Genomic DNA, 72,089 nt, shown 5'->3' with positions numbered 1-72,089 from the left:
AGCAATATTCTCAAAGATACGTCCAAGTTTTGTGACATTTTTGGAAAGGTACCGGCATAATTGTTCTCATAGGAAACAAAAGATTTAAATCTCTCACAGTGCGGTGCAGTTATTTTTTTTGTTTTTGTTTTTTTTTTTTGTTGGGTTTTTCTTTTTTTCCACAGCTAAACAAAGTGTGGAGGCGTCATCATTGTTCAAGTATAAGCTGCATGGTCTTCAGTTCCTCAGTTCTTCTCTCAGATCCCTGACATTTTGTCATCCACCCCTGAGTCCTTTCAGCCAGTGTTCCACACGTTATTTGTATTTACCAAGTTTGTTTGCGTGACAAAACCACACAAGGCACATACCTCGGAGGTAATTGGGATTGCCGTCATTTGGCCTCCCTAATGTCTGCCATTCAGCATTAACATATCATTAGCTCTTTCTGGGACCGTTCACTCAGAAAATTAGAGGCCTCTATAGACCCTCCGGCTCCATCAATATGGCAAAACCAGTTGACACCTTCTCTTTGTTGTTCTCACGAGCGAGAAGCAGAATGAAGATAGGCGTGGGAGTAAGAAGGGTGTTTCAGGTGGTTCTTGATTATATTCATTTGTAAAACTTTGTATTTGTGTCTTCAGTTGACGGAATGTAATTCACAAAGAATACAGCCGACATTCCTCTCCCTGACCTTCACCTTGAAGTAGAAAGATGCTGGTGACAGATTGCGGTACATGATAAAATTGCATAAATGGTTCCCGAGGGCTGACATGGATTCTACTAAAATAACATCAGCCTTAAAGTGATTCATTAAATGCTATTGTAAAAGCCCTGTCCTTGTTGAATGGTGGAGATCAACTGCACTGCCATGATACCTAATGACAAAACATCTGGTAGATTGTTCCTACGCTGTGATGGAATTGCTGTAGCTCCAGCATTTAGTCTTAGTAAATACCTTGTTTTGACACCTATAATGGCCTGAAGTGCAACTTGTTTTTGTTGTTGTCTCCCACACTAAACAGGTGGAGGCTAAAAACTGAAGCTGTTGTTCTTCAGGGTAATTAGAGGTTGAGATGAAATCCAAATAGAAATAAAAATGTGCATCGATACACTTAACTGATAGGAGCACGGTGGCTCAGGGAGCTAATGTTAAAATAAAGTGAATCCATGTGTGTCTGGGTGGTTCAGTCAATGCCCATTTCATCTTATTTTCTCATCTCTCCCGTACGTAAAAATACTTTGAGGAAGAGCAGTGTTAGAAGTAGAATAAAATGACTAGTAGAAGGAGTACCAATAGCAAAGAAATACAGAAAATAAAGGGATTTCCCTTTATTGCAAATAATATGAGCATGTGACAAATAAATCCTTGAATTTTGAAATTTAATTAATATTAAGAGACAAAAAGTAACAGTTTCTACCACAAGTCTTTGACACTAATATTGTACAAATTTGAAACTGGTATTAATGGTGAAAACGTCAAGTTTCCACCCTGCCCTCATTATTTCTTCTTCAATCACTAGTCTTCTAAATTTCTGATGAATCGTGGGAGTGGGAAAGTAGCAATGAATAAAGATTAGATATTTGGTGATTAGCATAAAAATGGTCTTTCATTATTATTTTTTTTCTTTCCCAAAGTGGTGAAATAAGATTTAGCCTAAAAAAGTTATGTTGTTTCGTAGCTTTAAAATTTCCTCATTTGTAGATATTTTAAAAAGCGGGTAGAGGTAAACTTATACTTAATTTATGCTTACTACTCAAGTATGACCAGTGGTAACAACAGTATTGTGTAGTAGGAGAGTAGGACTAGTCATGATCAAAGTAGCAGTATGTAGCTGAAATGATTAGCTGATTAAACTGTCAATCAACAGAGTATCAGTTATTTATCAATAAACAGGGTATCCTGCTCTTTTCTGCTTTATATCGCTATTTTATTTTATATCAGCAATAACAAGACATATTTGGGATTAGGAGGGTAATTCTGCGTAAAAAGCACCGTCAACAGCACAAAGCATGCGGAGATCCAAAATATTTAACTAGGTTTGTGTCATTTTTTTGTCATGGACTTCTGAAAAAATTTCATTTTTACATTTCGACAAGTACAACTGTTTTTGTTTTTTGGGGGTTTTTTTTTTTAAGCTCAATTGACAAGTTTAGATTTTTTTCTTATTAAACATCGTTATATGACCCGGCCCTAAAAACATAAACGCCACATTAATCGATGATATTAGTTAGTTGCAAGCCCTGTGCTCCTGTTATTGCATAGTGCTGCTGCTATTATCATAAAGCAGATACCTAACACAATCAGAAGAAAAGTCGGGGCCACTCAGGGCTGCTTATATCAATCGAATTAGGAATATCCTCAAGGTTGCTTCGTAGCTGGAAGCTAAATAAAGCTTTCTGGCCAGGGTACAAGTTTGGGCTCCTGATGGGCATATCTACACATGTGAGACAGTGAGCAAATATTTCCCCGTAGATAGCCATTAGAAAGTCACTGTACAGTGGTACAGGCTGTCTAATCCCCGCTGGTGTTTGTTTCAAATTCTGCAGACAAGAAGTAAGCTGATCCAATTCCCTGCATCCTGCAGGACACAGATCTGCATTTCCTCCGCAATTTGATGGAACAGCAGTTCAAGCTGTCCGCCTCCATTAACAGCCCCTCTGATTTTACACTGTGCTCTGACAACTCTGCGTGTTTGTGTGTGTGTACATGTTTTTGTTATCTCATTGGGACATTTTCCAGAATAAACACCGACTTTGCCAGGGCCGGCGGTCCTCACGAGGACCCTGTTCTACCTGGTTAAAATGTCATTTCTGGAGGATTTGGGTTAGGCCGTCCACCTTGCATCGAGGGAAGTCGATGCAATGCCCTAATACGGACGGTTGCTTGTATGTGAGTCTATGGGTGTATATAATAAATAGGTTTGAGTGCATATGCCTGTGATGTACAGTATGTCTTGGGAAGTGCTTGTTTATACTGCTTCATAGGAAGGAGTTTGAGGTGAAGCCTCATGACCGGTCCGCATTTATTTTTAGAAAATATAGACAGCGTGACACAAAAAACAATAAATGAATAATAATGAATAAAACAATAATACATAAAGCCCCATTTAGAGCTATAGTAACTTCAAAATGTACATTTTGAATATACTACAGAACCTCTCAAATCAGAGGCTGTTTTTGCTTGTCGATTACTGTATTTCTAGGCTTATAGTCACAACCTGGGTCACCCTCAAATACCATGTATTGTTATTTTCAGGTTAGGCTACACGTAAATGCTATCATTTGTCAGTATTTCATATGTAATAGGATAGTTTGTATACTTTTTTTGATGCAATTGGCATGCAGAGGGCTTTAGGGGTTACATGTCATTACCATTCTATTATACCTGCCATTTACTGCCGCCAAATGAATTATATTACACTGTAATTAGTCCATTTTCATGCTTTCAGATTTCAATTGATTGAAACATCAACTGAAATTGATGTTTCAGTTGGAAGCAATCCAAAAATGTTAATTGAAAATGCTTCCACCTCTTTGAGAACCTTTTTTGTCGGAGGTTGTTAATTTTGGAGAGAGTCTGTTATCAAACAAGAACGAACTCGTAGCGAGACAGCAGTGTTTCAACCTGCGATTGCCCGCCGAAGTTAAAGACGAAAGAAGCTTAACTACCCGCCGTACTGTGACAACAGGATACTGGGTGTATTAAAACAAAACACGCTGGTATTTTCATTGTCATGCGCTGTCATCTCCTCACACACGTGTTATTAGCCAATGACAAGGACACTGTAAGGTAAGCCACTCTTGGTGCTTTCTTCTCGGAGGCATTTCCTAGGTCACATTCTTCTAACACCGTATCAGTACAAACGTGGCTGATGGCGTGAATGCTCAGACTTCGGGGTCGGCAAAAATGCCACGCAGGCTTGTCACCGTTATGCAGAACAGTGATCCACACAGCTTGAAGGGCAGGACAAAAGAAAAAAAGAAAAAAAAGAAAGGGGAAAAAAAAGAAAGAAACATGGCATATTTTTGATCCACCTCCATGATGACGTGTACACACAGGATGGTTAACTGCGATAAATTGGCCCGAAATTGGCCAATGAGTTCAGATGCGCTTGTAATGTGACTTAAATTGCATGCCCTTTCAGGCAGGGGAACAAACCTCCTCAATGTCAGCGCTCTCTCCCACATGTTGAGTGCTTAGTTTGCCATGCAGTACAAGATCTCCAGGCCTGTTTAGTATTCACCCACTTGAGTTTCCTAAAGGTTACCAAACCTAATTAGACATTTATGCAGGATCTTCAAAGGTCCCTCCGTTATTAATGATGTGCTACTTCTGAGGACTGCATCGATGGCTTTTTTTTTTTTTTTTCTGACTCGAAGAGCACACTCCTCACAATATGTGCATACACAATGGAGACATGCAGACATGCAAAAATGTGGGATAGAGCCTGGTGGCCGGCTGGATACCAAAAATTGCTTGTATGGAGCACTACACTAAAATGCACACACACACACACTGTATGCATTACTTTCCTGTGCTGTGCTTCAATACAGGGTAAAAAGCGCCAAAGAGAGACTGGCCTGCATGTGCCAGCTGTAACACAAACTGTAACAAAAATAAGGTATGGTAAAGCCCCCTTCAAAATAAAGGCAGTGGAGTCCCTCCATTAGTGGCATCTTCAGCTGTTTACGCAGAAAGAGTAAAACAGCTGATAAACTACAATAATTATGTGAAATATAGGGTTGCAAATGACATTTGTTTTCATTATAATTTTTCCCATTAAACAATTAATCATTTAGTCCATAAAATGTCAGAAAACAACATCATTCTGTTGTGAAAGAAGAAGCTGGTGTACAGAGAGTAAATCATCGGTCTCGATTGATTGATAATTTGATGTTGATCCATTTCATTTCACAACCAAAAAACATACAATTGAAAGTAACATAAAAAGCATTAAGTATTATGACTTTGTCTTTGCACTATTCTCAGAGAGGAGTAAAAGTTAAAGAAAAAAGTCAAGACCAGCTCAGTGTCAGATTTCAAATGCTGCCTTCAGCGCAAAACCAAGACCCTGGTCCATCATTTTCTCATGACCAGAATTTGGAAGTACATCATTAAAATGTGTAAAGACTGAAAAAAAAAAAAAAAAAACCCTCTCCAAAGCCAAGAGACACCTCCAGCATCTTTTCCCCTTTAACATGATTAAATAAATCTGATCGGCAAATTGTTTTGCAATTATGCAGCCATGTTTACATCCAGTCTCAGCCTTGCCTTAGGTAAATGCAGCTGACAAGGCACTCCAAATAAAATTACATTTACATTTATTATTTACATTTGCACTTTAATCAATTATGAATGACAGCTAATTAGTAGTGTGCAGAGGCCATCGCTCTCCGCTGTGTCAGAATCTACTAAATGTACCGTATGTCATAGAGTGTGGACACTGACAAAAAACCTCTCACCCCTTTTACAGATTTGGGTGTCTTTTTGCTGAGGAGACTTCACTAATCATCTGTGAGGGTGCGTGCAGTGTGCGTGCGTGCACGCGCGTCTTGTGGGTGTACGTGAGAACGTGGGGGAGCATGTGTTTGATAATAATAAGGCGAGTGAAAATGAAGAGGAGCTAAACTGTGTAAGTCATTTCTCATTTCCTTGCTCCAGTGCTTGTCAGAAGAACGCTCTGGATTTTGAACGATGGCTCCGACAAGAAAAAGTGAACAAAAATCCCTGTGGCTCTGAGGAAAGAAAGAAAGAAAGAAAGAAAGAAAGAAAGAAAGCCTACAAACATGCTTAGCTAAATGAAAAATACAGACTTTTTAAAAAAATGACCAAACCGCCAAACAAACAAAGCAAAATCCCAATATCAATGTCCTGGTAATACCACTGAACATGCCCTGAAAGTGAAACATAATAGAGAAAAAAATTACCTTTACAGTTGGCACTCGTACAGTTTTGGAAGGACCTTTCAAGGGGCTGATTTAATGTGAGAGCATCAATCCTTTAGCAGCACGGGGCCTTGACAGCAAGTGAAAGTAATCTCTTCTTTATTAATGGGACTTTTCACTTTAGACCCGAGGCCTTTTGTATTCCATAATAGTGGTTTCATGCTACAGACCTAAGGAAAGAACAATATGAAATCAGATCAAGTGGATGTGGTATGAATGATAAGTCGAAGGTATTTCTTTCTAAATTCAGCAGTGCCCTTTGAGAAGAAGAGAAAAAAAAAAAGATGAGATGAGACGTAAGCAGCTAAACTCTGAAAATAGCTTATAGTACACTGTGTATTTTGATTCAGTGAAAAAGTCTCACGGCACGTTTGGAGAGGGAAAAACCTTTACTTGTAATTGGCCACAACAAAGGAAAACAGATTGTTTAGTTATTTTAGTTTTAAAAAAGCACTTCATTTAAGTCATGCTTCGTGTCAATTTGACCACTTCAATAATATTTGCCAAGACTGAGTTCAAAGGCCATGTTCCTAATGAGATAACTACTGTAATGTTCTGAAAAGCTAACAAAAGAGCTAACCTGTGTGCAAAACCCATTTTTTAAACCTCTTTTTATTTATATTTATAAAGCTTTATATAAACTAATGTGTAAACCCACAGTTCAGCATAGATCCAAAATGTGGGGAACTCTTTTTGACCCGTGGCTTGTTACTTCTTTTTCATTTCGGTTGATCTGCTTGAGTCTATAAGACGTAAAGCAACATTTTCAGGGTGTTGGGCAAAGTCCTAATCCTAATAACCCTAACCCTAACCCTAATAAAATTTTTATTGAACTTTTTCTACCTAGGAACAAACGTAAAGAAACTCAGTATCAGTGTCAAAATATTATAATAACAATGGATCAGATTTCTATGTGAAATGTGAAAGGTGTTGCTTGCAATGGCAAACCACAGAAAAGTTTTACTGGACTGAACATTTTAGTGTATTTAAGCTCATTGTTTTGGTTTTCTGGCCCAAAACTTTACTGTTTTTATTTTGTTTTGACGTTACGACCGACTACAAGGTATTTATTCCAGTTTGCCGCTTCGTATTTGTATTGTCACTCTCAACACTCTCACAGCTTTATATTTGGGCTCAACAGGCAGCTGTTTTCAGCTAAAGAGCCTCTAAAGACCCACTGTACACTACCTGACAAAGGGCAGACAGACATAGCTAGCGACTAGCTTGTGAACATAGTGGAGCATTTAGCGGCTAAAGTCAGTGGAAACCAAAATAGAGCTAAAAGGAGAGTAAATATCCTATTTACATTCATCAGGTCGCCAGTTCAAACCGGTGAATACAGCACAGAAAAATAACACAAAATACATAAAATCTTTAGGTTCTTATTTTAGGTTAAAAAAAAGATACAAGGCGTTTAATTAATGAAAACCCAAGTCAGCCATGGTGAGCTCCAACATCTTTGATAATTTCAGGCACCTCATCAACGTCAATACAAACTATGTGGCCCGCACAGCTAGGAGAGCTCATTTCTTTTTATGTGTAATCAGAGTGCAAGGTTAATAGTCAACAAATAAAAGACAAACAGGAAATTACAGAAGCGCGGTAAGTGGCAAGCACACTTTGCCAGTGATAATGATGGCTGTGATGAGGCTTGAAGCTGAGTCTTTAGTCGAAAGATGACCTCGCTGCCGTTCAGAACGCCACTCAGTTGCCTTTTGTGTAGCTCGCTGTTCAGTTTTCATGAGCCCCTGTGAATTTCAGTCTGATTTGTCAAAGGAATTGGCGGGGCACGTTTTTATGCTCATTTTATGTCGGAGTCAAAATGATGATTGGTGATTAGTAGCAGGCTCACTACACATGCCAGTCTGTTCTGCTTTCCTCTAATATCAGGGAGAAGTCGATAATGTCTGCTTCCTAAATTTACATCATCAGTTTTATATTACTGTACCAATACCAATTTTTTATACACCTATGTATATAGACTATATCCTGTATCACATTTGATTTTGATTATACAATACACTGTAGAACATATCAACCGCTAAGTCAGAGGGAAACTTGGCAATTATTTAATATGTCGATTGTTCACTTAGCCCTGTCCCTCTTGGTTAACCGTTTCTCTCATAGCAAGTGTTCAGTTTCAGGTGAGTGGTAGATTTTCCACCTGGAATTCTTTCGTAGTTTTTCAAAGAATGGGTCCTTGATTTCAGACAAAAGTACACAAAAAGCCGGCTTTTCATTTTTATCCGGCAACCATTGATTTTGCCAGCTAAAGTGACAACAGTCCTTTCAGATTTTAATCAACTCTACCTAGCTAGGTAATTGAAACTAGTGAAAATGCTGTCTCAGTTTCTTTAGTTCCTAGGTGACTCGTTTTTAAAAAAAAACAAGAACGCCGAAAAAGTACATATGCATTTGATCACTACATACATGATATTGTGCCAAAAGATTGAGAATAAAGCTGCAGCTCCAACGTTAGCATCCTTACACAGCGGGGAATAGCAAACGGTCAATTTGCAATGTAAAACTGAAAACAGAATTCAGCGTCAGCCAATAAAAGTCTTGAAAAGTGTTATCATGCCATGAGGCAACTGGATTATCAGTTCTCTCATGGCATGATATCAAATGTCAACTTGTTAACGGGTCACATATTACACCCCAAAACAGCCACCAATTAGCCCTCGATGAGCAACAAAACAAGTTTCCAAAGTTTTTGCATTGCAAAATTACTTATTAGTTTCATGTCAAAGTGTGACAATCCCCAAGCGTCATAGCAATGAGGGGAAGCTCATTAATGAACCAGAATAGCGAAAGCTCACATGAAATAACTTGCCGGAAATGTATTCTGTAAATCCTAAAATATTAAAGTTTGCATAATCTTTTAACACATTTGCTGTCAGATTTGACTCCAGCACGCATGCTGCAGTGATAACAGCCTGATTATGTGTAAGGGCTCACGCATGGAAGTATTTCTACCAGTGTCTGTTCGCTTAAATATGGTAGTTGAGTGAGTGTGGTTTAATATTGATTACTGTGATCTTTAGGCTTACCGTCCACATCCTGTTATCATGTCTCTGTCCTGTTCCTGCTCAGTCGCTTGCAAGTTAACATCACTGGGATCACTGGTTAATCGATGAGGAATTTCAATGTATAAGCATTTATTCACAGATCCACTCTCCTACTTAACCAGTCATCTAATCCCAAACATCTTGCTATACTAGCAGAGATCAGATAAGATACAAGGGTCTTAAATGGAGATCTTTGTCTTTGGTTAAAATGACATATTACTTAAAATCCAATTACTTATATATGAAAGTTTTTACTTCTGTTGTACTGCATGTTTTTATGATATCTTCTTAACTACTGTACACAATCTACATATATCTCTGATATTGTCAGTTTGCCTATTACATTGCCCTGAAGTCTCAAACATATTTTTTTTAATCTTATGCATACAAAACCTGTATACGATGTGTTATTATGTTATTATGTGATGCTCATAAGCGGTCAATGGTAAATTATAAGTTTTAAAAAACTTCCGAGCACAAGACAAGAAGATGCGCACAAGATAAAAAATATACTCTTTTGAGACTTCATTAATTGGTAACACTTTTTTCTTCGAGATCAGGAAGGCAATTCAATCACACGAAGCAGCCATCACAGACCCACTAATTAAGACATTCACAAATATTATAAAAGATATAAACATAGAACTTTAAAATCCCTCAGATGGTGTCGCCAACTTCAGGTTATTTTTCCGTTTCCTCCCAGTAATGAGGTTAAGAGTTGGTACGAGAAACCTTTAAGTTAACCTCTCCTGTGATCTGGTGTCATGCAGTGGTGGAAGAAGTACTCAGATCTCTTACTTAAGTAAAAGTAACAATTGCACAAAGGAGAAGTACTCTGTTACAATTGAAAGTCCCGCATTCAAAATCTTACTTAAGTAAATGTAAAGATGTATAGGCATCAAAATAAACTTAAAGTAGCTTTTGAATTTTCCCTGGGATCAACAAAGTCTTATCTCAACACATATTTTTTATGATTAATGTGATTCTGCAAAGTAAATCAATAAAATTATCAAATAAATGGAGTGGAGTAGGAAAAAATATTTGCCTCTGAATCGTAGTGGAACAGAAGTATTAAAGGTGCAGAAAATTGAAATATCCAAGTAAAGTACAAGTACTTCAAAATTGTACATAAGTACAGCACTTGATTAAATGTACTTAGTTACTTTATACCACTGGTTCCACCAAAACTTCCAGGAACTCTTATTTCCTAAGAACTAATCTCCAGGAACTAACCCCGGGGAAAAAGTTCCTGGACTGCATTGTGATTTGCATTTCCACAGCAGGGCCCCAGGAAGATTAAGCTAACCTTTCACGTCATTTGTACAAAAATGGAGAACAAAGCCTGGAATTCATCATTGATCCATCGGGTCGTAAATCCTCTTTGAATTCATCATTGATCCATCGGGTCGTAAATCCTCTTGGGCTGCTCCATGCCGATACGTCTCGGCCACAAACTGCAAGTAAAAAAACGAGTGTTTAAAAATGCCGGCTGTATAACAATGCTCTGGAAAACAACAGGGCACTCAACCAATCAGTGACGTCCAGTATTGAAAGCCCCGCCCCTAAAAGTTCTTGAAACTTTAGGAAGGGGGCAGGGAGTTTTTTGGAGGTAAAACTTTCCCTGGTTCCCGTGGTGGAAAAGTAGCTTCCTCAAAAGGCTGAACTCCTCCAAAGGTTCCTGTTCTCCAGGGAAAGTTCCTGCAGTGGAAACGCACCTGCGGTTCTTCAAATGGTTCCCTTATGACAAATAACCCTTCTTGAGCTTCTTTCCTGTCTATGCACACTATATGGCATGCTATTTTTTGTATCCTTCCGTACCTTAGGTCAAACCTCCATTGGCACTTGTGAGGGGACTGATGCTTTAATTATAATATTGTATAATTATTGTAATAATTTATTGATATGTTACTTTCATTCAACTTTTTTCAACATAACTCAATTTCTGGTCCGGGTTCCCTTCACATGTACATTAGAGTCCCTGTCCTGACTAAAGCTGGTTTCAGTCATATTCAGGATATGACATGGAGCATAAGTAACCTGGTTATTCATATCCCTGCATGGCCCTGACATTATCCAGGTTTCTGATTGCCTGCGCAGGAGTGTCTGTGACTGCTTCACATTCCAGATAGTGTCTGTTCTTTCTTTACTCCTTTGCAGGTATTATCAGAGTCTGACTTTTACTTGTGGATCCAGGATCTATTTTAATTCTAAATTGAATTCGTTTTCCTACAATAGCACTTAAATCACACAATTATCAAACCATAGGCTTGCATTGAAATTAGTGAAGCAATTAGAGATGTTTTATCTCTGCATGAGGAAAGCATGCAGCTTTCCTTTGAGTGATTACTATAATATTTTGAATAGTGTCTTGTAGCATTTGAAAGAATGTCAGTGGCACTGTTGTGGCAGGACGTTCTAGTTACGATTCAGGCAGAATCTCTGAACCTTAGCATCAACAAAATCCTTAAGTTTTCAACCAGAAGCAGCACTTGTGGGTGTGTGGTTCTGCTCACATCATTCACTATTGTTATTATTAATTAAAACTGTGAAATTTAAATTTTTAGCTCTGCTTGCAGTATGGCTCTAGGGTAGGCAGTTTTAGTCTGTGGGTCTATCGGTTGGCCCAACACTTTGGTCCAGAATGAAAAAGCTTACCAATCATTGGCTGAGCTCTGTGCAGACATTCATGGTCCCCAGAAAATGAATCCTTCTGACTATGATAACCTTGACTTTTTCTCTACTGCCACCAGCAGGTTGATATTTTGGCTTTTGCTGAAATACCTTGACACAATTGAATGGATTCCAATTAAATTTTGCTCAGATATTCATTGTTCCCAGATGATGAATCCTAATGAATTTAGTGATCCTCTGACTATTGGGTTTAAGATGTGTCCCAAATCTATACTAGGTATTAATCATCATAGTATACTGTTTTAGCAGTTAGTTTATAAAAAAAATTGACACATTTAACAATTTTATGCTAATAGAAAGTGACACAATACATGCAACGTCAGACTTCCATCACACTGTCACTTACATGATTAAAAACCTGCTTAAAATATAGTAAAAATAAAGTATGTAGCATGGATTTGGGATTTGTTTACCACAATGATGTAATGTACATAGATTGTAAATGTAGCATTCATTAAACTATCCATCAATGAGTTTTGTTGGATAACAGCTGTTAGACACATAAACTAATACACGACTGCGCTGCTCAGAATATCATCCAAATCTTAATCTTCATACTGCATAATTAAAAATTATAAATTGTTTTAGTAAGGTGTTGCTGCCAGAACAGCTTCAATGCACCTTGGCATTGATTCTGCAAGTGTCTGGACCTCTACTGGAGGGATGGTACACCATGCTTCCAAAAGATATTCCCTCATTTGGTGTTTTGATGGCGGTGGTGGAGAGCGCTTTCTAACATATCGTTGCAAAATCTCCCATAGGCGCTCAGTTAAGTTGAGACTCGTGCCCTATAGATGGGGGCGTTGTCATCCTGGAAGAGACGACTCCCATCAGGATAGAAATGTTTCATCATAGGATAAAGGTGATCACTCAGAACAACTTTGTATTGATTTGCAGTGACACTTCCCTCTAAGGGGACAAGTGGATTCAAACTATGCCAGCAAAATCCCCCCCATAGCACAACAGAGCCACCAGATCCCCTCACTTCAGGGGGTCAGGCATTCAGGCCTGCAGCACTCTCTTGATGTTTCCCTGATTTACTGGTCTCTTTCCCATAGATCTAAATGCAGATGTCGCTTCAGTCACTGTTCCTATTGAAACACTAACCAGTTGAGCAGTCTTTGTCACTGAAGCTCCTGCGGTCCGTGCCCCATCAATGAACCCTCTTTCAAAGTCACTTTCTTTCTGTCTTGCCATCTTGATACAGAATCAGAATCAACTGGGCCTGCTTAGCATTTTTATTCATGCCACAGAGCATGACTAGATGTTAATTGCTTAATTGTACCATGCAGTGCTCCTGTGCGGAAGCGTCTGCATTTGTTATCATTCTCCCCTCATTTATTCAGGTTTTTCCTTTAATTTTTCACCCGCCTGTATGCTCCACATTAACAAATTATTACATTACAAGGTAATTTAAAAGACTGATAATACTGATTTGATCTCTCTTCAGCTAGACCTTAAGGTATACATGTTGCGAATGATTTTTTTTTTTTTTTTTAAATGGCTCTCAAAGTCCTTTCAGGCATATTTTGAATAAATCCACTATCTGCAAAATGAGAGCACCTCTCAAAGACCCTCTAGTGAGCATTGTGGTGCTCTGCAATGAGTTTGGCACTGGGCTTGAAAGGAAGACCTGAGTCTATAACCTGTGCAGGAGAGCAGAGGACAGAGACAGTTGACAGAATGAAATCCTTCACATTGCTGTAATGGGTTTAATTACACAAAGAAAAGGGCTGTTAGGTTAAATTACCCGTGATATTCACCATGGGTAATGACAGAAATTCAGAAGGTTAAATGACACCAGGAGCTGAATGACTTTTGACATTAAGGTACTATTGAAAAGGAAATTATAACAGAGCCTTTATCGGCAAATCCAATACCCTGCATGTTGGACTGCAGAGATTGGTTTGAAAGGGCTTTAATACGGCCTTTTTTTGTGAACACCTGTGCCTTTAGAAGCCATTGTGAGACAATGATTTAATCTAAAAAGCACGGGCCGGATAGACTGTTTCCAACAGTGGAAACTGTTCGAGGCTCACTTTGAGTTGCAGTGATGTCAAGAAATTGTCCCGCTGAGTGGCACACCTACTCAAACAAGTAACCACGGAAGGAAGGGAAAAGCTGAATAGATTCAAACAATTAGTTGCTTCCCTCCCTCTGTGTCTTACCGTGACGCATTTCGACTACTTTCCAAATAGGCTTGTGTCTGAAATTCTTAGTTTTTTCGCTCAGTGAGAACTATATTCTCTTGCGTCCAAACACTGACCTTCGCAGACAGCAAACAGCCCAATTAAGTGGATAAGAAGGTGAAGGGGGCTGGACCTGATGGCCACGCAATTACCTCAAGTTACCCCGCGAGCAGCCGCCCACACAACTAACTGCCAGCATGCAGTGATTGCCAATGATACTGTAAATGGCCATGAAGAAGGTAGAGAGGCAGGTACTGTACAGTATATTATGAGCTTTTTTCACAGCACAGCAGCTGTTGTGCTTCTGAAGGCTTTCACTTCTTTATACATTTCAAATCAAGCCTTGGCTAACTTCTTCTCCTCTCTCAACCTTACTTTGCTGGAGTTTTGCTGTTACTCACCCATGTGCTCTCTCTCCTTTTCTTTGTGTAATACACTCCACCGCTGATTGGCTGACATGGGTAATGTGATGGGCCCTCTGGTGACTCAACAGAAAGCAGAGAGTCATATCATACAGCATAATACATGTTAAACACTTGATATTAATGGATTCTCCTCTGTATATGAACTTTCATTTCTGTGAGAATACGGCTAATCAGGAAACAAATTCTCCATTTAGAAAAGTATGCTGCCATACACTATATCAAGGGAAGTGTACATTAATTTATATAATTTTATGATGTAAAATACAAATCCACATACAGTACAAACTGTTGAAAGCCAAAATGCCAAATATGAAACAGCATGATAAGAACTGAATAATACAAATAATATAATATTTAATAAATTCACAGGTCAGTAATAATGTAGGTGTTGTACAGTGAATATAGTATTGTCACACTGTAATAACTGCAGTCATTAAAGCATAAATAACATTGTTCACATGCACTCCTACTCCCCTTGCACTCCCCCTCCCGCTCTTATGTCAATGACAACTATGTCAATGCATTCCGCAAATTATTTTTTTTTGATGGTGCAATATTTTTGGTTTATTCCCTCAATCTGTTTATCACCCTCAGTTAATAATTTTCAAGCATGTGCCAAAATGATTCTAATTGTGACCTCAACACACGTGCGTAGACCCACCTGTTCTCTCTCTAGTGACTAATTCTCAAAGTGGGTGAAACAAGCAAACAGCATAAACATAGAAGCTCACTCATCCGGGAAAGAGAAAGTGAAGTTTTGCATCCAGTAACCTTTCTTGTGGCTGTGATAACATTATGGTCTATTGATGCTGCTATACGTGCATCAGTGACCTAAATGACATAATAGCTTGTTTGTCAGTGACTTAAAAATTGAACCCATGTGACCAATTCAGAAATGAATCATATCATTTCTGCATTGCCACCCTCTCTGAGTAAAGTCTGGTTGGGTTGGGGAAGCTAAAAGTCCTCCAGGTTAAAGCTGCACACAACAATATTATTTAACAGTAACCATGGATTAAAATGACTGTGCCATAAGAGGTTGCTCATAGCCACCAACCAGCTTTGCATTTCCCCTTAGCTTAAAATGTGCTTTAGCCAAACTCATTGCTTTGTTTTTCCAGCTTGCAACCACTGTGCTTAACAACCTACAGAAAAAAAGAAAAAGAAAAAACTCTACTAAACCCACTGTATGCTAACTAACCAATACAAAACAACAAAGCTACTAGCTGGTGAATATAGTGGTGCAGCTACAAGCTAAGTCAAATAAGAGCTAGAAGGAGAGTGAATATTGGACCAAATTCAATCAGTCAGTACGACTTCAAATGAACGCTAATTTTGCTCCTTGTCTGTTGGATGTCTCATTAGACAATCGTTTTGCCGTAGCAACTTCATAAGCAGATGATGTGTCATTGTTTTAGTAGAAAGGATGCAAGCCGCGGTCTCCGGAGTTTAAGTCATATGCTGTGTACACCCAACCTTGCACCTTGACCTATTTGTGAAGAGGTTTCTAGGCAGAATAACTGCATCACGCTACTTTCACCTATGCTATACTTAAAGAGGACAGTAATTTATTTGCACAACCGTAAAAAGGTAACTCGTCAGGAAAACATAAACACTGATCATTTTTAGCATTTGTACAAATGACCAATGGTTCTCTTATGCCGGTGAGGACAACCTTGTGCATGTAAAACGGTATATAATAACATGCTATGTATGGCAGTTGATTGTTGCAGAATGGTGAGCCAAGGAGAAACCTTCGACCTTTGATTTTACGGCATAAAGCCAAAACTCTATTGTAGCTCTGAGTCATGTGATCAATGTTTGAACAGTTATACGCAGAATAATAAAAAATTACAGCAAATAAAATTGGGTCTAGTTATACAAAGCACGCCAACGATAGCTGTTGTTATGTAGGGTTCGATTTTATCTTTAAAGGAATAGTTCGACATTTTGGGAAATACACTTACTCACTTTCTTGCTGTCTGTGTGGTAAAGATACAGCCAGCAGTCGGTTAGCTTAGCTTAGCATTAGGAGTGGACATGGCAAAATAGCTAGCCTGGCCTACCAGCACCTTTTAAGCCAGACCTCTAAAGAAAGAGCTAAGCTATGTTAACTGACCGCTGGCTGTAGCTTTATATTTCCCTTACAGACATAAGGGGGGTCCTTGATCTTGTTGTCTAACTCTCAGCAACAAAGCAAATAAGCATAATTTACAAAATGTCAAACTGTTCCTGCTGTGAGGCAAAGATTAGAAGAACAGCTCCTCAGAAGATTGTGTCCTCCTCTCCTCCCCCATACCAAGGGGTAAGTCTCACTAAGTAGGGTCTGGGATTACAAGGAGGTTGCTCAGGTACAGTCTCAAAAGTAGAAGACTCCAATGAGCTCAGGGACCCTGTGGGAGACCCTGACCCTTCATATGCATAGGTCCTGAGGCAGTCAAACGGGGGAACGTAAGGATCCTTATCAGCCTCTGCCAGCCTGTCCAGAATAAACTGCCTGAAGACCTCGTCCTCCGGCCCGATGAGGTGTGACTCTCGGAGGGACATCCGTATGCTGGCCCTGACATCCTCCCTCCGCAGCCTCCTCTCCCTCTTCCTGTGGGGGTGGTGGCGCAGTGAAACCACAGGCTGGCAGAAGTCCAGGTCTGCTCCATCACCCCTTGGTTCTCCGTAATACAGCACCTTCTGAGACACCGTTTCAGGCAGCTCCAGCTCCTTCACCTCCACCTCCTGCCCTTCCTGCTGTTTCCGCCTGTGTCTCCTCACCATTAGCATTAGAATTGACAGCACTGCAGACACAACACAGTAGGAGATCATTATAGTTTAACACCAGGGCATGAGCTTAGTGAGAAAGAAGCATCTAGGGTGCCTGATGGAGCATGCACGTAGAATGTAAGTGCGCTGAAAATAATAGAAGCCAGATTTGTTTTTCTGTAACTTGTTGTGGATGCAAAAATCAAAATGAGGGAAAATTAGGCTATAAATTATCTTTTTTAATCTCAGCTCACACATAAAGGATTTTTTTTATGTACTCCATGTGGCACAGAATGCTAAAAGAGTGTTTATTGTTTCTGTCATGTTTTCACAGGGTGTTGTTCTCAGAATGTTAGCATAGCAGGTATTGCCATTAATCTTTCATGTGATGGGCACAGGGAGGACACAAAGCAGCCGAGGTCATAATAAAGCTCTTCACTATGCAAACCCATCAATGTCCCAGGATGGCATTGGTACTGATGTATTGCATCCAATACGCTCATTACCTGACATCATTGCTGTGCAAGCTTTCAGCATTTTAAAAGTATGTGTTAAAGGCACACTGGTGAGTTGTAAAAAAGGGATTCAAACCGATTGGCAAATCTGTTAATGAAAAATCCTGCTGTTTAACACGTTTATATACTTGCCAAAATGTTGTGAGGTGGAACTGCTTTAGCTCAACAGATCTGCTGAAAAAGATTGACTTTTTTACAACAAGATATCAGTGACATTGTCATTTAATATGCTGCGGAATTATCAAGATTTTTGATCCATTGGTCACCATATCAGTTAAGTAGTCATAGATGTCTAACATTATTATATCAAAGTTGACATTGTTTTTGTCCTCCGAAAATCGCAGACTCCAGGATTAGCAAAACCCTTTGAGAATCCACAGTGCAAAAACATTCATCTCTCAACTTCACTTCACAGTCAAGACAAACTACATTTGCAACAAGCCTCTCAGAAGGAGTAATCGTGTTTGGCCAGACGTCTGTCTTGACAGTCTTACTCAGGTCTCGAGAAAATTGGCAGAGCAAGAGCTTTGGTCATCCTGTGGAAGCCTGTTGACTGGCTCTATAAAATGCCTTTGATAAATGCCTAGGTCTAGAAACAGCACCACTGGATTTTTCTAAGTGCTATTTGAAGGCAACTGGACTTGCCCGAGGTCCCTGAAGACGTTTCACATCTCATCCAAAAGGCTTCTTCAGTTCTAACTGACTGGTGGGGCACCCAGGCATCAACCTCAAGCAAGAACCTCAAGCAGGTCCAGTTGCCTTCATATAGCACTTACAAATACCATGACCTGGATGACTGAGAATCTTCACTGACATAGCACCTCTGGATGATGTTCTCTAAATACTCTGTTATTCCTCTCTCTGTTGGTTTTACGGTAAGTATATCCACAGCCCATTGTTTGTTGGCCTCTGACACTTGAATTGCTCCCAACCTCAGAGGTCTTCAGGGTCAACAAGATGGAGGTCTGGCTACACAAAATTTCTGAAAGAGAGAGCTTCTGCTACTGAAATTACATTATTACTGATGAATAATAAGTCACCATGTCTGTATTTTAACAAAAAAGCCCCACAACTGAAAAATGTAATAAAATGTTATCAGAAATATACCTGAATACATCAATAAATACTATTGTGTGTAGTCTAACAAGAAATTGGAATCGCTGAATAAACTCATGGAACAGTAGCTAAAGCATTTTAGCCAAAATGAGCTAGTGAAAGATACAAAGAAGAGTGGAAATAATTAAGTTTTGATTGATGGGTTTTAAATGAAAAAAACTAGGCCTTACCAACTGATTGGAGAATACTTTAAGAAAAAGTATGAAGCATATTTCTTTATACACTCCATTTTTAATTATCTAACTGACAAAATTGTTTTTTGATGTATTTTTTTGACTTGTCTGATAACCTGTTACTACTTTTTGTCAGTTTTGGAGCTCGCTGTTTAGAAGTAATCTTCCAGCTTTAGCTGCCTTTTCATTTTCTGATTGTCAGGACGAGATGATTTTGATGTGAGATGGCTAAGACTTCTAAGAGACCAAAAAAAAAAAAAGGTAGTATATTCCTTAATATAAACCATCATCATATCATAGTCTGATATTTTGGACTAAGGTGGATGTAAATACAAGACTTGCCATGTTTGCTTACCTGTGAGTGTGACCAGGCAGACCAGAAGACCTAACAATGTTTGCAGGCTGACCCCCATAGATAGAGCAAGGGCCTCCACCCCTCCTGTGGGACAATGGCCGGCAGGCTGGCAGCTGCACACGCTGATTGTCAAAGTGCTGGTGCTGGAGAGGGCTGGAGAGCCGCTGTCTGTCACCACCACAGGCAGAAGGTACTGGGTTCGATCCTTGCGGGTGAAAGTACTCCTGCGTGCCACGATGCCGGCTGTATTGTCTGAAAGTGATGTCAAGAGGGAGAGGTGCACTTTAAAGTATTCTTAAAAAAACATGAGTAATGCTTGCAGTATGAGTGCTGCTGTTTCGGGGGAATTCAAATATAAGCTGAATAACCAGTGAGGTGACACACATAATGGGATTTAAAATACAATCCAAGCTCTCTGAAAGGCCTAACACCTTGTCCAATCTCATTTTCAGTGCGTACAAAAGTAAATTTGGAAAATCTGCCGTTATGGGTGCGCCTGTAAGACTTCATCCAGGCAATGAACAAAAAGTTTTTGGGAGTCAAACATGCCTTGTGGCATATGGAAATGTGTTTTATTAAAAGTGTGTCTTCTTGATTCATTATTCATTTTCTAGTTGCTGCCTGGACTTCTGCACTCGCCTGGCTAACCACCCATACATTGCACCTGCATACATTTCATTCTAACGTATTCGATACATTCAAACATCCCTCTGCTGCACACTTTAACGACACTGTTTGTTCAATTTTGTAGTGCCCATTTTCACTATAAACGTTGGAAAAGGGTCGACTGCCCACTGACTACAAGGCAAACACTCTTTCAATTTACCTACTTGAGAGGCTGTCAAACAGAGAAACTACAACCCAAGCTGAAGAACTTCATCCCAAGCTGCAGCTCACCATCCTTATTCCAGCCACGAAACGGAAATTTAAGTATGGCTTCATCTAATTTAATGTAGTAATTTTTTCCCCCACAGCTTGAAGAAAATGTCAGTAATTTGCAAAATATTATTATTATTATTATTATTATTATTATTTTTTTTTTGTACAAGAAGTACAACAATACAAATTTAGTTAATTCTTGGAGAGTCAGTAAATCAATGTCTAGAAAAAACAGCAGTCAACTTTTTGGAGTTGTTCCACTGACAGTGAATCTGTGACTGTGACTGACTCTGCTGTTGTATCAATATTGCATACAAATTGGTATGACTGCTGTCTTAGCTTCCTAACAGTTGTCTTATCATCCACTGCCTATGAAGCAGCTCCAATATTTTTTGTCATCATCAGAGAGCTCAACTAGAACATGAGCTCTACAATATCACAGAAATAAGATATGTGACTTCTATGCTGGGGTGCGTTCTCTTTAAAGGAATAGTTTGACATTTTGGGAAATTCAGGCAGCGTATTCACTTTCTTGCCAAGAGTAACATGAGAAGATCGATGCCATTCTCTGATATGGGAGTGGTATTAATATTCTCATCTGGCTCTAAGCAAGGAAGCAAATTAGCAAATATCCCAAACTGTCCAACTATTCCTTTAAGCACAAAAAAGGTTAGGGTATGTAAAACAAGAATACTCCTGCAACATTTCCACAGTGTTACACGCCCAGGAGGGTTGCTTTAAGCAAGTCATATTTAACGTCTAAAGGCCCCAGAATTGTGTACACAGAGCATATTTCTGTATTAATGGGAGAAGGGACATCTTTGTTGTGTAACCACGTCCTTAAACTTGGGCACAAAAGGTTTGATGGACGTACTGATCTAAGTGTGAATGATTTTGCTGCGCTCTGAATTTCTTTTTAATGTATTCACGGTTAAAAATGCTGTTCCACTGCCCAGTCTTGTTGTCCGATTAATTTCCTTACTTCCTCTGGTGGTAGCTTGATATGATTATTTCAGCGTGTTCAGTTTTGTGCTTCTTATCTCCATACTCTCCGGACAGTTTGGTTTAAAATGGGCACGTTTGGTGATGCAGTGTTATTTTATCACTATCACAGTGACCAGCTGTTTCACTGAAAATTACACACACTGGTCTTTCGCTTCTTTCAGACAGAATGGACGAGTATTTCTCAGACTACTCATCCTTAAGTGCACATTTTCACCGTCAACATCTCTTTCCTTTGCATGGCTAGTTTTAAACATGCCGTTTCATTTCTTTTTTACAACTAAACTACCACCGAGAACAGGTTTGCTAAATGCAGCACCTAGCATCTGAAAAATGACAGATAAGATGACTAGATTGCAATGTGTAAGTCACCAGTCCAAGAGTCCGCCTATTGAGTATGTGGGATGTAAAAGAAGCAATTTCAGAACTAACAGTGAACAGTACTAAGCAGCTATGGCCTGATACCCATGCACAACCCTGTATGGGATAAGGAAGAATACTAAATATAAAGCTACAGAGGTATTACGTGTGCCTTATTATCTAAGTGAATATAACCTTGATTATCTCTGATGGTGAAGTTTGGATTGATGTGTTTCTCAGGGACCATAGAGAAATAGAAGTGGTGTCCCTCCAAAGGGTCGTCTGGATCCACAGCACTGAGCAGGTGAATAAGCTGAGAGACACAAAGACACGTTACATAAATTAGAGCAAAACAATCAGTCACATGCGCAAAACAGATTTTCTAAGAAGTCAACATTGTCATATGCAGCCTTTTTTTTCTTTCTCAGAAGTATGACACCCAGAAACCCATTCAAATAATAAGGTAATGGATTTATTATGGTATGGTGCTGTACAATGGTCGAATAGGAACCATTTGAGTACTTTAGTGCGTAAAAAGATGTACAAAATAACAGAAATGTTTCAATGTTATATAACATAATATGAGAACTTTTACTATCCACAGTCATGGAAATTCTCATTGCCACACTGCTATATAGTAAATCACAAACATCAGTGCATCATAATATACATACTTCTCCCGCTTGTGTCCCCTCACAGATATATGGCTGGTAATCTCTTGCAAGCCTTGGCACATTGTCATTTATGTCCAGTACTTTGATGAACACCACCACAGAGGAGGATAAATGGTTCTGCGCTGCGGTAGGGAAGATAGACATTTGCTGGAGTCCACTGGGTGCATGTATCATAAATGCTTTGAAAAAGATCTGTCAAAATAATGCTTAAGACTGATAAATGTTTCTTCTTCTTGAATCATGACTGTTGCAAACACACAAAAGAGGATATTGACGTTTCACTGCTCTCTCCAAAACAAGACGATAGACAGAAGAGTAGAACATAGTAAGTAGATCCTTCAATGAAAATTTAAGGATTTGGATCCTTCTAAACCCAACCTTTTCTTCTTAGACATACCCCCATTGCCCTGTCAGATGAACTCAAGTATCCCTTAATCAGTGTTATTTTGAATTGATTTTAAAATGGATGTTACGTGGCACTTTTAATTAAAAGTGGCCATTGTGGCCTATAGTAATAGTAAACATTTTGCAGTGCCTGAAGTTAGAAGTTTCAACCTTCTATCGTTTACCGTTAGTTAACAACTTCAACTGTTTACCCGTTACATATAGCTAACTATTCCAACTGTCTACCCATTACTTTTAGCTATTTCAACATTTCATTTGTTACTTCTAGCTAACTATTTCAACTCTTCATTCATTTTCCCTTCATCAACAACATTCTTTATGTTGAATTGATTTTAAACTGGATATTATTTTGCACTTTTAATTCCAAGTGGGTATTGTTGGCCTACAGTAATAGTAAACACCTTGGAGCTGTTCATTAGGATACTTTTAGCTAACTACTTCAACAGCTTATTTCCTTTTCAACTATCGTTTTCATTACTTTGGTTCTTCAACCATTTATTAATAAATTTTAGCTAACTAATTCAACAATTTATCCATTACTTTTAGCTAACTATTTCAAATATTTATTTATTGCCTTTAGCTGAATTTTTCAACCATTTATCCAGTACTTGCAGTTATTGGGTTAGTTACCATTATTCATTACTTTTAGCTAACAATTTTAACCATTTGTCTATTACTTTTAGCTAACTATTTCAACAGTTTATTTATTACCAATAGAATCAATTTCAACAATTTTTCAGTTACTTTTAGCCAACCATTAAGACTCTCTGCTTGCTTGCTAACCAGTTTTCATGCACTCACCATCAGACTGTGTAACATTAATGTTCAGGTGTTACAGCTGAGTAAATATATGGACTTTTTTTTTTTTAAATTTAATCATGATTTCATTTTTCATGAGCTACTGTATCCTTTCAGGCACCCCGTGGCAACTATCTACAGAAGAACCCCATGGGGTCACCGCTTTGAGCAACGTTTTTGTCATCAACCTGCTCTGAATATATTCTGGACAGATTTTTCAACTGAGTAAGGATAAATGTGCAATAAGTTGGCAGCAAGATACTGCTGTACAAGTCATGAAATTCTCCTTACTTGTTTCCTTGGCTTCAACAGTCACATTGTGCCAGTTTGTAGTCTCTCGGTCCAAAGCTCGAGCAACAGTTATAGTTCCATTGTTTGGGTCTATTTTGAAAGCTTTTGTGGTATCGCTCCTTTTGTAAATTGAATATCTGGAAGAAAAACCACAGAGATACACATTTAGCAGGCAAGGTTGTTTTCTGGGCAAGCAGAACATTACGATGCCACAGGGAGATTAATTAAGCAAACTGCTCAATTTTTTTTAATCTGTTGATGGATATCCAACAAAGAGAGCACACACACAAGTTCATGTGTGACAACAGCAATAACAATACTGTCAAAACAAAGAATCTCACACAGATAGCATAGACACAGTTTTGTGTATTTTTTCAGTTATTTTAATTGAATATTATTTAAATCTGCCCACAGACTTTTTTCTATTTGTCATAAATGAGGGAATGTCATTTTAAAAGAGTGAAACAGGGAATCTTGTAAACATAGAGAAACTTTTTTTTGTCTTTTTGAAATTGAATAATAGTCTTTCAACACAGTTTTACAGCTGGTGCAGCTGTTGTGACAAAATACACATCCCTGTGAAAAGTGAGGGCCTGTATGTGAAAATAAACTTAAAGCAAGATAAATGTATCATCCACAGACCAACCAAGAAGATTCTCTATGAAAAAAATATTTGCTCGTTATTGCATAGGTCTTTCACACTTCCATACCTTTAACACTTTTTACCTCTGCCAAGGAGGTTGTATTTTTACCTGTCTGTGTGTTTGTTAGTTTGTTTGTTAGTTGACTTGTCAGCGAGAAGCCGATTACCACCAAACTTGGTGGAGGGATGGGGCACGGGCCAGGGAAGAACCCACTAAATTTGGGGGAATTTTGGGGATCATTTAGAATGAATTTCCATTTTTTCCTCTGAAGTCTGGTGTATGTTGTTTTGGAGGTCTGCACTCTACTGAGCGCATTTTCTGCTTGGTTTATTTGTCAGCAGAATTACACAAAAAGTACCGAACCATTGGCACTGAACTTGGTGGAGGGATGGGCATGAGCCAGGGAAGAACTCATTACATTTTGGGGCAGATCCGGATCATTTACTATGGATTAGAATTTTTTTTCTCTGAAGTCTTGTGTATATTGTTTGACATTGTCTTGGTGGAGGTCTGTGCTCTACTGAGTGCCATTCTAGTTAATGTAAGTTATTATAAATACATGGTTTATTTGGGTAACCAGGAATAAAAACACTGTAATAATGAATCAGTGCTGTGAGGCACTTTGCTGATAACACAGAAAATAAGCTAATTTGACTAAAGCAAACTTAATCATATTTACTAGGACTGTGGAAACCCCTAAAATGTCAGCCTGAATTTATTAATCAATGAGACACTGTCACCAAAGGGACAGTAATAGACGCTAGGCTGAGGATGATATGCAGCACCTGCCAGTCTTAAGCTCTGCTGAGATGGACTACAGGCACCAGTAGTGCTGCTGTCTCCTCTGCAACGTGCCCCACTTGCAAATGACTGCAAATCTCAATTCCATATGCCACCTCGTATGGTGCTTTATTACATTCCCACGTCCTATCCACGTCGCTTTGTGATAATACCACAGCAATAGATAGAAAAGCCTGTGAGGTATAAAAAAAATCGTCATGATTTATTCAGCAGGGCTCATTTCCTACTAAAGTAATATGAGATAAATATGACCATGTACAGGGTATCCAGAGATCAAGGGTAAAAATGGATGCACTGAGCCAGTAACACTATTTGAAATGGAATGATTTTTCACCCTGTGGAGGAAGCTGTCTGGGGATGTTCCTCTGCCACTAGCCTGGGTATCTACCTCGTCATTATCTCACTGGTAGTTGGGTGGCAGATGCCATTCTTCTCAGTTTAGATGGTTCACATTACCTGATGGGATTGTTGACTGTGTCAGTGTCTCTGGCGCTAACACTGCCGACCACAGTTCCCACAGCTGCATTTTCAGGAACTTTCCACTCGTAGACTGGTGAAAGGAAGACAGGCGGCTCGTCCACATCTTCCACGACAATCTTGAGTGTTGTCCTGTCCCTGAAGTCCTCCAAAGTCAGAAAATGAGTGTCCACATGATCATTAACTGCCTCTGCAGCCATAACAAAACGTCTCTTTGTTTCGTAGTCCAAAGGCTATGAGGGAAAGAAATACCTTTTACAATTGGTATTAATGCAGTAGCTGTTATAATCAGAAAACACCTTGACTAACTATCATCATTAAGAGAGCTTAGCGTAAAAGCTTTTCAAATATGCTTTGCCAAATTGTGCTTAAGACGGATGATTATTCCGCTGAGAGCTGGACACAACTCACACAGGATGTTAAAATTGTTTAGTCAATGTCAATAAGCTACCAGCCTTGAGCATGCACTTAAATAATGCTGTTTTCCCTTAACAATATGATGCTAGTAATATGAAAACAGCATGCAAACCAGTATTCCAAAAATTATTCAGAGACAGAGTCAATAATGTTTTTTGTTTTTTTTTAAATGTCATTATCGTGGCATCTAAATCGAAATCTCCTGTGGAAAAAAATAAAGTATGAGGCACAACACTAAAACAACTCAAATCTAACATTCAGTTACATTCTGTATTTGAGTATTCTCATCTGAAAGACATAAATATATTTAGGACATTGAAAACAGTTACTGGTTTAAATGTTGTGGCTGAATGGTATATATATATAAATATATATATATATATATATACACATATAAAGAGAGAGCGAGGGCGAGACAGGGGTTACATTATTATTAGCCTACAGTAGCATATGGTAGTTTAATGTGCATATGGGCCGATACTGTGCACCTATATGTGCGTGACCTGGAAAGGAGACTACATTGCTGCTTCTGCCAGTTGTGTGACTTTGAGTGATTATTGGGTCCATGCGCCAGACACTACTACGCATCAGGTTTTTGTTTACTGTTTTTTTTGCCTGTGTATCTGCATGGTTTACCATCGTTGCTTCTGTGGTTGCATCTGCCAGCTGCCCCTGTCTGTGTGGATGATTGCATGGTTCTCGAGCAGTGCCAGTTTATGTTGCCTTACCTGCTATCAGGTGGAATGAGTTTTGTTTTTTTTTAATTTTGTATGCGTTGGTGTCTGTAGTTATAATTAAATCTTAAAACACCAGTGATTTAACTAGAGACCATTAGGTTCAGAAATAAGGTTTTACAACCTAATGGTCTCTGTGCCCATCCACACTATGATTCCTGGCTACAATACTGCTAAAAACATCAGATTAAAAACTTGTATAAATTTAATTTATATATATATATATATATATATATATATATACAAACACATACAAATTAAAGCTGGCATGTTTATGTATTCACCTTAGCTAGCAGAACCACTCCCTCCTGCGTCACTTCGTCTGTTTTGATGATAAAAGTGGCGCTTTCCTCCAGGTCATCATTCAGACTGTAGGTCATTCTGGCATTGATGCCAATGTCTCCATCTTCTGCCATAATCCTGCCCACGGTGGTGCCCACGGCTGCATTTTCAGGTACGGCGAAGGCGTACAGGTCTGAAGAAACAAGGGTGCTTTAAAAATCATTCACATTGACACCATTAGGCTGAGAAGCTGAATGTAGGAGCAGCGAATCAAAAGGAATACAAAATATGGATGATACCAAATTGGTAGTTTTCAAGCGGATAATGATGCCTCACACTTGGAGAAAAACAACAAATAAAAAAGTTTCATTACTAAAACATTGCCTACAGAGCTCGACAGTAAGTTGTTAATAGCCAGTCAAAAGAGTTTGCTAGTGTGTAAAGTGATAAGAACAGAGAACATCGTAGTGAAGGGTCAATTTGTGCGAGTCACAGATAAATTGTGGCAACTCCACATAATCCCAGCCTAACTCTAATAAGAAGATGAGAAAATGTGATTGTGTCTTTGAGCGACTCCAGTTGGATGGCTGCCACAACTCGGAGGAACTCAACAGGCAACCAGCTGCTCTTGAAAAAAAAAAAAAAAAAAACCCAACTGATAATAATTTGCAATTATGTGACAAAACAGAGGGCACAGTTCAAAGTGAAGTGTGGCCATGTAATATTTATAAGGCCTTTTTGACTGAACATAGAATCCACGGGATACAGTAGCACCTGCAATGAATGTGAATGTGACATTAATAGTTAAAAGTATCATCCTCTGTCTCATTTCAACGGAATTGATTTCTTCCCAGGGCATTCATTTAGTGAGGTTTATCGCTGAGAGGGCTCGGTTTGTTTCCAAAGGTCATGACAAATGTCCTTTCATGTGTGAATGATTAAATTCGTCCAGTGGGTGATGCAAGTACACGTGCGCACACAGATGAACAGAACATCCTCATTTCCTTTCCCACCCTCTTTTGCTCCCTCTGTCTCTCTCTCTCTCTCCCTCTCTCCCTCATTCTTTGACTGTCTCCTTTTAATTTTGGCTGCCGGCTGAATAACAAGATGCGTACAGCCGAATTCAGCGCTGGCAGCACAAACCACCCACCCGAACCGGAGAAGTGTGATCAAATAAATACCTCTTAGGTATAATATTAAACATGTCCTTGCAGTCTGAAACGCTTTGTACTCTTTCATTGATTCCCTGGGTGTGTGTGTGGCCGGGTGTTTGCATCATTGTGAGTTGCATAAGTGACTCACGGTGCTGGAAGGTGGGCCCATTGTCGTTGACATCAGTCAGGCTGACAGTGACTGTGGTGGAGGAGGAGAAACCGCCGCTGAGGCCCAGCATATCCTTCACTTGCACCACCACCAGGTACTGCTCCCTGGCCTCGCGGTCCATGTTTGGCCAAGATGTTACAATAATCCCTGCAGGTGGAGGAGACAGACGGAGAGGAGGTAGACAAGAGGAGAGTCGGGTTCATTAAGACGGCATCAAGTGCATCTGTGGGTGGATTTCTATGGGGTTTTTTAACCAAATGCAAGTAAACAAACTTTGCCTCAAGTAGTCTTTGAGAGCGCTCTGCATTACGTGTAATAAAACTAAACCAAAATAAACCCGAAGTCTGCAAATTTAATCAATACAATAAGAAATATCAAGAGGGCTTTCAGATGACTTAATGCTTCCTGTGTCTGGCCAAAATGGAGGCTGTGGGCAACAGTAAACAGAGGAGCAGTTTGAATCAAGAGAATTAGATCAACCGGGCAAATTTATGTTATTTTTGCTTTGAAAGTCAGAATTTCAGCCACTGATTCATCTACAGTAGTCTTGTGTTTCGAGGAAATTAGATTTTCAGCAGCCTTTTGCCAACCACAATTTCTAGACAGCTAACTATCACTGTGGTATTGTGAATGCATCTGACTTGTGCCTAACATACAGAATCTTGTAGAGCAGTATAAGCCACCTGGCCAGGTAACAATCCTAACAACCATCTGTTTTTATAAGGACCAAAAACCAGCAATTTCTTTGTCTGTCTTTCAGTACTTTCATATCTGTCAATCCCAAGCCCATCCAGTCCTACTAAAAATGTCAAACCTGACAGTTTCATTTTTCAAAATGTCTAAATAATTTCCTAAAACAGCTGGGCACTGCGGTTTACATCAAACCTTACTCAAACAGGAGTAAATAGCGCATTTATTGGGTAATATTTTCAGTTCTACACATTTGGTTTAATGAGTATTTCACATCATCAGAACTATGAAAGTGGAATTGATTCCAAACAAACTACAGTACCCATATCACTGCGGTGGAACGATGTAGCTCATTGATGTGTTTTTAATAGTTTCACGTAAAATCCCTCAAAATACCTTGAATTACTCCTTAATTTACCCCATACCAGACTCCTTTCTTCTTAATCTTAGATTAAGATGTTCAGTATGGTAGCCAGAAAACCCTTAATTTATCCATTAACTATCACTTTGAAATACCATTAAAATACATTAATTTCATTATTATTAATGGGAAAGTTAATGGCATTTTTAAGGTAAGAAAAAAAAGGAATTCAGTTTCACAGTGTTTATCAGGCTCTGACAACACAAAGAGTATTTGTTAGTAGGATCAATTTATCGCTGATTCTGGTTATTTCATGGGATTTGTTGACAATAACACAAATATAGAATATCTCCACTTATCCTCACAGGTTAACTGAAGCAATGAGCAAAACATGTACCTTTATGGAGTCAACTGCTGCCCACTTCTCAATGAAAACTAACAGCTGCCCCCCTAAAAAGTCCCTCTTACATATCGCATTAATTTGCATTTAAATATTTTTTCAACGTCAATAATGCCCTCACCCAACTCTTCACAGTTCAGGTCAACAATGTGTGTGGGAAGCGCTGTAACTGACCTCTGAATAACACAAAAAAAAAAAAAAACAGTGTAAATATACAGACTTTTGCATCAGCTGAACCAATTTTCTGGCAGGGTGTAAACCTAAACTAAAATGATTTCCTATAGCCTAAAAAAGCTAAATTTTTTCAATAGTTGGTTGCAGAGATAAAGTTGTATTTATACAATTCAGTGAGAGGCAGTCCCAGACATGTCAAAAGTGACTATAACCAGAGGGACGAAGCCAAAAGACAACATAGTTTCCTGTCTCAACAACCTGATTCAGAAACGTTTTTGCCCTTCTGTCTTTTTAAGCCCAGTTATTGTAAATTTAAGCATTACTTCTGCACAGTCAAATCTCTTGTGCGCCTCCCTAATAGTCCAAACTGTTGTTTCTGAAAGATCTGTCCCGCCGGCACTGATTGTAACCAAAGGTGAGTTCAAACTAAAAGCCTATGTGGCTGTCAGGGCTACCTGTCTTTGGCTCCACAGAGAAGTAGGGCTCCCCCTGCAGGATGGAGTAGATGAGCTTTGCATTGTTTCCAAACATGGGATCATCAGCATCTGTGGCTGTCACCTGGGCCACTGTTGTCCCTGTGGGCGGGGGATCACAGAGTCGGAGTTAGCTCAGGCAACAGTTCCAGTCGACAGGGAAATGAGGTGATTATGCCACAGTCCCACAGGGTCTGTCTGTCTGGCTCGGGGGGGTGGGGGGATGGGGAGGAGGTAAGGTTGAGGCACGGTTAGAGGAGGGGTGTAGACAAATGGGCGGGGGTCGGGGAGGTGGCAGTGGGGAGCAGCGTTGGCCTTTCACAACGCAGTAGGCCGCTCAGGTGCGTGTGACAAGCTCTGCAGCCCTATAGCAACATCTCTCTCACACCTTCGCGCTCTAATTCAGTGTTCACTCTCTATCTTTCACACTTACTACCCTTTTCTCCACTGACCATATCTTTCTCCTAATCTTGCTCTCTACAGTATCTTTCTCTCCTTTAGTCCTCTTGTCTATCTCGTTCTTCTTTCCCAGGGAGAGCTCTGCCTTTCACACAGGCAGGGATTTACTGCATTATTTCTTATTCTCATTCGCCTGGTGTCCACCCTTCCCCTCTCACTTTCTCTTGCTGAGTCTAATGCATTATGATTTATTACAAGTAAGATATTATGCCTCAAAAGCAGATTACATATAAATTGAAATGGTAATGTTTGTGGAATGAAAAGGGCAGTGGTTTTAATAATATTATTTAAGAAATTTAGCCATAAAGGCATCCAAGCAACGACACAGAATCCAATACTTTTAACTTCCTGAATGGGGACAGATGACAGGCATTCTTATAACCTTTTGTTTACTGTCTTCAGTCAAGATTTAAGTTAAGAAAATTCATTTGAAAAGTACAAAACCAATAAAGCGAATAAAAAGTTTTTATCTGTAGAAAAAGAAAAAGTTTAAATATTTATAAATAAAAACACTCACTTGTTTCTATGAATAATATTTTAAATACTTCTCTGGAGGACATTCCAATAGGGAAAATAATAGCCACACATTTGATTCTTAAATAATGCCATTGCTTAGCCAATCCCAGATCGTACCACGCCATTCAGGACACATGGCAAAAGGTTATTTCAAAGTTACTTCAATTCAGCCTGTGGGGAACACTAATATCTGTACAAAATTTCACGGCATCTTACAACTGTCAAGATACTTCAGTCTGACCTAAAGTTGTTGACCAAATGCCCGATATTGCCATCCACTCCTAGCATGACTAAAAAAATCCAGAGCAACATCTCTTAACAAAATCAGTGGAAATACTTCTGGTCGTACTCTCTGCAATCTCACAGATCTTACTGCAAACTGGTTAAATAAGGACCATTTATACAATGTAGTTCCGGTGAAAGCTGTGAGGTCTGTGGATTATTCTGAGTAACAGGAATGTAGATTTCGGAAGGACAAATGTCATTTGTTATTGCTGTGTACCACAAATTAAATTGCATTCACCTCTATTGTATGGGGGTGGAGAAAGAAATGTCATTGGCAGACATCTCAAAACCTGAGCAGATAATTTGTTGTTGTTATTGTTTTCTTGGAATCAGGGCGACCTGAAGCTTTAAATTTGATTCTGTGTGCCTGTATCTTCAAATCCTAGTGTTAAAAGGAAAAGTTTCCCCTCATCTTTCTTAAACATACCGACTGGACACATCTCGGGGATGCTGGACACATACGGTTCGTTCTGGAACTGGGGGACATTGTCATTGATGTCCTGCACCTTGATGATAAACTCTGACTGGGGTTCCTCTGGTTCATTGGACCTCCTGTTGAGAGCCTGGGCTTGAAGGACATAAAAGGCCTTTTCCTCACGATCGAGCTTCTTCAGCGTCCGGATCTCACCAGAATACTCATCTATCTCAAATACGTCTCCGGCTCCTTCCCCTGATAGTATATACTTGATAGAAAACTCGCCTCGGTCAGAATCAGATTTGAGCTGCAAAAAGAGAAGGGGGAGTATATGAAAGCTTTATTTTTAAACATGTTTTTCTAAGGTACCCAGAAAACATACTTTTTCAAAGTGAAGTACCATATCAAGGACATGGAGGACATTCAATCTGAAGCAGTACCTGGCCAATAACGCGAGGAGTGGAATCTTCCTCGGGGACAAACAGCTGTTTCCAGATCCAGCCTCTCTTCAGGCGACGGTGCAGATGAGTGGACCCCTGGGCCAATTGTTGGGCTTCCAGACCATGAGTTCCCCTAATATCGCTCAGCACTCCGCCAGGAATCATAGAAAAGACTGTCGCCACAGCCAAAACACTCGGCGTGCTCATTTTTACTGTCCATCCGTGCATTTCCTCTGCACTTCCCATGGTTAGTGGACAATAGATGGATGTGTCACTGATCTAGTGCTACCAATTTTTCATTCAACAGCACAGTAATTCATGATCCTGGCAGCGCTGTATCCCATCTTGTTACGATGTGGTTTGTATGCATGCACATATCTCTGAAATAAAAGTTAACAATTTAATTAATGGCTGCAATGAGAAATTTCCAGCAGTGCACAGAGATTGGAAAATGAGGAAATTGAAATCTGTAGCAGTGTTGTAAAATCCAAATATCAAGTGTTTAATTACACAAAGCTATAAATAGATGTGTGAAGTACTCAAGTTTTTGCTTTTAATTACAAAGCTACATTTAAAGGCCGGGGTCTATGTATTTTAGAGTGGTTCAACTTGTAGGAAAAACTAGGCATTATGATTTGATTAGCACAATATATCTGTATTGAAGTTAGCTCTAACACTTACCACTACATGCTGCAACTGAATGTGTGAAAACCAGTTAGCAAGTCAACAGAGAGGTCTATACAGTTAATGTTAGCTAAAAGTCTCTGCAACGTGCTCCAATAAACTGTTCAAATAGTAAACTAAAACAGTTGAAATAGCTAAATGTATCTAATAAACAGTTGAAATAGTTAGCCGAAAGTAACGTATAAATAGTTTAAATACTTAATGGTTCAAACAGTTAGGTAGAGTTGAAATAGTTAGCTAAAAGTAAAGGATCAGTGGTTGAAAAGATAGCTACAGGTGTAATGGTTTAAAGGGTTAGCTAAATTAATAGGCCTAAACGGATGAAATAACTAGCTAAAAATAACGGACAAACAGTTGAAATGGTTGGTTAAAAGTGGATAGAGGTAGTATACAAATGTGAACTGACCAAATCACCTAAACATTGCCAGTTCAATTGTATAAAAACATTAACATAAGCTAACACTTTCCACTTTTATATAATCAAAAGTGTTTAACAACTGTTTTATATGACCTGTATGATGACATGATCCTTTTTTGTCTGTCTTAATAGTTATGTCAAACCCACTGGACAACAATAAATCAGATGTATAACAAATATGAGCAAGAAAGCCGAACAAGTTTCCATTTCACACAAAAAAAAAGACAAACCCTTTGTCCAAGATCTCCCCTTTTTGTTTTGCGTGTCCTGCACAGGCGGCTGACAAAATCAGCCCTCTGTTTTGGATTCTGACAAGGCCCTGTATTGTGTTTTCACGAAGGGGAGCAGGGCCTGAACACCATTCCTTAAGCATGACACTGCACTCCGCAGTTGGCTAATGAAGACTTCTAATTACATCAGGGTCCCCCCAGACACACATGCCGCTGACAAACTGTGAATCGAATCGGTGCACCAATTATAATGTGCATCATAATCTGGGTCAAGAATGTAAGGCCAATGAAAGTCAAACAAGACGGCAAATCAGGTAGGAGCAAACAAATGCAATACCTTTCACTGACAATCCCACTAAAAGTGGCAGCCTTGAACTTAAAAAAAATAAATTACATCAATTTCCATTATATAGATGGATTAAATTTGACGTTTCTTCCATTTTTTTTTTTTCAATTAGCAACAATAACCACCCACTGTCAATTTCGTGCAAACATATCACTGTCAAAGCGACAGCTTGTCATCTTATGTTACCAATGGTTGTGTCCAGGCGTGTTTGACAAGGTAACATCTTCTTTTTACTTGGTAAATTAACAATTTCTCCTTTGATATGAGGATATGTTTAAAGTACTTTTTCTCTGCAGATTAAGTGTGTTTCCAACCTGTGGGGAATGTTGTTTCACTCTGCTATCATTTTATACTTTTGCCTTATAAAGTCCTTTACTTTGAAAAGCGACACAAATGATTTGTTTGGACATGAACCAAACTTTATGCTGCTCCCCAGGCAAGCAGCAAACCATACATCAGTACTCAGTGGGATCAGTTGTTATTAAGAGCTAGAAGTCGGCCATAATTCTAAACCATTTATATATACAGTTCCACAATGTGTACGCTTCCATGCAAAGGGCTGCACAGGAACGCAAGTGCATGCATTTTTAGCATGGGTGGTTCCAGAGGAAATTTAAAATATGAAATATGCTGCAGAAAGTTGGTTCAACAGTGAGAGTAGTTGCAGTACTAATGCTTTAACTGCTCATAATGTTGATGTTTAATCTTGTAAAAGTAAATTAGCTGTCAAGGCCCATTTGTAATGATCTGGTAAAATCGATTACTGATGCGGGCTTCATTTCTGAAATTCAATTTCGATACAGAACGTGAATGAGAGTATGTGTTTGTGCTCATGTATGTCTTTACGGGCTGTATTCATATCTCCGAGCATTGTGGAGTGACATTCCAATTAGTGGCCAGTGAATCGTGAGCTGTTACGGTCTTTCATAGGGCTGCCAGGCACGCGCCCAAACTGAACGCCTTGAGCCAAATCTAGACAACAGCCCTCAATGATGTTACTCTGAGCAACTGCTCAGCTGCCAACACGCCAACGAGTCTGCTTAAAAAATCTTTCTGGGGACGTCAGGCTTTACTGATGTGGCTGGAATAACGCAACAGGTCAGTAGATGTTACGTGCCAACTTAACAAGATGGGTCTTCCTAGAAATAAGTGAGGAAATTTCTTGGAAAATAATGGGAAAGCCAAAAAAACTCCTAACTCCAGGTCGGTAAATAGCAAAGGTGTTAGGGATCAAGTAAAACACATGTCTATGTGTGACAGCTATCTTGATGGAGCTTCATAATAATGGTGACCCTGCAAAAGTATAATTTTAAAAGTATGGAATATAGTGATAGATCCACATTTTATAAGACTTTTGCTGTATAATACAAACCCAGCACATAACACTTACAGGTGTATAGGTTCTGAGAAAAAGAAAGAAAAACTAAGAGATTAAAAAAAAAAAGAAAGAAAAAACTCTTGAACTCTTTGGTCAATTTTCTCCTTTCAAAAGAGAGACTCATTTCTACATGACATGCAGTACATGCAGGGCGCCCTGTGGTTGACAGCCATTCATTACCTCTAATAGGCCTCCCTCCCATTTCCAGCAGACTTCCTGTAGCCTGTATGTACAGTACGCTAGTTTTGGCACATGACAGAATGACAATGAGCTGCAGTCTCACAATGTTAGGCACTAGATGCGCTGAGACCATCACATTATTTTCCTATATGGTGATGTGTTCTAGCTAATAAAATGTTGCTCTGTTGTAGTAATGGTTTCGGGATGCTATTAAAATGTGTCTAATGTGCCAATGCAAATGTTGAAACGCAGTAATAAAGAAATATCAGCTTCCGCTTGACATTGTGGATGGCACGTCAATATTGATGTGCCCTGCTGACGCGAACTGCTACGTAATGCTGACTTTATATGAGCATTAATTATGTTGTTTTTCATGCATTAATCTTCTGACTTGGTCTCATGTATGATAATTGAAAAAAAATGTGAAAAAATTATGAAAATGTGCAAAGCTGAATGTGACAGTGGATCTAAATATAGACTCAGACCTCTTATTTAACTACAGCTATTTGCAATCTTGGAAGAAAAAAAAACAAAAACAATCTGTTAAGCTTCACTTCTTTAAGATCACCCTTCCAAGACAAAATGTCCTTAATTGGTCATTTGGGAACCTACCGTGGGACTTGCTGTTTACTGTTCAGCTCCGTAAAACAATAACACTGACATGTGGTTTGTGTTTCCCAATTCAGAACTTCAAATGAGTCCAGGGACTGAGCTAGAGCAACAGGGGAATGTCAAGTCATCATGTACTTGTTAGTAAGTAATTTGTTCGCTTTTGGGAAGCGCTGGGAATATACTGTAATGCCATGTTTTGTTAGCATTTTCCATACATTTTATTTTCTTACCAATGGTCTCTCCACATATACTGAGTTCTTCCCCACCTAAAGAGAGGTCATGGAAACTGTAAAAAAAAAAAAAAAAAAAAAATCTACTCTGTTACCCCACATTTCAAAAATTCTCTGAATGTAATTTTTTCATTTAATTTCCAAAGGTGGAAACGCAGTGAAAGCGCACATTTTGTTGCTACATAGAATAGGCCAGTAAACAGGTCAGCTACTCAATAAGAGAAGAAAAAAGTTTTTGTATTTTGGTTAATCGACTGTCAGATAATCAATAGAAAGGCCACGATGAGTCAAAAAGTTTTTCACAGCTTCATATTTTTGTTTCGCTTAATTAAAACCACTTGAAAGTATTTCTTTAGCAATTTTAAAACCGTAAACTGATGGTTAGTTCAGAAGGCACAACACTTCTAAAATGGCAGCAGCCATTTTAGAAGATGCAGGAAATTTACTGACTTCTTGCTGTGACAAATACAAAGAATCCCTGGACTCCTTTAGAATTGATTCTATTCAGTTATTCTGAATTCCAGCCTTTCTGATGCTGCTTTTATGTTGAAAACTCTTGTTTTCCTGTTTGTATACCTCTATACATCCTATCCTAAGTAACATATAAAATTACATCTAATTATCCCCCGATAAAAGATGATCTCTTATAGGATGTATAGCGTGCACCACCACACCCACCTGTTTGTGTGATTCTGCCGTCCCCCAAGCCACTTGTCACCAGCCGCCATCAAGAGATATCATCGTGGGGTGTAAGGAAACAGAATCTGCTTAACTAAATACCCTGGTACTGGAAAGCAATTCAGTCACCACAATAGCAGAAGCGAATGCGCGTGGTTCTCACAATGCGTAATCCCCTCCACTGACGACCTCCCCTTCTCTTCTTCTTCTCTCCTTTTCTGTCCTCAAACTTCCCGGGGAAGAACAAACACAGGCTCTATTGTCTGGGACTCGCTTGTGAAGACTGCAGAACACTCAGGGCCTTCATCGCCATGCAAATGGTCACAGCGCAGACTTACAAATGGATTTCTATCTGTTCGCTCTTTGTTTTTGTTTTTTTTCTCCCCATTTTTTGTGAACAATCCAGCGCTTATAAGAGTTGAGCCGGAGCATGGTGGGGATGGTAATTCATCCACTGTAAGGCCGCTATTTCTGCTGCTGATACGACAGCAACAGTCTGTTTTTTGACATTCAAGCCAAGGGAGCATGATGTCCCTGCATGACTCATCTCGATATGGTCACATTTATAAATCGACCTGTCTTGACACCGAGTTTCAAAATAAGTCGAGATATTTTTTTTCGTACACATTTCTCCCAGTTGTTTCTAGGTACTGGTGATCAGGTTTGTAGTTGCGAAAGAAAGGGGGGGGCAACGCTATCGTGGGCCTGCGAGGACCATAAAGTTGGACATGTTAAACTATATGGTCTTTATATTAGATCAGTGTTTTTGGAATTTAAGAAAACTGACTGTTGTGGGGTTAATTTGTTTAAACTTAAAGTCAAATCACATGACCTAGAGATGAAAAGCTACCATTTTGTGTTACTCAACTGATCATAACTAAAGCTATCGGTCAGTTTTACTGCTATCTTTGAATTACTGACTTGAACTTGGCAGCATAAGAAAACAATCATTTAAATATAGTCGTTGAGTAGTGTTCATTCCTGTATTAAAATATCGCTAACACATTTTATAACAGGTTCAAATCTTGCGTTTGAATTTAGATTATGCCTTAAAAATTATAAGCATAGCAGGTTTTTTTTTTTTCCAGAATTTGAACACCTTGCTTCATCACCTGACTCCTGGGTTAGTACTGATTAGTACAGATTCTCTGTATTTACTTTGTCCGCTATTACATCAGGCCTCCACTCTCTAAAAAAATATATTAAAAAAAAAAAAAATTTGAATATTGTTATTTGTAGCAATAATTAATTATCTAAATGTTTTGGGACTGCATACATTACCTTTAGTTACATTTATTCTAATTTAAACTACACAAAAAGCAGCAAAAAGGCAGATAAACTGGGTGGTTAACTGATACTAATGTAAAAGCGACTTGTGACTGTGGACAGAATTATTAGATTTTCTCTGGAAAGAAGAAAATAACTTCTGTTGCAATAAACACTATAAAATGGGACCAGTAGATAGTGTAATAAAGTGACTGTAAATATAATTTACTAACTCAGAAAAAGGAATTTATTGTTAAGTTACTATATACCAGGATAGCTAGCTATGCGCGCTTGACTCTATACTTCCTGGTCTTTTATAGGAAAAACTTTTATTCAGATGCAGCAGGTTTCACATGATGTTAAATGTCCATTTTTTTTGTTGACAGGGGGACACAATGTTTCAGTGAAGCACAGAAGGAACCACACCAGAATTTATAACATAACTTTGTGAGAGAGATTCTAGTTTTAGCACACAAGTGTAAAGACTGCTTAAAGGCTCACCGGGGGCTGTGTAAATGCTATTTTGGGTAGGTAAATGTGCATTTATCCTCCACTACAGCCCTGTTGGTAATTATTGTGGTCAATCCAATTAACATGAGCTAAGCCTTTGTCATTCTTGAGTCATTTTTGATTTAATGACCAAATAACCTTTTGGATAAAATACCCGAAAAGGATTCATTACGTGCTTCTCGTAAACACGCTTACCTCCCAGGGCTAATTACAAACCTAAACAATGCTAATAGATTCAATCATTAGAAAGCTCTAAGAGTTAGCATTGTTGGGTGTCGATGTCTCCGTAGTGGCGGCACCAGCCTTCGCTCGGAGCTTTGTGACAGGGTGGAATTAGTTATTTCGAAAGTTGAGATTAGTTCTCCCTGTGAACTCCACGGCTCCCATTCTGATTCCATATCAAATGGAGAAATGTCAGGACCTGCACTGTGACATTTAAAAGCCCCACTGTAGACCTTGTCTAATTGAGCCTCCCTCATTATAATGATAGGGAGTGCAGACCGACCAGTGCAAAAGAATATCAGAGATGAAAGCTGTAGTTTAGTGCCGGCAAAAATTATTTACATTCCTGCTCTCTTCATCTTTGCAAACGAAGCAGTGGATCTGACTATCTTTCAGTCTCCGGTGACATTTCAGGCCTGTCAAATAATGGGCAGAGAGTAATGGTCAGCATATTTACAACAAGATAAAGGTGAGTCTGGTCAACCTGTAATGGTGATATACTGCTTGCTTATATCCTGTATTACTCACTATCAGTGAAGACATCATTCTCTTAAGAGGAGGGACAAAGAGAACGTAATGTGGCTCTGACATTAAACTGATGATTTGTTTTTCACAATCTCCCCTCTATTCTGCACCTCCGGGGGAATGCTTTTGGATATCTCAATGAAAAACAAGTTATTTTGTAATCAAACACTATGCCAATGTCAACACAAAGTTCGCAAGCTCTGGCTCACAAGAGATGAAGTACTGCTGTTCAGGCTTCGTCATGTTAGAGGCAGACGTGCCCTTCACGGCTTATGTTCATATTGTTGCGATGTCTCACTGTAATTGGAAGAAGAATAAAGCGTCCTCGGCATTCTGCTCAGCCCACTGTGGTGAATTTGATGAGGATGTCACATTAAAAATGCATGTTCCTCATACGTTCTTTGGCCTGTGTCTTTAGCCATGGGAAACGGCGGACACTTATGTCAAATAAGGACGGAGCGGACGCCGCCTGAGGTGGATCTCTCGGTTTGACAGGAAGCATCAGCGTCTTTTCCCGGTGTCTGCCTCCTCCACACGAGACCGTGCATTTCTCAAACTCCTAAGCTGATGGAGGGGAAAAGAAATTGGGTCACAATAGAAAAGTTGAACAGGCTTATAAACATTATTCAGAGAAAAAAAAAAAATCGAAGCAACGACAAAAAACTTCACCTGATAAATGATGATTGTGCATAGGGACTTTCTCAGGAAATGCTCCTCACATCACTGTTAATCTACATTTTTGTAGTAATTTGTTTTGTCTGTAGTCATCTTTGAAGCAACAGCTCCGGCAGCTGACTGGTGGCCGGCAGCCAACTGTCGACCAGCTGCTGGCCAATTACTTGTGAGACTTCTCAGGGTCTTCCCATACCCTCCGTGAATCTGCCACAAATGAGCACTGGCTCTGCACTCCTGGGCAGCAAGGGAAATCTCCTGGAACAAGACAGCAACATTTTGTTTACATGAACATTTAAAGTGGTTCTGTTCATAAAATATATCGCTCGAAGTGGGAAGTAACATACGTGCATTTGATCGGCTAGTGCATTTTGAGCCACATATATTTAACGTGGTTGTTTTGTGCAACTTCATAACCATAGTATATTTGTGTAAGAGTTGTTTACTTGTTACTTTACAGATTTATTTAGAAAAGTTATACAGGTGAGCTCAAGTGTAATGCATTGCTAAAGATTAAGCTTAAAAGGTATGAAGCTCTACCGCAAAAGATGAACGACGGCGTTAGAAAATATCCAGTTCTTCGATAAATAGTCTGAGGCACAAGACCGTGTACATAGGAACATGAGGTAAGGAGTTAACTGCGACCACCACGGAGCTTTTCAGTGAGAAAAAAAACAGTTGCATTGTTTAAAATGCAACTGTGCAACTCTGCTAATGCGGGGGGAGGAAGATTACAGTGTTGAGAGAACTGAATGAACTTCACCACATAGGTGAGTTAGTTTTTCAGGTTCTGGGTCCATCAAAAAAGGATTCCACAACAACAACATCGCTGCGATGCGATTTTGTCGTAGTGGCCACACATGGTATTTTACCTACCGTGGCCATCACGTGACGTACATCGGCCCAAAAACGCGGAAACGTGAGGGAAGCCCGTGGAGGCTTTTATGGCAAATGCACCCGGTGAGCAACTTTCATGGGACTGAGAGGGGGCACCATATTTTTAAATGAAGTATGATCCGCCATTGTCCAACTGACAGACAATGGATTGTGTAATTTTCCGGGAGAGACTCCTGTATTTCTATGTTGACTTATATTGAGGTATATCATTTAAAGAATATTTTAAATTCTTCAATAAATAGATTTTATTTGGATTTGAATTCCATGCTACCATGCAGTTACCACTGCACCTTAAACCACAATCATGCATTAAAGTCAACACTTTAGATAGATTCTGATTTAAACACATCTGACCTTTTTATGCTTGGTAATCACAATTTATGTGCCATAATACACTCCAAAGTATCCTGATGTAAAAATAATAATAGTGAAGACTGAAAGAAAGAAGGCCATAAAGCAAAAACTACTTGAACTGTTGAGGGTGTTTTTCAAAATTGAGTTGGGATTTTAAAGTATCTTCTGTAATCTACATACTTACAAATATAATGCACCTTTCTTGAGATTTGTCCACATGGTGTTAAGTAATTGAGTTGACTAAAAGTAAAGCTACCTGCGCTAGCCACTGTGGTAAGAAAGTCATATCTCTGTTTTTATATTTAATGTCAGCAAAGTTTCATCTTCTGAGAGTGAGAACCGACGGCATTTCTCAAAGGAGTCAGTGAAGAAACGAGCAGACTCCTGTCTGTTCGCGGGGGAAATAGTTTTGAGTTGAACATGTGGTATCCATCATACTGATGAAATGCATAATTAATTCTCATCATTCCTATAATACTTCTCCAGACTTGATCGCAAAGATGAAAATTAGAAGCCGGGCCCATGTCAGGCCGGCTGATATCTATTGTAGTTTTCTCACTCAGTGGCAAAGAAATGCAGATGATACATCGGCAAGGTTACAAAGTGTTTACACAAATAAGTTGAAAACAATCGATCCAGTGCACCACACTGTCATACCCTTAGGGATGTGGTTCCCGTGGAAGAATGCACAATCCCTGGGTTCATTTGAGACGCAGATTGTGTCTGATTGATCAATGAGAACCACTGCTGAGCCATCAATCTAACAGGAGTAGAATAGGAAAAAGGGAACATTAACATGTATAAGCTGCCGTGTCCCAACAATGTCCTCTACCTTGAGTTGGTGGGAAAGGAGCCACCTCTGGGGGCACAAACAAAAGTGGTTAGTGTAAGACCTGCGACAGGAACACGTTATATAAGGAGAACAGGGACGATGTCAACATCGAAACTGTTTTGTTATGTCATCTCTGTCACTGCAGAGGCTCCCTATCTCCGTATATCAACAAAAAATATATCCATCACGAAGCTGCTGCCACTTGCTGCACTTTTTTTTTTTTTCAAACACAGGTTAGTGTTAATAATCTCCGATTTCCGTTCAACTTGAATATCACCTTCAAATGCCCTCACAGTAATCATCACCATAAGTCACTAATGAAGGCATAAAATTGCTGGCACCTTTTTCGGCCACCTCGGTGCTGCAGTATTTAAGACAAACAGGGGATTAATGAGTGATTTGTGCTGGTATTGCTGGTAGACAGCTGTTCCACACTGCAGCAGTCACTGGGCGGTGCAGTTAAGGAGTGTTCGTCAAGGTCTTTCTGTAAGGGTGCTTCTGAGATCCATTACCAGGGAAATGGCTAACACGCCGTGCTAGAAGGCTGGTACATTTTTGCAAACTGCTCAGTGTCTCAGTAGTACCAACACAATACACATCCACATGGACCAACGTCCCCTATTGTTGAACTGAAATGTAAAATCTGTAATTCTGTCACTGAATTGTGTGAGAAAACGTAATCTGTAATGACACTGCAGCTATCGAGTCCATTTTTCAGCCATTTTTGCAAACGCATTTAAATATATATTTCTGGACATATATCTGAGGTCTCTGAGCCCCAGGTCTCTGGGTGGGTGTTTCTCGTGTCAAAAGGTTGACATTTTTGAGAGCCGACATTGCCAGGAGACACATTCTCAACTTCTATGTTGTGCTAATGACTGGAGCAGGTCATAGCCCTGCGAAGCCAATGTTGATACAAGATGTTTTTCTCCATTTTACAGCAAGCACGCAAAGCATTAGTTATGTACCATTAGTGATTTATAGGTTCCCTAAGGAGTGTGTGACCTCTAGTAGTGCTATGGTTTTGTTTATCTCGGGCATGCTCCAACCCTGTCTCTTAGAAATTACGCTCATAAACTACTACACTGGTTTCCCAGTTATGTTGTGGGAAAGTTGTTTTTTTGTTTTGAATGAATGAAGCGCTACGTGTTTTTCTTTTTTTTTTTTACAGCAGCAGAGGTTGTTGGGATGGATGGTGGGCATTACGAAGTGCACAACAGTCACACCGGAAACCGCGTCCAGAGTCCCGCGTGCGGTTCAGGTCGGGGATCAGTCAGGGTTCTGGTTAAACTGTAAATAAAAATGTTGTGTCTGAAGTCACTGTGAACGTTTAGTGTATGAAGCCAGACCACGAAACCTTCCCTAACCTTAACCAAACGCTGTGAGAGTCTATACATAACCAGTAAAAAGTTTAAGAGTGCTGTAGTCTCTGCAAGTGGATATTGTACTGCGATATCGCATATTATGGTGGAAAAATGAACATCAACATGAAAATTTTACTCATACCTTCAGTATGGACAAATTAACAACTTAATGTATCCCCATAATGTTAGTAGATTTTTTTTAAAAGAATTTCTATCACAAATTGGTTGTATATAAATGTAATTTCTAAGGGACAGTTATATGGCAGTATATGGTAAAAAAAAAAAAAAAAAAAAGTACATAAGTCAAGACAAGGATATGTATACTGATTTCCTGGCAAAATTTTTTTTAGTTTAATTTCAGTTCTACTTCAAGAAAATGTTTTTATTTATAAGCGAGGAACATTAATAAGCCAGAGTCAGAAAACCAGGTAGGACCAGAGGGAATGATGGATGCAAACTAGAAAACCACTCATTACGGCAACAAGCAGCTCATCTAAGGATATTGGCACTTAAATTGCTTGGCAAAGGGCATCTTGACACACGTTGACAAGTGGCGAGAACAGCATGTCTTTTAACTTCCGCAGACCCGATTTTCGCACGTAATCACGGAGCAGGTGACATTCCAGTTGATCCTGCAACTCTCCCGCCATTTTACACAGCCCGAAAAGACAGCATTTCATTTGCACACTGTGCATTAAATAACAACATAACTGCAAAACCATGTAAGCAGTTTCATACGTAGAGATGTTGTCACGCAGAGGGGGTTCTCTCTCTGGCTGGTCTATGACAAATAATAGATGAGTTTATAAATGACTACAGATTCTGACAATATTTCTTGCAAGCGGCAAAGTATCTGCGGGGTGAACAAATGTCAGCTCTGGGGATATACAGTATAAGCTTAAATATTGACATTCAGATTGCAGCAGAATCAGTCTTCATAGTGACCAGTCACAGTAATACTCAGGTTGTAGAGTAATTCATTCAGTCCTGCAGTCATGCACTGGCGCGGCAGCTAATCTCGGCCCCCAAGGCACTTCAGCAGTAATGCACCTGTTAAAAAAATCCCCAACCATGTCATTCTGAATTGTAAAAAGATAAGCTAATATTTTATAATAGTTTGGGGGATTTATTGGACACTTGTGTGTTTCTCTCTGGCTGGAAGGCTGCACTGTCTCTCACTCGGTTCCAGCCCAGTTTTTTAGGAAAATGGTTACGCCGGCAAAGCTGTTGTTAAAATGATTTAACTCAAGAATTTGGCAAAGTTATGTGAAATTTTCCACGTTTTAATTCACAAATGACTAATCACAGAGTTCTGAGAACACACACACACAGCGGTGCGGGAAAGTCTTTCAAAAGCCATTTTGTGGCCTAGTGTCGCAGGGCTGCATTTCGCTCTCTTAATTAGATTTTTGAATCTTTATTAGGCATACGCCTAATTTTGGTGTGCGTCCTTTCAGTTCAAACAGCAGCATTGTTCGAGAAGACAATTCTTCCTGATTTTGCAGCTATAAACGAGCACTTGGTTTTAGTGGCCACGCTTTAGTTGCCATGCACTGACATTACGGGTAAAACCATCTGACAAATGTCAGCACTAAATATTTGCATATACTTCTAATGTGAACCGCATTGAAGTAGATCAAAAATGATAATACAAGCATCAATCCAAGCAGCATTATATCTTCCACATTAAATGTATTTTGTTTTATATGGAAGTCAAAGAAGATGTAGCAGTGACATTACTTAAGCTGCAAATTTGCACCTGCAAATGTTGTCCTGACTGAAACACTTGTATCTGTTTCTCTGTTTGAAACCCCACTAATCAATTTCCATCACAAACCTGCTTTCCTTCAGGCATCTGTTGCCTTTTCATTTTTAGAGTTGTTATGCTTTGTAGGTGCTGAAATAAATCATTTCAAAGTAAACTGATTCAAATTCAATCATGGGCAGAATGTCAGATTTTATGATACAACGCATCTCTGTTGAGAGAAACAGAAAATTAATCGAATCACTGTTTAAATCTACACCTCTAATACCTACAAATCAGTTGTTCGTTTTGAGAAATGTGGTCGATTTTTCACTTGATAAACACTGAACAGTATTTATTTTTCGAGTTATCACATCAATAGACAAAAAAGTGAAAACCAAAGTCAACATTCAAGTTGCTGAAAATGTACTGAATTTGCTATGGTAATGTCACAAAGAATACTGTCCACTTAAACGAGGAAAAGATTAAGCAAAATCTGAAATTAACAAAAAAAAGTGCTACTTTTAAAACTAATCACTGTATGTGTTTAATTTCTCTTCCATCGAAATCTATCTTTAAATAGAAAACCATACTGAACAACAAGAAATAAAGAGTAGAAGTAATGTATCTTGATATTACAAACCATTGTACAATGGGTGGTGGACTGACTTTGAATCTTTTTCAAAATTTATATTGTTCTCAGAAGATAACTCACTGCCCTTGGAATAACGTCACTGAAGTACACACTAACTCCACATTTTGCCATTACAAGGGAACAGATGTGTTTTGTTTTGTTTTTTTCTTTAACCTCACAAGTGGACATGCCTGTAAACCCGTTAAAACTACAACCAGCTCACTGTTGGAGGCCAAGTACCTTACAAGGGGACACCCTGACACAAGGTAAGAAGTGTGTGTGTGTGTGTGTGTGTGTGTGGGTGGGGGGAGCAGGTATTTCTGCCTCTGGATCTGTTATTGCAGGCCACCTACTGCCCTACCCATGATCCTGCTCAACACCCACAGCTATTATTATTATTATTATTATTATTATTATTACTATATTTCTCTATATGTAACATGCATTGTGCTTTGTTCTCTCTCCTCCAGCCCCCCCCCCTTCTCAACTCAACCAGCCAAGACAAATAGCCGCCCACCCAGAGCCCGGTTCTCCCTGAGCTCTCTTCCCATTACGAGGGAGTTTTAATGGGAAGAGAGCTTGGTCATGGGGGAATGTTGGGTCTCTGTAAATAATATTGTAAAGCGTACGGTGTAGAACTGCTCTATATGAAAAGTGCCCTGAGATAACCTCTGTTAAGATTTGGCGCTGTAAAAATAAAAATGGTACGACTTCATTTTTTTTTCACCTCACAAATCAGCTAGAACTGTAGATAAACATGAAATGGAGTCCAGGTGACTACACAGCGAAATGGCCACAGCAGGAGCACCATGAGGTAGAGTCACGAGGTATTGTTTTGGAAAGTGAAGCCATGTAAAATCCCACAAAAGACATATCCTACCAAATAAATTGACAACATCAGTATGCTTATCACAGTTCTGGCCACTATGAAACCTGATAAAACAGGAGGTATTACTGACTTTTTTCATTAGTCACTGATTGGAAGTAAGTACGTTACTTTTCATCAAGCGCAGCCACCAGGTCAAATTTTCCACTTATTCTTTGAACATTTAAGTACAGGCATGTTAAGATATTTCTAAAAAATAAAAACAAAAGCAACATATTTCCGCCATAGAACAACAAAATAAAAGGTAAAAGACATAAACGGATATAGTGCCTCAAGACGTGAGATGGGGGACCGTGGTGGCTTAGCGTTTGCCTCACAGCAAGATCCTCAGTTCACACCAGAGTTGTTTGTGTGTTATCACTTTGATTCCCTGGCAACTTGTACATGGTGTCCCCAGCCTCTTGCACGATGCATGCCGGGATAGATACCAGCCCCCTGCCACCCTGAACAGGTAAGGCCATACTCATTTATTGATCGTTATTTAATACACTTTTCACACACAATAGTCTTGTCTTAAATACAGTACAATAATTAGATTAGATTAAATAACTTCCCCCACGTGTATAGCCTATATTAAGAGAGATTACTGCATCATACATCATACTGACACATTATTTTTTTCATCCCATCCAACGCTGCATCTCCGTTAAGCGTGCTCTACAACTTTGTTCGGGGTGAATTTTGCCATGGCCACGACAATGCTGCCAGGCCTAACACTGAATGTCAGTCTGGGACAATTGATACGATAAACCCAATTGAAACTTTCAATCTCCCTCCTGCTGATAAGAGCAGAGAGAGTCTGCGAGGGGGAAGAAGGAGGGGGACTTTCTTTTCTCGACAGCCTGGTGTCAGTAACAGGAGAATCTCCACTAGAGTGGTGAGGCAAACAAAATTTGGGAGCCCGTCTCCTGCAGTTCAGCTCAATGCATTTTCCACAGCAATACGGTTTCAGTTTTTCGAGGAAGATGAAGAGAGGAGACCCTTGTGATTTATTGTGTTTTTTTGTACAGATGGCCTGATCTTATGTTTGCAGTTCAGAGGGTACCACCACAATACAGTAAGCAGCTTCTCAGGATGAAGGAACTCTCCACTCATCAGTGTCATAGGTATTGATATCTCAGTGTTGGAAAAAGTATTCAAATCTTTTACTTAATGGGGCACTCCACCCAAGATACATACCAAAACATCTAATTTACACAACATGGGGAGTACAACTCAGCCTGTGAAAACAGTTGTATTATATCTTACGTGCCTTTGGAGGATCTTTGTCAACCATACTGAGGACAAAAAGTCAGGATATCTTGTCCTAAGTCTCACTGATTTTAATCAGTTTCTTTTTTTTAATCTGTCTTTTGTAGGTAACCAGACTTTATGAAAGTGCAATACTAAACTTCTTTATTATTTTATGTAAAAGTAGTCATACCACAATATAAAAATACACTGCTTTTAAGTGTAAAAAAACCCCAAAAACTCAAACATCATCATAACATGGTGTCCTCCGTATTCATAAAACTCACCAAAGCTCTCTTCTAAAGTAGATTTTTTTCAACTTGTCCTAATGTTAATACAGACGTGTCTCAGCTAACCGCAACCCCTCAACTTGCTCATGGACTCGTTTCTTCTGTCAAGCTATGAAGTTAGGCCAGCAAACATCTGGGGCATATGGGAAATGGTGTTCGTTAAAAGCCGCTAAAAACATAAATATTGAATGACCAACGAGATTAGATAGTTGTTCAAAAAAAACACTGTACGCACCTAAACGCATGAAGTGAGCCACACAAAAGATTGTTGAGAAAGGCTCTGTTCCCAGGCTGGATTTTTAATTATTAGCGTTGCTACAAATGTAAAGGGATTTTGAATGAGGTTTTCCTACTTGTGGAACTGAACCCGGCAGTTCTGGTTTCACTTCAGCTATTATAAAAACCTCAACTCTCAGGGTTTCGGGCTTTCACCTAGATTTAGGGACCTGGCTGCAGGGATTGGCCCCCTTCAGCTACAAAAGCTGTAGTGAGGTAAGACACTAATGTAAGGCAATCAGGCCTCAGATGGGGTTGAGGTCAGTCAACTTCTTCCACAACCACCTGGGAAAACCATTTGTGTTTTACCGTTACCACAAAATTGGGAGCACTCTTGTCTAAAATATCATTGTATGGTGATGCACTAAAGTTCCCTTAATTGGTACTAAGGGGCCCAGGCTAAACCTTGAAGAAAAGCACCAGAGCAAAACTACACAAAAGTATTTGGGGTATATGAAAAGCATAGAACTGAAAATTGAAAGTATCTCAAAACTGAACTTAAGTAAATGTACCTAGTTATTTTCATAACTGTGAAATCCTGATTTTAACCAGGAGAGCTACACACTTGCTGTACATTGTTATTTCTGGCTGATATGGGAGTCTCAGGAAACACATGATGAGTCAGTTGTCTGACAACGCAACGCATGAAAAGATCCTGGTGATTGGGAGTACATAACCACCCCGCCTCTGTCACTGTGTCCATCAGCGTATCGATCCGAAGACCTTATCAAGCAGTGTATCTGAAGGTAACTGGGTGGTGGGGATTGACTTTGCAAATCTCTACCCATTCTAACTTTCCTTTTGATCTGAGCATGGCCTCCTTGGTCTGTGTTTCATAATCAGATGAGCTGAACTTGTCTACACCTTGTCTCTCTGTACAAGACTGTTAAGACTGAAGCAGAGCCACTCTCTTCGGGGTTGCCAAGTGCCACCTCAAATTTATTTTACCTTATTCTGTCAGTCTGTGATGTGTCTGGTTGAAGGAAGAGTACATCTTTAGTAAAGTTTCAAACCATTTAAAAAATTAAAGTCGGGCTCATCAGCATATTCATATGTCACACAGCTTGTTGGCTTTTACATTCGTGTAATGTTTTATTGATTCACCTTGTGTAACTATTGCATCATAGATTACAAAGAATAAAAGTGCAGGGACATCAGTATCATCAGAATAAATTGAATAATTGCAATAGTTGCACTGTCTCTTGTTATTTCATGAAGACAAGAGACAGAAGCATACATCATGTCCCACATCCTCATAGCAGTCCAAAGATGACAGAGAGATAAAACAAATACAGGCAGTTCCCATTGAATATAGGGCTACATCATTCAAGTGGAAGACTCATCTGATGCAATAAGCAATGTTGATGGACCGACTGCTTTCCAGTAATGTGCACCACCAAAGAGATATAAAATATCAGCCGCAAAGCATTTAGGTGTGCAACAACAACTTTAAGTAACATACTGTAACTGTATTTTAAAGTTGACTTTAACGTCGATCTGTTCTGCTCTTTATTTTGTTCGTGGAAAATAAAACTCCAGCAGCTCCAGCCAAACTTGCATTACATAGCATTATTTTTGCACACCTCATCAGTTATTTTCTCATCCTCCAATCCTTTTCTCTTGAAAGTATACGGTTTCAAAATACTAACAAAACCATGAATCAAACCAGTACATCCAAGTGTCCTTGTATTACACCGAAGAGTGAATTAGCCCTGTAAAATGTTATTCATTCTAATTTATCCCTTTGTAGAACTAACTAGCTTTACACTGTAGTGCTGTTTCTCTGAGGATGCTGACTTTTTGCCTGAGATGCATCGTGTGCATATTTAAGACAATTTTACAGGAATACTGATTTAAAACAAATCAGCCGGAAAACTTAAAGAAAATCAGCCTGAGCCAGCTTTCAATTAATAACATAACCCTCAGCATTAGCTTGCGTTCGCTAGTTGTAGCTGATAAAATGTGAAATGAGAAGCCTGCTCTGGTTTCTTATGTCTGAAATCATAAAGGCATTGTTTGAAAAATAGCTGCAAATTTTTGAGTGGTAAATCTGCAAACCGTTATCATTGCAAGCTGCCAGAGTAGAAAGCCCTGAAGGCATGGCAACAGTAGGTAGGGGTCAGGGCCTAGCAAGTGTTCAACTGTCAAAATTGTTGGTAAATTTCATTAAGACTGAAATGGCGCTAACACAGTGGAAATTTGTCTTTGCCTGCAGTTCTCTACAGTGGTATCATACTAACCGTTTCCAAGCCATCCACGCAAACCATGTCAGCATTGCACAGCAATCGGTCGAACCTGAATTTGGATAAGAACATGTTTACATACACAGAGCTCTCCTTGCTAACGCTCAAGGTATTAACCATCACAGAGCACCCCCTTAGACTGAGCCATACCGCTGCTTTTAATTGTTCCAGCGTTAGCACTTAGACAAACAGAGAGTGGCAATAAGAGTGAGGTTTTTTTTGTTTTCTAAAACTAAAGGATAGTGATGGCTGGTCTTAAGAGTCCTGTCATGCTCTGCTTCTCTGTATTAAGCTGCAGGAAAACTGGAAGTACTTCTGTGTTCGGCCCAAGCACTCCGTACTGTTTGATGGTCTATGCTGGAGTTCTCTTTCCCAGAGAAGCTTGTTTTAAGCTGTGTATTGCTACAGTATGCATATTGCATTAGAGGGGTATTAAGAGCTTTGTAACCAGGAGAAAACGCGGATTTAGATTAGATGTTCTCTTACTACCTGCAATTTATTTGTCAGTTTGAGAATGAACAAATATTCAATTTGCACAGGATCAGATATGAGAACTAGTGAAATGGATATAATGAATTTTAATATATGGTGATATTAAAATCCAAATACGTCGCTGCTATCATTGTGCCTGTGATGCTACATTTGACGTCTGACCAAATATCAGTCACTGCATTTTTTTGATTTGTCCAAATAATGAGGAGAGAGGAGAGGAAATACCAGCATAATGTTTTAGTCCGTGCATTTATGCACAGAATGATACATACAGAGTCACGCAGGCTTGCTTACTTGACAATGTGCGTTGATTTATCCGAGGCCAAAGTCTGGTATAACATTGTAAGATATGATAAAATAGTTTAATGCACGTAATGATGTCAAGGTCCTGGCTTTCTTCTTTGATTGCATTCCTCTTCCTTTTATAACGCTGATCTCAACTGGAAGCAGATGTATTAAAATCTGTTTATGGATATTTTCTTACTTTTAGGTATCATTTGAACTTTTATTCAATCGGTTTATTATGAGAATTGTATTACAGTATCTTACGAACGTCTTACTCCGCAAATGTTGTGCTGGCTTGTATTGTTTATGTGAAGATTGTCTTATGTGCGCAAACATTTTAAGCGCATGAAAAACATTTAAGGCTTATACAGTAGCTTCTGAAAAACATATCAAAATCATAGATCAGCACTGTGAACGCTCTGGGGAAGAGTAGCCTGCATTAATCAACAAGAGCGAGTCAAGGTCAAGGTCAGTGATCTCGCAGCCGCGTAGCCGAGCTGGGAAGGTTTCATTACAAATGTATCAAACCTGTCCAGTGTACACGGAATGGAGTTCAGGGAGTGAGTTTTACGTGGGTCATTTTCCATGATATGACATGTGAAGCTGGAGTCCAGCTTCGGCCAATCCAAATCGGTTCTCAAGAACACGTCTCGTCCAGTCAAGGCCTGGTACAAAGGGCATTGCTACGACAACTTCACTAGTGAGACCAAAGCACATTTGTTCTGTGCCAAAAACCAAATAGGCAATAATTTTTCTCAATCATCTCCCAAATTTGAACATTTGAGTGAATCTCTAACCAATTGCAGATTTAAGAAAATGTAAACAAGAAATTACTTTGTTTTTTTTTTTTTGTTTGGCCAATTAGGAGCAACAGAAACAAGTTGTGAACACGACATTGACATATCATTGCGTTTACAATACAAGAGGTCATAACGCACGTTCTGAGCAGGGCCCTTTTTCGGGGCAGCCTAGACAATTCAGTGACTCACTGTCGGCAAGTGACGGGACGGGGAGAGCTGGTTAGCATGCTAGCTTCAGTAGAAGAAAAGAAGTAATGGAAACCGAAGCAAGCCCTGATGTAAAGTGGGCGTTGCTTTCTATATGCTGGAGAAGCTCTTGGAGAGTAAAGGAAGAAGTTTGATGCTAACGTTAGCTATGTAACAATAGCAAAACTCACAAATACCTCCTTTTATCTCAATGGTTACCATGTTAACACGCTGAAGTCTGTACATATAAACCGGGTACATATTGACATACGGTGACATTTGGCCTCTGTAGCTTCAGCATACATTTCTGCTGAGTAGCTCTCTATCTCCTTCACTTTAGCCTCTGCTCTTTTCAGTCAGTTCTTGAAAGCTCTTTTTTCCCCCCCCTCTTAATCTATCCTGCCTCCATATCTCTCTCTCCATTTCTCTAAATACGGCTGCTTTATGACGGGGTCAGCATCCCTCCAGGCACAGCTCTGTCTCTGCCTCTCTGCTGCTGTGATTGGAGCCATTGAAAAGAGTATTAACTGAAATTACAGTCTGTCTCTTGAATCAAATAAATTTTGAAACCATCTTCATAATTAAATAATAAAAACTATGATTATGTTTGAGCACAAGGCTACTCTGAATTAGTGCCAACGCTGTTACAGAGGACCAATGACAACTGTTGATGATTAGCATGAAAATTATAGTGTAGCTGGAACTGTGGTTGAAGCACATGATGAAACCTTTTATATGTAAAATCATCTAACCTTTTAATTACATTTTAATACAGTGTTATACCATTTGTTTTATTTCAATATCTGATGCACATGGACAAGGTAAACCTGTCAACCATGACATGCTGACAGGTCTATCTTTCTTACTTAATAAGTAAGAAAAGTGCATACTGCATTTCACTAACGTTCTCTGTATTCGTGTTACGTTGCTTCTTCAAAATCATGAAATTCTAATTAAGAGTCAGCTTTTTTTGTATTTCTTTTGTCATGGGGACACAATTTAAAGCTTATTATTTCCCCAATGTATGTTCATTCATGTCATTTTGTCCTTTTTGTTTTAGTATTTACTTTCTTTGATAGAAACTCTAAGGCAAAACATAGTCATTAAGCTCAAGAACTTGGCATTTTGCTGGACTTTTTACATTTGGTGAAAGATCAAAACTATTGTATCCGCAAATCCACTCACCGCAGTACTTCAAAACATCCAGCTAATCAATGCACAGGAACAGACTGATCAAAGAACAGAGGTATTAGGCTCAGCACATACACAGGTTTATACAACAGAAATCCCTTGATTTGTTTGTAGTGCTGCAGAGAAAATAAACCAAGGAAAACGTACTTATTATCATGTTTTTTGGAGGGTAAAAGAAGACCTTCTAAAAGAAGTTCTTTTTGATATCCAATTGTAGGCTACCCAAGACGATGAGAAGTAAGAGAGACATATCCAAGATGTCAAAAGACCAGACATGACACTTTCAGCCCTGTTTTGAGAATCTCCTCCATGAGCTAATCTTTGGATTGCCGAGCAGTGCTGAGAATGCAAAATAATTCAAAATATCCCACAGTCTTCATGCTTAGCATTAGCATCCAGCATGATGCCACCATATTGCCCCAACTGTGTCAGTGTGTTTGTAGATTATTGGACATTTGCATAAAAATAAGTATGAATGCAAATGCAAAGCCTGCTATTTTCTCCTCACATAAGGGATCATCCCGGAGCCATGACAAATCCTGAGCTTTGTTCATTGACCCTGTGGGGTCAATTAGGTTAGCTGTGAGAAGACGCGGAAAGTGCCTCAGGTTCCCAAGACCGTAGTGTTGGCACGTTGATCGATGACAGGGATGCTTATCGGCCACAGTGTGTTACAGACACCTAATTGCAATTGATCCCCCTTGCTGTACCATTAATTGTATATTCTCTCTCAGTTACAAACTCCACAGTACACATGTTCTACTTTAAGACTAAAACTTCATTCATTAGTGGGCTCTACATCGGTTTTCAATATGAGCCTGCCGTTGCAGATAGTACCCGAGCTAAGAGACACACTGTCTTGCTCAGAGTGTTGAGCTTCGCTCTGCTGTATGTGGTGCCTGGATGGTTTAAAGGGCAAGGTTGATAGCTTACAGCTGAGTGCTCTTATCAAGATGTCAACTCACTGCCGATAAGCAACCCAAATCAAATTTAATAATATAATTGCCGTTTTCAGTCACTTTAGCTCTAGGGAACCATTTGGTCCACCACTTGGTCCAGACTGGAATATCTCAACAATTAATTGATTAATTGCCATAAAATTTTGTAGACATTCATGGTCCCCAGATGATGTATCTTAATGACTTTGGTGATCCCCTGTCTTTTCATTTAATGCCATCATAAGGTCATCATGGGACCCAACGGTCCTGAAGGGACACGAGATAATATTTTGAGCACACAGGTTATCATCTTGTGAAACAAAATCAAGCTCTATCAAATGGTTTTGTTGCAGGACATGTTACAGCTTTATCATTCTTGTTGGTGGCCTCACATAAATCCTGGCAGAGCTTCAACCTCTAAAAATGAATCATTTTTATAAGCTGATAATATGTTTTCTATGTAAAATCAAAGTAAGCAGTAACTATAGTTACACACAGATAAATATAGTGGAGTAAAATGTCCAATCTACGATAAATTGGAAATACTAAAGTAAAGTACCTAAAAAATTGTACTTAAATACCGTACTTGAGTAAATGTACTTAGTTACTTTATACCACTGGCTAAACTAAGATGGTGAACACGGTAAACATTATATCTGCTAAAGCATGCTGACATTCGAATTTAGCTCAAAGTACCAAAGTGACTAAGTACAGCCTAACAGAGTCTTGTTTGCTTGTCAGTCAAGAAGAAAACTATTCTTAGCCATTAGGTATTTGAAGATTATATTTGTCCTAATCTCTGAAAAGGTACAATGGGTACAGTGAGAAGAATGGCACGCAATTTGAATAAATGATTAATCATATGACTTTTCTTGCTTTCAAAGACAAATTATATGCTACATTATGCAAGCACTTTTCAAGAAACCGTCTTTTCTCATTCCCCTGCTTCCTGCGCTGCATTCTAAACACCTCCAATGAAACACATCCCCAAAGCTTTGCTGGAATAAACATAATGCTAGACAAGGTGACAGGCAGTGTGCAACTATAAGGCTAACAGCTAAGAAGCAGCTCCATCCTCCTGGCAACAGCGTATACATAACTAAACAGCAAATTCTCAGCAGCCAAGAGAGGGTTGCCCAAAGGATAAATTCCTCCAGGAGGCTGTGAAAGAAATTGGTTATTAAATAAGGTAGACCGAAGATAAAGATGTCAGCAGTAATAATGCTTTTCATTTTGACTCTGATCTTATTTGTTCAGAGGGGAGGGTGAGCCATGCAGTCTCACCGAGTTGACATAAGGGTTTCTCCCACTGCTCGGAGACTTATCTGTCAGCAGATACATGGCAATGCCATCTTTGTCGCCCTGCCCTGGTGAGGACAAACTAATATAGTGGAACTGCAGAGGTGGCGCTTTCTCCCTAACACACTTAATGCTCCATACATAGACACAGATGGGCCTGAACACATAAAGTCACAGTCAGTGCTGATGCATAGAGGCTGTGGTGGTTGCAACGAGCGTAGCTCGGGTGCTGTGCTGACTTTCACGTCCCAGTGGAAAACAGAAATGATGGCACGTACCGCTCCGACCGTTTGGTTATCATTCTGTAAACAAACCAAAGCCCAGTCTGCACTCGCTGCATTCTTCTCTGTCAGTGTCAAGTATGTTTCTGCTGCTACAAAGTGAGAATCTGTGGAGTGAATGTAAAAATAAATACAATTTTTTACAAAAAACAAAAAACAAAACAGCAGGCCCTTTTAAAATATTATTAATACTGTGCGTTAGATAAACATACAACATAAAAGGACACATAATGGAAATCACCCGGAGACACAATTACTTGGGGAAGAAACTAATTAAAGAGATCAAAATAATTAAGAAAATTTACATAATTGTTGTTGAAGTTCTTTGGGAAAGTGCACAAAAACAGAAACACAGCAGCAAGGAGAGTTTATCCAGAGAACTTTTTAATGCTGATTATAGTTCAGCTTTAATAAACCACACTCCTGCTGCCTTTTTACGAACACTGTTAATAGCAACAATGGGCAGTTGTTCCATTAGATTACATAACTGTGCTCAAGGTCTGACCACTTTTCATCTGCTCAGTCTGGCCTCATACAGATGCACTACGGCATTAGGCTAAATGAATGAAACCTGCAGCCCGGTATTTTAGCTTAGTACTTTATGAGTCATACTCAGCTAAAACTAATGCAGCCTAATACAACAGCCCCTCTAATAAATCTGTCTTTCATGCAGGTTATAATAAAGATCTGTTGGTTCAACGGTATGATCATCTTGGAGGCTGTCTAGCGAGCCAGGACTAAGTGTTATACAGGGGGACAGGGCTTTCTCAAGAGCTGCCAAAAACTATGGAACCGCCTTTCTTCGCTCACAAATTGTGTTAAAACACTGTAGGTGTGTGTTGTCAACAAGTTTATTGTGTCATCGTGTGATTTTTTAATCATCTTTTCACTTCATTTTTTTGTTTTTGTTTTATCTTGTGTTTTTGTCCTGCCTTTGTTCTGTTTTTCTGCCTCTGCTTTAGAACACTATGGATCAACTGTGTTGTTTGTAATGTCCAATATAAGGGAAGATGACTTTACTGTAAACGGGGTGTACAAAATATTTGTACATACAGCACATTATTTGTTTTATGTACATTTCGTTTCACTGGAAACCATTTAGCGTGTGCAATATATGCATAATGAATATGTGGGAAAACTAATGAGTTTCAGCATTAAACTGAATTACTGAATATGAGATATACTGTACTTTCAAAAATCCCAATTTTTCAGAACATACAGTATTGTACAATATAGACTAATCTGGCACCATGTGAAGACACAACTCAACAGGAATGAATACTTGACTAGCCTAAATTTTTACCACAATAAAAGCTGAGCAAAAGTTGATTTTAAGAACAATAATATGACTTAAAGGGGCCCTGTAGAGCTTTTTGTAAACAATCAAAAGTTATGTTTACAGGAAGGGTTTCTTACCATAATGTACTGTTTGTACCCTCGAGTTCTAACAAATGTGCTGAATGCATCTGTTGAAAGCTGATTTTTAAAAACATTTCTAATTGTTTATTGTTTATATCCACATTTCGTAGCTAGCACTCCTCTTCTTCCATGCCTTTGTTGGCTCATTGCTATTCTTCTTTGCATGTTACTGCCACCAACTGTCGATCATTGGAACACCGTGAAACCACAGTAAAAGTTAATCACGTCGCCCGTGTGCGTGTACGTTCTCGTGGGTGTGCACAATATAAACAGAGCAACTACAATGTTCTGTAGTGCTACCAGTGGTCAAAAAACTCAAAACTCATAACCAGAGGACAATAACAACATTAATATTTAACTGATATTTAATTGATTTTCTTTGAGGATGTTTTGCCCTACCCTGGTTTCACAAAGCCAGACAAGATTCTTGACAAAAATACAAATGTGGAGGCAGTTGGCTGAAACTGTGTTGATGTGGATAGAGATGACAAAGCTACACCCCAAAGATTTTTTTTGTGGTCGCTTATTTATTTTCCTCTATTTTATAACTTCACAGCTCTTTTTGGGTTGTTTCAGGGTTTGTTTGTTTTTTAAATTTTTCGCAAACAAGTGTCACCCACACACACACACACACACACACACACACACACACACACACACACACACACACACACATACACACAGACAACTCCAACTACAGTATGTTGCCTGCACTTCTTTATATTGTTAGTTACTGCATACCTCACATTGAGATATTGTATATTAAATTAACATTTGGCAAAAAAAACAGAAAAACCCAAAATGTAGTAAAACCAGGACCACTGAAGATGTGGGACACTTAAATATTGGCCAGGCATTATCTCTGCAGCAGGAATAAGAGCTCTGATTGGACAATTGACAGTAAACCACCTACAGGGTGCGCTCTTTAATCGTCAGTCAATGACATGCGGGCTGGCTGAGGTACAACATGCAATGGACTGTTGGACTGGAAGGGTTTTAACTTTCCCACACTGAAATTTCTGCAATACACCATACTACAACAAGCCACATGGCCTCAAAAACAACTGGAAGGTTAAACACAATTCACTGTAGAAGAAGCCAGTTCTATTAAATATTTATAGTCTCTTTTTCTTACTTTTCCTAAATTTCTTTTGGGTACTATAAACAATAGCTTGTTTTTTCTTGCAATAACATCACAAACATAAAACATGAACAATCAGGCCTAAATCCAGATTCAAGCCCAATCTTCTTTACAAAGATTTGTTGTGCCTTTATAGCCTGCTCTTATTCTCCCTACAATAGGCATACAGTGTTAGGATGGTAAAAAAAACTACTGCTCCTTTTGTTATTCTGTCTGTAATGTTTTAGAGGCTGGGATAATTTGCTTAAATGCATACTGTCATTAAGAAGAAAGCTTTACACTTACTGCTTGCTGTCATATCACCAGAAAGGTACCAGACACCCTTAAATAGGTGCCGCCTCCACATTTTCCCCCTATACCTCCCAAGACGCATCTCAGATGGGAAGTTTAGACCGAGGCACGCCAACCCCAGGGCTGTAGCTAATGAGGACACTTAAGCCATGTGTGTCTTTTGTACTTTTTCTGAGAATTGTAAGGGGTTTAGCAATCTAGAGAGGTTTTAGATTCTATTGTACAACTAAAAATATACACATAGCAGGTATTTCTCATGCCAATTGCAGTACGTTTCGACTCAGTGAACTAAAATTTGACAACTTTCCGGCCAATGAAATGTAAAATAGGGAAGGACCAGGGCTGTGTATCAATATTGTTGCCTTTTTTTCATACCGTACGTTGATCATTTTTTCTCATTTAGCAACACGTTTCAAACTGTTCAGTGCATCAGTGTTTAATACAAACCATTGCCTAAATAAAACGTAGTCTAAAGACAGAAAAGTTTGCTGAATTTTAACGTCTAATCACTGACCAAGCATCCCCTTACCAACTGTCGACACTCGCCACTATGATACTCTATGCATGTACACAATTGCGCTGGTACTCAGAGTTTCAATAGCTATGCATGATCTAGCAAACAAACTGCAACTTTTATAGTGCTAACCCTTGTGCTTAACTTAAAAATAAATTATTTCCAGCAAATGGTACATGGCTTCGAAAGAAAAGTCTTTTAGAAGAAACTTGGCCCAACTGGGGCAGAGACAAACTTTGGTCATTTAACTCTGCCAGGTTTAACTAAACTAATAAGATTACTTCTGCCTCTGGAGCAGCTCTGCCTCTGAGAAATGTTTGTATAACTAAAACTCCAATTTGCTTAATGCAAATAAAGCGCCACTCATTGTCTCTTCAGGCCTCGCCTCAGCTCTGTCCTCCACCCAACTAAACTTGATTTCTCTCCCTTCTCCCCTGCCGCTTGATCATGCAAATCAATACAGATTGAAAAACAAAAAAAGGGCTACAGTGAGAAAGTGAACAACCATGTAGTTAAAAGTCCTAAGCATCATAATCTGAGATCTTTTCCATGTCACTAATATACACTTTTTATGTCTCAAACTGCAAAATGAAGTGATTATAATCCTAAATTTTTTGCATCTATGTTGCAGGATACTGTTGCTACATCCTAAAACGTTGTTGTGCTAGTAATTGGGAATCCTTTCTACTGCACTTAAATCCCACTGACTGTGGTAGTTCATATACAGTAGCTGCTGTTGAAACTATTGTTTTCACACACTAAAATGCCTACTTGCCCTGTGAAATTGACATCCTACACATAAAAATGCAAGCTAGAGAACAACTGGTGAACATATTGGAGCGTTTAGCCGTTAAACACCCATGTATTCATCTTAGGAGTTGGTGGAGAGCAAAACAGAGCTAAAGGGAGAATGAATATTGGACTTACATTCATCAGGTGGCTAGGAACATGACTCCGAATGAATGCTAATGTTACTCTGTAGCCACTGGATGTTACTACAGGTTAGTACAGTTACTACAGGTTTATAGATTTTGAAAAAAAGACCAAATGGAAAAGAAAACGACAACAGTCAAGCAAAACTTGAATTATATCCAAATTTAGTGCATCTGCAAAAGAAGACCATCTATCATGCTGACACGCAAAAACTCAAGGGCCTAAAGAATGACAATTATATTAGTTTGTTTGGGGTATGTAGTAAGTAATTAGTACTCAGACGAGCAATAAGAACCACAGTTCTATCACATTAGGCACACTTGTCTATTTAGGCAAAATGAATTTGGACATGATTAAAATTACACTGGTAACGTGATAGTCAGTAACTATATCCATCTAGTTTACAGTCTGTTAAACACAGAAACACCGACATATGCTAAAGTCGCCGTGGCTTATGTTTGTAAACTCTTACAAAAGAAGAAAGAAAACGGCCGTACCATTTACTTACCGGAAAAGTGGTAAACATTTAACAGAAACAATTGATGTCAGTAGCGCAGTAATCCTAGTAACACAAATGTAGCTCTCATTTACTAGTAAATCAGTTATCAGTTTTGCATAATATTAGCCCAGTCTACAATTTACAGCTTATTATCAAGGTATGGCAGACTATGTACTTCTCTTCTTTCGTACAAAAATCTCTTAACAAAAGGTCTTAGGACATCACAAGCAATTTGCAATGTTTTTCCATTGGCTCCGGCTCTATTTACAGGTTGTCAGAGACAATAGAGCTTAATTAAAAAGAACACAGTTATCAAAGTCATTAAGACTGTGAATTTAAGGAAGTCGACTCAGGCATCTCATTTAATTAACTAGCTTTTACAAAGCCGCTTAGCACCAGCAAAAAGTGAATCTCTGTATTCTTTTTTTTCACCGCTTTCCCCTCTTTCACCCCCCATGTTCAAAAACACACACACACACAGACAGAAGCAGCGCTGTTTCTAGGTCTTCGCTCATTCTCAAGGTTACACACCTTTGTGTCTTTGTATTGTATCGTGCTGTCGGTAATCAGTCTTTCTTTTTTGGAGATTTGGTTGGAGAGACGCGAAGGCGCGACAGGGCTTGGCGGCTGTGGCTCAGGAGGTCTTCCACTAACCGGAAGGTCAGTGGTTCAATCCCCGGCTCCTCCAGTCCGCATGTCGAAGTGTCCCTGGGCAAGAAACTGAACCCCAAATTGCCCCCAATGCAACATCGGTGTTTGATTGTGTGATTGTGTGTGTGTGTGTGTGTAGAAAGCGCTATATGTATAGAAAAAAGTGAATGTGGCAGTAATGTAAAGTACTTTGAGTGGTCAATAAGACTAGAAAACCCCTATATAAGTGCAGTCCATTTACCCTTTACCATTCTTAAAATGAATTAGTGTGAACTTGTGTATTAACAAGACTTAAGTGTGCGATTACCCAACACCTCTGTGTGGCTGTACCTCTGCTGAACTCACACAATGTCGGCATAACGGGAAGAACAGGAAAAACTCCCATTATTCTAATTTAAGAGTGTTCATGCATTATTTCTAGATGGTTTCCCCAACTGCTAGTCATGTAGTCACATAATTTAGATAGCCTTAATTAGCTACTTACATATTATAGAGTTAACAGGTGAAATCTGATATAAACAAACTGTGTATAGCTGCTTTCAAATTAGTTTAATCAGTTGTTTTGTAGTTAATATTGATTTTACTTTGATGTAACTGACAGCAATGGTGGCTTTGCAGGTTTGCTGACACTTTTGTAGTTAGTCCCCTAGCAGGAGATATCACTGTTGTCAGAAATTCCTAATATCTCTGACTTGGGTTACAAGTCGGAGGCTAACATGAATATTTTTTCTGACTCATTTCTGTCTGAATGATATGATATGGATACGGCATTAGGCACAGTGGTGCTATGAGCTAAATGTTAACGGCATCATGCTAACATGCTCACAATGATAACATGTACAGATTAGATAGATGTAGTAGATGTTTGGCATGTATAAAGTTATCATGTTAGTAGCTGTTAGTAATAATAAATTGAAACTTTGACCTGATGGCAGTGCTAGATGCAAAGACAAGTTATTTAAATTCATCCTTAGAGGGACTTCAATGTCTGCACCAGTTTTCATGACAATCCATCCAGTAGTTGTTGACTTCACTCGAAACTACAGATATCAACCGTGTGGGGGATACAGGGGATAACTAAAGTCCTTAAGGTTCATCATCCGTGAATCATTAATGTCTGTACAGAGTTTAATGGTAATCCACCTTGAGATTTTTCGGTCTGGACCAAAGTAGTGGACCAACAAATAGACAGACTGACATTGCCAGCTCTAACACCATGCCACCAGCATGGCTAAATATGTATCAATGAATAAATGAATGGATGGATAAACTGAGACTAGAGTAGGTTTAATGTGGCAGAGATAGTGGTTCCATTGCTCAAAAGACAAAGCAGTTTAGCTTGTTAACCTTGACTTGGCCTCCCAATAAAACCTAAAAACACCTTCACCACTGATGCACATGACATTTCAAAAGCCTGTAGATGTGCATGACATTTGATTTAGCATCTACTCACTGTATTAGTTTTGGTCTGTGCCCACGTCATGTGCCGACATGGCTAATTCTTCTCTCACATTAAGCACACTGGATAAACTGCCCCTATTGATTAAAGGGTGTTTTCAAACCTGGTTGCTCTCGGTTCTTCCCTCTGGAATAAATCAATGTTCTCACCTCAGTAGGACAATGGGGTGACACTGGTAACATAACCCAGTCAATGGGCCCCCCACTCGTTAACCAACGTTCCCCTCATTGAACCTGCCACAAGCTCTTAGGTGTAAAAAAAGATGTTAATATTGAAACAAAGATGCAAGACTAAGAGTACATTACACCCAGGCCTTTTTAATTACACATCCCCAAAATAATAATCCTCAGATCCCAGAACTCTTTGAGCTTTGTTTTCAGCTATCAGTATTGTCTGTGTCTAACCTTGAGTCACTGTAATTATACATTAGCTTCCTATGAAGGGACCCAGCGGCGTAGTCTGGCTGCTGAAATGTGGGTCGTGAGTGTTTTGTGTTCCTTTTCTTTAATCTAAAATATATTTAAGGGAGACAGGGGCCAGTCAGGACACAGCTCTACATCACCCAGTGGGGTGCCTGTCTGCTGTAGCCATGGGGTCCGGCTTGGGTGATTTATACCACAATACCAACGGCTGTGATGGTAATATACTACAGGTAATTGAAAAGAAAATTGAATTAGGTCAACAGAAGCAGTGACAGTCATTGGATGTCACACAAAGGTTTTACAACTACAACATCATTCTGCCCTGCTAACCCCATTGAGTATCTTGGTGCCAATTCTAATATCAGGCGACTAAATAATTCTGGCCATATTTCATTCAGACTAAATAGACCCCGAAACTGTGGCTCAACCTATTGTGATACACATACTGTAGCACTGATAAGGTTTTGTACAAGTTGTCTAGTTGTATAATGCAAGATAAGACCTTATCTCTCGAGTCTCCCACTCTTGCTGTGTGGTTGAATCCTCAGGGGAAGAGGCATGGATTATTCCACAAACCTTCATGATGCACTGACACCATGACAGGGGCCCGAGGGATGGCCAGGGGTGGCACAGCACCCCCCCCCCGGAAACTGATTATCTAGCCCCCTACCAGTGTCAGAGGGTGATAGGTAGTTGGCTTGTTAGTATCACGGATGGATTACTGAATAAGCCCACTGGGTACAGGCCGAGGGCCCCTGGACCGGTGCCTTTATATGAAGTGACCATTATCATTTGACTACAAAGAGATATAAAGAGATGCAAATCAACCACACAGAGATGCAAAATGAGTGAGGCAAAATGGCTAGAAAATGGCTAGAAAAGAGACAAAACAACTCCAAAGAGACACAAAATGACAACAAAGAGGTGCAAAACAAGAAACAAAATGATACACAAAAAAAACAACCATAGATGTAAAACAACCAGAAAGGGATGAAAAGTGCCCACAAAACAATGCAAAATAACTACAAAGAGACACAAAAATTACTACAGAGATGCAAAAAGGCCACAAATATGACCACAGAAATGTAAAACTATCACAAAGAGAAATAAAATGACTACAAAGAGTTGCAAAAAATAACTAAAAAGAAATGCAAAAACATGAAAAAGAGACACGAAATAACTAATGGAGATGCAAAAAGACCACATAGACATGTAAAACGATCACAAACATCACAACAGCTGTGTCATTTGTAGTTTTGTGTCTCTTTCAGTCTGGCTGTCCTGCTCCCACGTAGGAAGGGTTGGGGGTTGTCTATGTCCAGGGACCTGTTGTGTTATAATCAGCTGATGACTGTAGGCCTTTTCGGAGTTACAAATAGGAGCTTTATTGATAATATTTCATGTAAGAATATTTTAAGTTGTGTATTTGGCATTCATTTATTACACCGAAGGAACAATGTATCCTAACTATTAATAATCTACAGGTTATTATTACAAAGAACCAGGACTTTAAATTTCAGCCTGAACACGTTTTGACTCATTTTTACAAAATTTTGTGTTGTGTGTTTTTGGAAGCCATGCTGCATCCCCGACTGCACCGGTAGAGTACATAATAAACAGCACGTATCCATATGAAGGTAGGTGAGTCACGGTAAGCCCACACATGCTGGAGCGGTGCTAAACGAGCGCCTCTTCCGTGTCAGAGTCTTAAATATTAATCGTTTTATTTGCAAGAGTAAAAATCCAGCTAGCATGTTAGGTGGAGGAGCAGGGCCATAATTCACTCTAACCATGTCTAATGACACACAATGAAATTAACGGATAACGAAATTAATTCATTTGGATTTACCATGACACCTTTGTGGCTTTGAAGTCACTTGTTTACTCAAATTAAGCCGTTTTGTTGATGCATAGCCACAGGACCTTTTCAGTGCAACAGAGACGGCCGTGAGTGGAGTATAAATTGAGGGGAAAAATACTATCCAGACTGTGCTGCGCTTGGGGAAAACACGAGGTGGTTGGCATGGCTTCAGGTCCTGCCTTGGCGTTGTCACAACTTGTTTACAACATTTTTACACACTTTACTGTAATCATCCTGTGAGGTATAGGTATGAAAATTTGCACTTTCATGTTTTTAATGGAGCTTGACTTACTGGACTGGCTCTGCTGCTCTCTAAAGCACAGTGCGGCGTAAGTAAAAAAAAAAAAAAAAGTTTATTTGCTTGTACCGATTACGCCCTGCACAACCATATCCTAGTAGATGATTCAGTCATATCACTCTAACATAATTATAAAACACTCCCGGGACTGCCTAACTAAACTTTAATACAGGTTCCAGGACTTTTTGGTGATTTGCTTCAATTAGCAGTTTGTATTCTGTGTGAAATGAAAATAAAATGCGGTTGTTGTTTTTTTATAGTAGGCACCTGCTACTCAGTTATTGTACATTGTGGCCATTATAACAACGGTCGCGAGAGGATATGTACAGAGCGCAGCCAGAATGAGAGCTTTACCTTTATGTACCAAAATGTTGGATTATTACAGCGGTTTTCTAGCTCAGTCGAATAAAAGTCCACAGCTGCCAGTGTAGAAAAGGGAGAAGGGAAATGAAAATATAATATGCATTGCTTTCATTCACACAATTATTGCCTCACATGTGGAAGATGGTAATATGAAATGTTCCTATAACAGCTGGGTCGCAGTCTTTTCGCCGTGTGTTGAATATATTCATGATCTGGCCGCAAGATGCTAATCTCTCCCTCTCGGATTCCTTACATCCCCTCTGTCTTGTGTTGAGAAGCGGTGAGGCTGATCAGCGTGGACAGTCTTGTCTGAGGAGAAACAGGAGAGGAGACAGGGGGGGGGGACACAACTGTGGCCTCCTGCTGAGAAAAGAGAGGAGGTACAGCAGGAGGAGAGTGCGGCTAGTGGATAAATAGACTAATCTAATTTGTTACCTCAGCCAAATGTATTCCAAATCCTCCTCCGTGCTTCTCGGTCCCAGCCAGTGGTGGATGATGCTAAAATGTTTGGGCAGGAAGGGACAGAACTGGGAGAGAGCTTGCCCAGAGGAAGTTCAACACTATCCCACGGTCCTCTCTGACACATTGCACAGTTCTGTATTCTGCATTTAAAACCCCTGCCAAACCCTGTACGGCAAGGAAATGCATACACTTATGCAAATCAGAGTCCACAGAATAACCTATGAAATGACTCTAATAATGTATTGATAGTAATATATCGCCAGTGAAAATTGAAATTGAGAGGTGTTGTCCCATCGGACCAGAAACCAAAAGTACAGATCAATTTAAAATGGCAAATGACTGTGCTCCCTGAGCCCATTTCTAAGAAGTGAGTAATAGATCTCTGATCATAGGCTATTACAGCCTGGTCAGGCAGGGGCTAGGCTGCCTGTGGAATACAGAGAGCACTCCTTGACTTTTACATCAAAAAGATGCCTCAGAGAAAGTCCTCGGAGCCTTGAGCGCCAAGGATCTCTGGGGCCGCACCACATGAGGAGTACAGTCGAGTCTGTGGTTTCATCTTTCTCTCTGGTCTTTATTGATGGTGGCAGGATTGTAATTTAGTGAGTTGTGCTGGGTTCACTGACGCTAATCACACATGCCTGCTTGAGACGGAGGGAGAGCATATGATGCAGTGGAAGCAGGCTGCGGCGATTTGAGAAGCTAATGCTGGGTCAAAAATTCTTATTTAACTGAGAGAATTATTGATATCACAAGACACTGATGTATTTTGAACTGATCTGACGTGTTTCAGCACACATACAATTTTTTACAGGCAAATGCACTGCTCTGAAATCAAGGTTTCCCTTCTTTTTCTGGCAGCTGGTACTGCCAGTTAAATGAATGTCCCTTTACCCTTCTGCTGTATCGACAATAGACAGTAAAGTTTCCATCCAAATTCAGGACAAAATTTGAGTGAATGTTCAGAAGACCTGCAAAGGAAAACGCGAGTCAAAGCACGTTTCTATCCAGCGCTGTTACGTGAATATTTGGAGATGAGTGCAACAAGATGATGTAATTAAAAGAGTGACAGTTAAAGTCATGCAAAATGAAAATAAAAATTAAAAAACAACAAATGAAACAACAAAGCGGTGGAAATATGGCATTTCTTTTTGCTTCATGTATTAATCCGAGGAACGTTTCAGTCTTCTCACATGCTTCGTGTGCGTCAACTTTCCCACCGCAGCCAAGCGTAAAAACGCATTTTTGCGATATTTTATACTTATACTTGCTTTTTATCAATGCATACGCCTAGATAACGACAGCGAACAAGGCACCCCGACGCACATATTTGCTGAATATCTTCTTTGTGAACTTCCAACAGCGTAAATAGAAAATCCGCTCGAGGAGGATCGTCGATGTTGAGATCAGGGCAGAGAAGAAACGGCAGCGGCGACATCGTAGACGGTAGGCTGCTAGTGTCACAAGCACTATGAATTGCTGACCTTACTTTCTGGGACTGTGCATGTGCTGGATTGCATTGCACGTATCAGTCGTTTCTACGGATGTGCAAAACCAAGGAACTACTCCCAAGGAACACAGGGAAGGTGAGTTAGCCACGCTGTGCATGCAAATGCAAAGTCAACAGCAAGTATCTGAGCCCTGGGTCCGTTTTTTTTTTTAACGTCCTCGATCTGCAGGCTTCCGCCAACATTTCAGGTAGAGAATGAAACACCAAATGCTTTTAATTATTCAGAGCATCTCATCATGTTCACCGACAATGAAAAACTCCATATGTGAGATGAAAATTCATATCAGCTGACGCAAATGAAGACCTTTTTGATCTGACAGTCAGAATTGATGGGTGGGTCCTTAGATCACTGCGCCAGTGTGATGAGAGATGAGAGAAAGGGAATTTGAATTTCAAATTTCCACCTTGATACACTGTCTGTGTTGCAGGTATACAGCAGTGGACATCCAGTGAATATGGAGTATACTTTAGATAAATTGGTATTTTGAAAGCCTGGCTCCAACCATTTTCGTAGAAAAACCTTAGAGAATATCATTGCGCAGTGACTGTTGAACCTCCTCTCCCTCTTGTTATTCCTGTCTTGATGACAACATTCCTGCTTGTACAGCACCACCCTGGTCAACCTTAAAGATTGTGTGCGCCTTAAAGGCTGGAATATTTTGTATCTAAATGTTTTATTTGCAGTGTTTCTGGGTTGAAAAGCATGCATAAACATAAAAAGGACTGTGTTTATATACCATCGCCTTTAGTGTGTTCTTATTGATCAAAGTTGACAGCTACACATGTTGGATAAAGAGAAACATCATGATGATGAATTTTTGTTGCATTATTTATCATGGCTGGCCTGGTAGGGCGACGGTCCCTGAGGTAATATGTCTCCTGATACATTATATCAGACAAATCTCTGGCTCACTCTGGAGAGTTTTTGCCTCAGAGTTTTATAATGCATTCATTTGCTGTTATGTAACATTTATGTTTTAAGCCTGGGAACCTGTATATTTCAGTGTGTGTGTCTTTCGTTTTGATATTGAGAAATCACAGAATTGCAGAATAGGATCTGTTGCTTATTTCATGTTTCATTTACTGTCAAATTGCAGTCATCTTGGAAGAGCCTATGGTAATATTGTGTTTGATTAGTGTGCAAAAATTTTTAGCGCTAACTTGATGTGTTCGGTGAAAAGGTCTGTAGAAGTACAACTGAGTGCCATTGTTACTTTTGATTTTCCTTAATTACAGACAAGAAGATGAAGCTTTAAAAAAAAAAAAGAAAACACAGAATGTGTGAAAATCACATTCAATTTCAGATTAAGCCGGGTGCAAGACTGTACTTTTATGACTATAACAACTAAAGCCAGAGTCTTTTAAAAGGCTGTCTCACTGTTTTAGTATTGCACGGCCCTAAAATTGGGAGAACCTTTCATCCCCTGTATGGGTCAAGTGCCAAAATCCCTGGATCCCGCACTTCCCATAATGCAACTTAATAGAATCTTTCCTCTTTGAACGCTTTTCTGTCAAAAGTTTGAAAACCTTAAGCCCAATTTTGTCAGGCCTCAGAGAGAACAGAGGATTTAATAAAACTGTTTTGACAGACTGAGTCAGTTGTCTTTTTAGATAATTTTATTGTCAATGATCTAAAATCAGCCAAATGCGCCTTTAAAATTCTTTAAAATCATAAATTGAAAATATCTCAATATAATATTGTCATTGTTTTTTTGCCATTATTTAAATCTTATGAAGTATTTTCATTCATTCATGCAATAAGATATTTTATTGTCTCTTATTTGTCGTCTTTTATCAGTTTAATTCTTTTTTGTATTTTTATTGGTTTTACTAATCCACTTTAAATCATTTTTGTCTCTTTTGTGCGTTGTACTAAAAGTGTTTCATTGTTTAAAATTCGTAGTGTGTTTTATCAGCCTGTTAGTCATCTCTACAGCACTTGGAATTGCACTGACCTGTATTAAAAGGGCCACACAAATAAAGTGAAAGGAATGAGGACTGGGTTAAAATCAGAAGTATCAATAAGGACATTAGTTATGTGTTGCTGCTCTTCTTTCCTTGTTACAGCTGTTATCTGTGTTTTTGTTCAGCTTCTAAGGGTGGGTTCACTGCGATCACAAAAAAAAAAAATGTACCTCGATTTTGACTGCTTTCACTCAGAGTATTTTTGTGGTAGAAAACAGTTCCAATGGAAAAAAAAAACATTGATCTAAGATTATCCATTATAAGATTATTCATTTAGATTTGAAGTATTTTAAACAGAATAGGTGGATTGTTTTTTGAGTGACACATTGCTGTTGAGTTTTTCAAATGGCAGTAATTTTTTTTTTTTTTTTTTTTAAACATTTTTTGGCAGGTATTTTTTTTCTCATTATTTTATAGCAGACAGTAGAGATCGGACAGGAAATTGGGGGAAAGAGAGACAGAGAAGAAGGATGACACGCAACAAAGGTCCCTGCTAGGCCCTCAAACCAGGGACAGTGAAAGTACATGAAGTACAACAAAATTCAGCTACCTCCGCTGTATTGAGTAGTTAGATGAAGTCTAATATCTCAACTGACATCACATATGTCCTATAACAAGTAGATAATTGTTGAATTGAATCAACTGCAACGTGCCAGATTGGCTTCAAATAGAATTATCAACTTGCTACTTTCCCCACAATGCTTGTAAACAACTTAATGGGTTTATTCACCTAATCACAGTGAGGACAACAATGAGATTATTGCATGTAAACACAGCTATAGTCTAATGACATGCTCAGCAGCGGTTGTCTGATCGTGTTCTGATTAGCCGCTGCAGACCCACATGGATATGAAGCATTAGATTTCACTCAAGTGACTGAAAGCTCTGGATGTTTGGAGTTCAGTGCGTGCGTCTGAGAGAGAGGGAGAGAGAGGTACTGAAGTGAGAGACAGAGAAGACAAAGTGAATTTGGAGCTTGAAGATGTTTGGTGTAGTCAACAGCTCCGAGTTGTTGAAAAAAAAAACAGGAAATTGGTGCCAAGGCACCTATTGTGCAGAGAGCTCCTAAAGGGTACAAAGGCTGTCTGGTTGTCGGCTCATTTTGTTCGGATTCTATGTACAGATATCAACACATCAGCAGGAGCAAAACGTTAGGGTTTGTTTTGTTTTTTTCCCATTGCAAAAGAACTTTTGCTTTGCATTCGAGTGACAAAGCCCTCTAGTGGCCGTAGTAATCATGACAGGAGGAAAGGAGGAAGTCAGGTCCAGGTATAGAGCGACAAAGTCTGCATAGGGAGGTCGGGGTGGGTGGATGGATGGAGAAAATATCAGACTTTAACATGGGAGACTGCTGTTTGTTTCCGGTTTCCAAAAAAAAAAAAAACGGTTTGGGTTGTGATTGTTAACCTAACCTTAACCATGTGTTTATTATGGTCGCCATGAACAAGAAGGTCCTCTAAGCTTAACAAAGTCAGTTCAAGCCAAAATCACGACGTTTCTCTTAACCTTATCAAGTCGTTTTGTGCCTAAATCTAACCAGAGCTGCAAATATTAATCGACTAGTCGATCCTAAGAAAATTAATCGGCAATTATTTTGATTATCGAATACTCATTTAA

At 39.3% G+C, this 72,089-nt stretch overlaps 1 protein-coding gene across 1 annotated transcript; it reads right to left on the bottom strand.

Annotated features, from left to right (window-relative positions):
- Positions 1-14,685: 14,685 nt before the first annotated feature.
- On the bottom strand, positions 14,686-37,369 carry cdh19 (cadherin 19, type 2). The gene is made up of 12 exons (XM_040127590.1): positions 37,268-37,369; positions 32,512-32,891; positions 32,084-32,378; positions 30,379-30,498; positions 28,278-28,445; positions 26,978-27,168; positions 25,522-25,775; positions 23,621-23,757; positions 22,127-22,248; positions 21,648-21,765; positions 19,212-19,463; positions 14,686-17,087 (listed from the first exon to the last, which is right to left on the bottom strand). Exons 2-12 carry the CDS (start codon positions 32,755-32,757, stop codon positions 16,564-16,566), a joined length of 2,427 nt encoding a protein of 808 aa, XP_039983524.1. The 5' UTR covers positions 32,758-32,891; positions 37,268-37,369; the 3' UTR covers positions 14,686-16,563.
- Between the last annotated feature and the right edge of the window lie 34,720 nt (positions 37,370-72,089).

The sequence above is a fragment of the Xiphias gladius genome, chromosome 5 (assembly GCF_016859285.1).
Source record: "Xiphias gladius isolate SHS-SW01 ecotype Sanya breed wild chromosome 5, ASM1685928v1, whole genome shotgun sequence".
Taxonomy (NCBI): Eukaryota; Metazoa; Chordata; class Actinopteri; order Istiophoriformes; family Xiphiidae; genus Xiphias; species Xiphias gladius.
Note: the sequence above shows the minus strand (reverse complement) of the source record. Positions and strands in the feature narration are given on the sequence as shown.

Bases quoted from the DNA above. Each gene is read 5' to 3' on its own strand.
- cdh19 (XM_040127590.1), bottom strand. From the start codon at position 32,757: ATGGGAAGTGCAGAGGAAATGCACGGATGGACAGTAAAAATGAGCACG. The intron at 28,446-30,378 runs GTAGCCCTGACA...CTCCACCTGCAG, and splicing joins CTCTGTGGAGCCAAAGACAG to GGATTATTGTAACATCTTGG. The intron at 19,464-21,647 runs GTTATATTCACT...CATCACTTTCAG, and splicing joins CACCATCAGAGATAATCAAG to ACAATACAGCCGGCATCGTG.